At 53.6% G+C, this 68,982-nt stretch overlaps 2 protein-coding genes across 10 annotated transcripts in view; both read left to right on the top strand.

Moving 5' to 3' along the window:
• Positions 1–10,249: 10,249 nt before the first annotated feature.
• On the top strand, positions 10,250–54,714 carry LOC145510612 (mesoderm induction early response protein 2). 6 transcript variants are annotated; one of them, XM_081502275.1, is made up of 21 exons: positions 10,250–10,606; positions 11,417–11,533; positions 11,659–11,730; positions 12,148–12,209; positions 12,868–12,937; positions 14,014–14,131; positions 15,176–15,254; positions 16,275–16,434; positions 39,512–39,602; positions 40,161–40,320; positions 42,228–42,353; positions 42,721–42,844; positions 43,291–43,382; positions 43,632–43,701; positions 50,227–50,378; positions 50,595–50,676; positions 50,745–50,839; positions 51,966–52,090; positions 52,169–52,302; positions 52,994–53,414; positions 53,802–54,714. In XM_081502275.1, exons 8-21 carry the CDS (start codon positions 16,302–16,304, stop codon positions 53,821–53,823), a joined length of 1,827 nt encoding a protein of 608 aa, XP_081358401.1. In that variant the 5' UTR covers positions 10,250–10,606; positions 11,417–11,533; positions 11,659–11,730; positions 12,148–12,209; positions 12,868–12,937; positions 14,014–14,131; positions 15,176–15,254; positions 16,275–16,301; the 3' UTR covers positions 53,824–54,714. The 6 variants fall into 6 exon arrangements, with proteins under 6 accessions (XP_081358401.1, XP_081358404.1, XP_081358400.1 ...); XM_081502278.1 differs by lacking the exon at positions 15,176–15,254 and having other exon boundaries at positions 40,178–40,320; XM_081502274.1 differs by lacking the exons at positions 11,659–11,730; positions 15,176–15,254.
• A 5,263-nt stretch (positions 54,715–59,977) lies between these two features.
• Positions 59,978–68,982, top strand: part of PLPP2 (phospholipid phosphatase 2) — a 9,925-nt gene continuing 920 nt past the window's right edge. For 2 of the 4 annotated variants that reach the window (XM_081504284.1, XM_081504282.1), the window contains exons 1-5: positions 59,978–60,072; positions 62,458–62,552; positions 63,186–63,337; positions 63,496–63,770; positions 68,736–68,793. In XM_081504284.1, coding sequence (XP_081360410.1) covers positions 60,062–60,072; positions 62,458–62,552; positions 63,186–63,337; positions 63,496–63,770; positions 68,736–68,793 — 591 coding nt within the window. In that variant the 5' untranslated portion in view covers positions 59,978–60,061. Of the gene's footprint in view, positions 60,114–62,457; positions 62,553–63,185; positions 63,338–63,495; positions 63,771–68,735; positions 68,794–68,982 lie in introns of all 4 variants that reach the window. The other 2 variants (XM_081504285.1, XM_081504283.1) reach the window with 2 other exon arrangements.

Raw genomic sequence — 68,982 nt, 5'->3', positions numbered from 1 at the left:
ATAACATTTAATTCCGGTATAATTTCAAACTTATAGAAAATTTCAAGATTAGTGCCAGAAACTCCTATAGACTCTGCCCAGATTCACCAATTGGTTGCATTTTGCCCCATTTTCTTTGCCACATTCTGTGTCCATAACTACCTGTACCTGTGTCTACATCTGTGCTCTATATGCATATACACGTATTTGCATACATTTTTGGAACCGTTTATGACTGTGTTAGAAGTGTGGTGTGCCTTTAGCCATAACCACATCACTGTATATTTTCTAAAAACCAGGATTCTCCTTTATAATCTGGTGCAGTTCTCAAGATGGGGAAATCTCACATTGATACAGTACTCATATCCAGCCCATGTCCATATTCAAAATGTCACCAGCTGCTCCAATGATGCCCCACAGGGAGGGGGGGCTTGGTACCCGAGCAGGTTGCCATGGCAGTGGATGCTGGCAGCCAGGTCACCAGGCAGCAGCTCTGAGGAGCCAGCCTTGGTGGGAGGAAGGGAAAGCACCCCTCCCCAAGCCTGGAGATGGTGCTGGTCCTGGGCGAGAGTTTATAGAGCTTTGGGGGGCCACATAGAGCGAGGCTCCTCTTGGTCTTCTCAGATCATAGGGTGGTGCTAGGACCTGAGAATGTATTTCTGGGGAGATAGCACAAGTGGGGCCTAAGTTCCTGGGGCATGGGCTTTAGAGGTTAGGCATGGCTGGGCAAGGGTATGGGTGGGCATCCACACTGGGCATCTCCAAGCTGTCCCTGGCCCCACAGCCCCCACTATTGCCCCCTGCACACCATGTTGCCCCTCTGGTACCAGTCCTTGTGCTCTTGGAGCAGACTTGCCTGCTGGCCTTTCTTCCTGTGGAGGAGCCTGGCAACTGTCTGGTACCCACTCCCCACCCTGCCTGGGTGCTGGCATGAATCCCTGTGGGCGTCCTACCCCTTTGAGGGGGACTGTTTTGTGTGTGGATGTGTGGCCCCTTCTGGCTAGCGAGATGTGAGGGCAGTGGGGGGCAGCTCCTGGGTTCTTGACCCCCACAACCCCGAGACATGGACTGATCCTTCCAGCTGCAGTTTCTGGGTCTCTCTCCTCTGCTTCCTGTGTCCACTTACAAGAGTCCTTGTGATCATACTGAACCACGCAGATGATCCAGGATAATCTCCCCACCTCAAAGTAGCTGATTAGAAGTCTCCTTCCATCTGCCCCCCCCCCACACCGGTGGTGGAGCAACATGACATATTCACAGGCTCTGGGGATTCCAACGTAGACATTTTGGAGGCTGTAATTCTGCTGGCCACAGAACGTTTCCTTGCTCCTAAGGGGGAGGGCCAGGAAAGTGGTCCCTTTCTGCCTGTGGCCACTGCAGCTTTATGATGAGATGTCTGGAGCAGCTGCAGCCCTAATGACCATCTGAGGATGAATGAACGTGAAAGGAGGCAGAGTCTAGGAAGAAGCAGAGCCAGGAGGCTCTGAGGAGGGAGTCCTGCTGGGAGGAGTCCAGGGGCCTCTTTTTGGAGGAGAGAGCTTCCAAACCTCATTGCTTCAGCCCACCTTGGTGTGCCAGGTGTGGCCACGGGACTAAGTTCCAATACTGAGATGTGAGTGGAGGGCAGGGAGGGGAGTAAGAAAGAGGGAGGAGATGGAGAGGGCTTGAGGGGGTCCTGTGAGCTGGGTGTGGTCTGCTGTGGGAAGTTCTTTGTGCTCCACACTTAGGAGAGATGATCTTCAATCCTTCCAAAAAGTAGAAAAGTACCAAGGGGGCGGGGCACAGCCATGTCTCGAGCTGGGCATGGGCTGCTCATTCCCAGACATCTGTGGGAAGAAGCAGGCTGCTATTTTAATAAGCCAGCACCTTCTGGGTCTTGGCTGCTCCCTGGAACCAGACTCTGCATGCTGTCTGCTGAGGCCTGACTTTCTCTCTGCTCACACCAGTGCCCTTTCCAGTCAGGCAGGAAGCATGCGTGTCACCCATCACCAGTGGGTGTGAAGGGGGCCTGCTGTGATCTCTCAGCCACATCCCCCACCAGGGTTTTCCACCATGGGAAGAAGTCAGATGCTCCTCCTCAGGGCCGAGAAGTCAAGCCAAGAGCAGCGTCCTTTTCAGGAAGGAATAAGTTCCTTAAGCACGAGTGGAGGACGTTTGCTATTTGAGGCACGAGCAGATGGCAGCATCCTGCCACGTGGACACCCCTCACTGGGCCTCACTGTCATCAGTCATTTCCTCTCAGGGATGGTCCTGCCCCGGGCAATGCATGGTCATGTCTGGGGACATCTGTGGTTGTCACATCTGGGGGCTCCTGGCATGGATGACGTGGGACCAGGGATGTGTTCAAGACCCACAGAGCCAGAACGACCCCACAGAGGGTGGCCCAATGTCCACAGTGCCCAGGAGACCCTGCTGTGTACAAATGAAACACACAGCAGATGCAAGGCCCCACGCCACCTCCTCAGGCTTTTCTCAGATACTGGTCACCATCTGCGCCCCCTCTCGCAGACGATGACTGCAGCCATGAAATTAAAAAACTCTTGCTCCTTGGAAGAAAACTATGACAAACCTAGACAGCATATTAAAAAGTAGAGACATTACTTTGTTGACAAAGGTCCATATAGTCAAAGCTATGGTTTTTCCAGTAGTCATGTAGGGTTGTGAGATTTGGACCATAAAGAAGGCTAAATGCCGAAGAATTGATGCTTTTGAACTATGGTGCTAGAGAAAACTCTTGAGAGTCCCCTGGGCAGCAAGGAGATCAAACCAGTCCATCCTAAAGGAAATCAACCCTGAATATTCATTGGAAGGACTGATGCTGAAGCTGAAGCTCCGATACTTTGGCCACCTGACATGAAGAGCTAACTCATTGGAAAAGATCCAGATTCTGGGAAAGATTGAAGGCAGAAGGAGAAGGGGATGACAGAGAATGAGATGGCTGGATGGCATCACCCACTCAATGGACAAGAGATTGAGCAAACTCTGGGAGATAGTGAAGGACAGGGTAGCTGGCTGTGCTGCAGTCCATGGGGTCGCAAAGAGTTAGACGTGACTGAGCAACTGAACGATAACAACAGACCCCTAGCCTTACCGGGTCCCCACCCCCCATCATCTTCCCCACCCAAGTGCAGGTGGGTGGACTGCACTGCCTTTCCCAGGACCCCCAGGGTGGACTCTCACCAGACTTGTTGACCCTCTAACTCAGGAGAAACTAATTTAGTCTCGGTGGTAGGGGGTGGACTTTAGGGAGCCTTGCTGGTCATAGCTTTCCTTTCCTGCGTCTCTGTAGGAACTGGACTGCACTTTGAAATCCTGACGTGGAGGACCTGGGACCCTGAAACCTCGGTTCTGCCTCCTCTGGGACACCCCTTTCCCAAGGAGATGGACATTGCGCAGTCCAGCCCCCCAGAGTCAGGAAGGGCAGTGGATCTCTTGGCTTCTGTCCCTAAACTGCATGAGGCAAGCCATCTGCCTCCCTGGGGTGCTGCTGCCTTCAGAACAGGCACTCGCAACTCAGTGACCACCGACTGGCCTGGCCTGACCTGGGCTGGCCCACGTGCCTGTGCCTGGCTGGCTGCCTGCCTGCCCGTGGTCCATGTCTCATCCTCCAGACATGTTTCCATGGCGATGGGGAAGGAAACTCACCACCCCTTCCACCTGACCCTGTCAGAGCTCGTCCAGAGGGAAGAACTGTATTCTGCTTTAGGGAGAGAACCCCAGGGTCCCACGACAGAGGGTGTGGGTGCAGGGGAGGGTGAGCACTGGGCTTTTGTGCAGGCCACGTTCCGTAGGCATAAAGGTTTGTAAAAGATGCCGCGGGGCAGGACAAATTTAATTATTACAGCAAAACGCAATCGTGCCACAGGCAAAAGCGTTGAGGATTTTTACTGTAGCTCAGATTTTCCCTCAAGGTCTCCGTCTCCCTTTCTCCTTGCCTTAGACAGCATCACCCCTGTGGTTCCAGGTCCCGGGAGTGGCCAGCTGAGGTCCTAGCTCCCACCGGGTGGCCTCTGCCCCTACCCTTCCAACACCACTCCTGGTGATCATGTCTCCTGGATGCGGCTAATCTCTGAGTTGTCTCCTCACCCCATTTTGCTTCTCAGATCTGTGGGAACAGGTCCCCCTGCAGTCTCCTGGGGGAAACTGTGCCACCATACCTTGTCTTTAGCTCAGTGAGACCCAGTTGGACTTTTGACCCCAGACCTGTAAAAAAAATGAAACTGTCTGCTTTGAAGCCACTGCATTTGGGGCGGTTTCTTACAGCAGCTGCAGGAGATGCATGCAGTGTCACCAGGCGTCGGGTTCCATGGTGACCCGTCACCCTTTCTTGCAGTACGGGAACTGCCCCAGGGATGCCCACAGTCTGGAAGTGATGTGGCCACTGAGCAGGAGGAGCCTTGGGAGGGGAGCACACAGTCTTTGAATTCTGAGTCCCTGTTTTGGCTGCGTTCACCTGTATTCTCACGGCCTGATGCGTTGCCTTTGAATTCTGACTTCCTGTCATGATTTTGGCCACGTTCACTTGTATACCTATGGCCTGTTATATGTCCTCAAATATTTTACCTAAATAAATGTGTGCAAAAAGGAGTGTATTGTCTATATAAATGGAAAACCAGTACTACTTGCCATAAAGACATAGAAGATATTTTTAAAAAGGAGAAGAAAAGAAGTTGTCAAAACTAGTGGATGAAACTTGAGGGGAAACAGAGTGCCTGCTATTAAAGTGGGTCTGTCAGGATGGCATTAATTTCAAGGGGAAGCACTTACTTGACTGTGGAGAATCCCGGGACGATCACCTAATTTAGAGGATAAAGTCATCCCTCTAGCGAGGGGACCCGGTGTTTTGGACACCACCCTCCCGGGAGGGCGCAGTACACACAACACCTCTCACTGATCACGAGACGACAGGAAAGAAGCCCAGGTGGAAGGATCTCCTCTAAAATAACTGACCAGGGAGCCTTCCCTGGTGGTCCAGTGGCTAAGACTCCACGCTCCAAATGCAGGGGGCCCAGATTCAATCCCTGGTCAGAGAACGTAGCTACAACTAAAGATGCTGCATGCTGCACCTATGTTGTTACAACTAAGACCCAGGGCAGTAAAATAACTGACCAGAACTCCTCAAAATGGTTCATATCATGAAAGACAGAGTGAAGCGCTGTTCAATTTGGGGAGACCAAGGAGACAGAAACATCCTGTCACACCAGGCCTGGCTCCCGGGCCAGGACAAAAAAAGAAATAGCTGTAAAGGACGTTACTGGGACAACCTGTGAAATCCGAACAAGAACGTATCAGTGCTACTTTCTTCTGATTTTGGTCATCATGCTGAGGTGACAGCAGTCACCAGCTGCAGTGATTCTGGAGTCCAAGAAAATAAAGTCTGTCACTATTTCCATTGTTTCCCCATCTATTTATCATGAAGTGATGGGACCTGATGCCATTATCTTAGTTTTTTGAAAGCTGAGTTTTAAGCCAGCTTTTTCACTCTCCTCTTTCACCTTGATCAAGAGGCTCTTTAGTTCCTCTTTGCTTTCTGCCATAAGGGTGGTTTGATCACCATAAAGGTGGGTTCATGAGGTTATTGATATTTCTCCTGGCATCTTGATTCTAGCTTTTGCTTCCTCCATCCCGGCATTTCCCATGATGTACTCTGCATATAAGTTGAATAAGCAGGGTGACAATATACAGCCTTGATGTACTCCTTTCCCAATTTTGAACCAGTCCATTGTTGCATGTCCGGTTCTAACTGTTGCGTCTTGACCTACATACAGGTTTCGCAGGAGGCAGATAAGGTGGTCTGGTATTCCCATCTCTTGAAGAAGGAGGGACTGTATCACACTAAGTGGCACCTTGAAGCCACTAAGCCCCCGTCCTTGCTTCGGGAAACATTCTTGTAGAAGGTGGGAGCCAGGGCAGGTTGCTGAGTGAGGGAAGAGTGTTGCTGGTCTCCGGGGAGATTAATTTAGTCTCAGGAAGGCCCATGCATCTTTGATCTTTGGTCAAGGGCATTCCGCATCACCGCTGAAGTTTGCAAATGCTACCCCAGCTGGAGGCACCACCGGAAGTAGCTTAGCTCTGAATGCTGGAGGTTTAGGTCCCCGTGCAGTCTTAGGTAATGACTTTGCCTCTCTGATCCTGTTTCGCTTTCGGGTGAAAGCGAAATGGCGATGATGATGATAAAGCATACTTTGCAAGGACTGTGTGAGTGTGTGTGTATGGGAGGCGGTGGGGGGCTGGCTGGTGGGCCTTCAAGGAGATGCCACTGTGAAGCCCGTGAGGTCCAAGGTTAACGCCCAGGCTGAGGGACCAACGTGCGCTTGAGAGCAGCGACATCTTGTGTCCGTCACATCATACTGCAGCCTCTTCCCTGCGCTTGCGGAGCTCTGTTTCTGCTGAGGGGAGCCCAGGCACTGTCTGGCTCCAGTGGAACCTCCATCCTAATGGGCTAACAAGACGACAGTTGTGTTAAAAATGCAATATGTGAGGTCATGATAAATGCTGTTCAACAAAAGCAACAAAATTCCTGTAGGTTTAGGTAGGAAAACAAGGAAGCTGTACTTCAGATGGGAGATCAGGGAAGGCTTCTTGGAGTAGGTGATATCTAAGGTGCCTATTGGGGAACTCATTCACATGAAAACCAAGGGAAGGGTGAGTGCACAGGTTGGTGGAATAGGGGAGAAACTTCATATTCTGTTACAAGCTAATCACTACAGGATGTTGCCTCTAAACTTAAGTTACACACAATGGTCCATCTCTGGGAGCCCAGCATCCCAGGTAATGAGAATTAAACCCAAATACCTTCGTTTAGCTCACAGAACACTGCCTGACCAGGCCCAGCTGTGAACAGCTGCAAGAGGAAGGAGTCTGGAGGCTGCCAGGAACCAGGAAATGCTTGATGTTACTCCCTCCCCTTTAGTAGAAAAGAAGCTTGAATCCTAACTCAGGTAAGATGGTTCTTGGGGTACAGTCTTGTCTGTCTGCTGGCTTTCCAAATACAGTCACTACTCCTTGCCCCAACTCTTCGGATTTTCCTGTTGTGCTGCGAGTAGTAGGAGCTTGGCCTTGGGCCGCAAAAAGTTGGATGAGGGGCAGAGAGGGGGCCCCTGTGGGTGATGGGGGCAGGGTGGCGGGTGGCAGGGACCCCGCAGATCTTCCTGAGCCACTTCGGCAAACTCCCTCAGGACCCAGGACTGGATGGGGAGGGTGGGCTTCAGTGATGCCTTGTCGGGTGCAGACAGCCTCAAGTTGCCACCTGAAATCATAGTCTGTTACTTCCTGTGCATCTGGCCCCTGGGCCAGTCTCAGCAGGGACCGCTGTCTGTCTGGACACACCGTATCTGCTGGGGCTGGAGTGTTGGATGTGGCTTCTCGCCTCACTGTCAGGCTCCAAGCTGGGAGGAGGGAATCTCGCTGGGCACTGACTCACACCTTCCAGATCCAGACCTCAGTGTGCTGCTTGGGCTTCTGCCCAGCATGGTGGATGCAGGGTAGTCAGCCTTCCTCCCTGGTGACCCTTGCAGTGGGCAGAGGCAGGAGTCAGGCCCAAGGCCTAACTTTGGCTCCATCCTGCTGGTCAAAGCACCCCCACCCAGATTGGGAGTGGGGGTGGGGAGCTGCTAGATGGCCACGTGTCCGGCAGCATCCCTCGGTTCTTGTCCATATTCTGCCTCCTGATGCCTGGCTTCCTTATTTTGAAATGAGTGATATATTCAGTGCTCCCCAAATCAGGGGTACCTTTCTCTGCGTGTGCCGTGCTAAGTCACTTCAGTTGTGTTGGACTCTTTGTGACCCTATGGACCATAGCCTGCCAGGCTCCTCTGTCCGTGGGATTCTCTGGGGCAAGAGTACTGAAGCGGGTTGCCATGCCCGTCTCCAGGGGCCCTTTTTCTGTGGTACCTGCTTAATGTGGAGTGGTTTTAAAATAAACTGGGTGGAGGGAATCTGAGAGACAGAAGAGTAGCCACTCAACTGCTTGCCTCTCTCCTCTTCTCTCCTTCTCCCTCCCCTTATGTGACCCTCAGTTATTTTTTTTTTTAATTGAAAGGGGTTTCAAGCAATTGCTGGTTTTTACAATTTTATTTTATTAAAGTATAGTTGATTTATAATGTTGTGTTAATTTCTGCTGTACAGCAAAGTGACGCAGCTATACATGTCTATTCTCTTTCATATTCTTTTCCATTACACTTTTTCACAGAATATTGAATGTAGTTCTCTGTGTTATATAGTAAGGCCTTGTTGTTTATCCATCATGTGTATAATAGTTTGCATCTTCTAATCCCAAACTCCCAGTCCATCCCTCCCCTACCCTCCCTTGGCAACCACATGTCTGTGAGTCCGTTTCTGTTTCATAGACAAGTTCATTTGTGTATACGTGACCCTCTCTTATCTATTCACCCATCCATCCCACCATCCACTCATTCATACTGTAAAGAACGCCCATGAATGAGAACATCACCAGTAATGTCCCCGTCTACAATCCCCACCCTGAATCCTTCACACCATCGCTGTCCTCTCCCTCTTTTTTTTTCTTATAATGAAAAGAATTTTTATGTTTTTTAAGAAACGTACTTCCAAGGAGAAATACAAGCTCTTTAAAAAAATTTTTTATTTATTATTTTTGACTGTGCTGGGTCTTCATTGCTGCATTGGCTTTACTCTAGTTGTGGTGAGCGGAGGTTCCTCTTGGTTTCAGTGCTTGGGCTTCTCATAGCAGTGACTTCTCTTGTTGCGGACTGTGGGCTCTAGGGTGTGCTGGCTTTGGTAGATGAGGCACGTGGGCACAGAGTTGCAGCTCCTGGGCTCTAGAAGATAGGCTCAGTAATTGTGGCACACGGGCTTAGTTGCTCTGTGGCACGTGGGATCCTCCCAGACCAGGGATCGACTCCCCTGTCCCCTGAGAAGGCAGGCAGACTTCCAACCACTGGACCGCCAAGAAAGTCCCCCCAAGTTCCCAAGAGAATTAATTGTGTCAAGTAACGGGAAGCCCAGACAGAGGGCTCCAGGGTTGCCAGGTTCGAAGGCTCAACAACAACCTTTCAGGCTCAAATCCTGCTGGTCTCAGGGTCACAGTGTGACAGGGAACAACAAATCTAACTCCACATTACATCTGCTCCTTTGTTTAACCCCATGCTCTGCGGCCTATGCTTACCCCTGCTGGCTCTGCGCCTCTCCTAAAAGGGATGCTGCCTGCAGCCTGTTCTCAGGGCTCTGACCTCCAACAGCTCACTCATATGAAGATGAAAAGTTGCGGAGCAGAGAATAACATGTGTCTTGTTAGAGGCTTACAAGAGCATCATGACCTGACCTACTTGGAGGACGGCTGCAGGAACAAAGAATTCCTGCACCAGCAACTCTGCAACAACAACCACACCCCTCCCTCACCTGGCCTTAAAAAGGTTTTACTGAACCCCTCTGGGGAGTTCAGGGTGTTGGGATGGAAGCCACCCCTTTCCTTGTATGGCCCATGATAAACATTTCTCTGCTTCAGACTCTAATGTTACAGTTTGTTTGGCCTCACTGTGCATTGGGCAGATGGACTTGTGACCGGGAACAAGATGGCTGCCTGAGCTCCAGACATCACACATAGTCCCAGAAACAACCAAGAAGAGAGAGAGTCTCTTCCTCCTGTCCCCTTTCAAGGCAGAGGATGTCATCCCTCAAAGCCCCTGCAGACACCCTCTCTGGTCCCATTTCTGAGCCTGTCCCAGGGAGGGTGTGGGACCCCTGGTGAACTGTCACCACAAGCAGCAACTCCCCCATCTGAGCACAAATGGGCCTGACTAAGAGGAAGTGTAGGGTGAGCTGGGTGTGCTCCAGCAGGAGCCCTTCCCCGAGAGGCACCCCCAGGCCTCAGTGAATGGGGTGCTCTCAGCCCCTGGCCTGGGAAGGCAGCTTTCTACAAGGCAGACATAGACACCGAAGAAGAAAGGAATAAGTGAGCGACGTCATTTCAGGCCGTGCCAAACACCACGGAAAAGTCATGCCAGGTGCCGAGATGCAGAGAGCCCCAGGGATCGATCTGCCTTCCCGAGGAGGTGCCCCCCAGGACGAGTGTGGGCAGAGGACTGGCAGGTGCAAAGGTCTGGGGGTGGGCACACGTTTAGGGGGCAGGACGGCAAAGCAGCAGAAAAGGACCAGCAGGTGAGGCTGGAGGGGTGGATGGCCCCGGGAGCCTCAGTGCTGTTGGGGTCGGGGGGCACCTTCAAACAGACGTTCTGGGGGTAGAATGTGGGCCGAGAATGTGGGCAGGCCATTCTCCGGTTGCTGGGTGACCACAGACACATTTGGGTGTTGTGGGAGCAAGGCTGGGCAGGGCCTGGCACATGGGGGACCACCAGCAAAACTCGTTCTATAACCACCACGTGTCAGAGGCCGAGGACCAGCCAGAGAGGGGGCAGGATGATGTCTCGCTGGGCCTCCAGGGCACGGTATATGAGAATGTAGGGTCCAGAGACCCCAAGTTCCAGGGTCTGGATGATGGGGACCTGAAACTGGAAGACCAAGAAGAGGAGATTCCACCCGAGGAGGTGGCTGGGGAAGAACCCGTGGAAGCCCAGAACCCAGAAGAGGCCCTCTTGGAGCTCGAGAGGGTTCTGGAGAAAGACATGGAGGAGGGCGTGCCTGAGATGAGGTGGGCTGGGGAGCGGGCACCCTGGCTGGGGTGTGGCAGGGGTGGCCCTGGGAGTGGCTTCACTGGCCTGGGGGCTCTGGACCCGTGCCCTCACTCTTAAGGGTGAAGGGGTCAGCTCCTTGCTGCCCCAAGGAGGATGTCGGCAAACTGCCCCTGTCTGCGTGGCAGGAGACTTGGAGTGGGCAGAGGTCAGATGGCAGAGTTAAGAGGTTGTGAGCAGCCATCCACAGACAGAAAAAGAAGCTCTAAAGCTGAAACCCTTCCAAGTAACACAAATCACCGGAAATGTTTTTGGGTGAGAGGAGGACACTGGGAAATGAGCGGATGCTCTCTCCTACCTGTGGGACCCTGTGGCCTGGGATATGCCTGGGTTCCCTGGCTGGAAGCCCTCAGCCCCTACTCCTGGGTCAGCGCGTGTCCCATCGGACACAGACAGGGGCCTTTGCCCTCCGGGCACGTTGATTTCTGGCTCCCACGGAGCTGGCGTGATGAGTACGCAGATAGCGTGTGATGTGGCTGGCCAGGCAGGGAAACGGGGGCGTGGGTGCAGCTTGAGGAAGACATCTGAGCCAGGAGGGGAGACGGGTTGTCTGGGGCTCTCGGGGGCTTTCTAGGGGCACTCGCCCTGGCTAAGCATCCCCTTTTGGGCCTGGTAGGGGGGAACTGAGGGACTGGCTGGTGGCAGAGATACGATTTCAGACCAGGTCTTGGTGGTGCTGGGTTCTCCTCTAGAGGACCAGGCGGGAGCAGAAAGGTGGGGCCGCCTGCTGGGGGAGCAAGGGCTCGACCTCACCATCCACCTCCCCCCAGGCGGCTCTCCATCTCCCAGAGGACCCCTCGCACCTCTGTGAGCCCAGAGAGGAAGAAGAGGAGGCGGCTGTTTGAGCTGGCGAAGCCCAAGACCAACTGGCAAGTCTTGAAAGACAGGTGAGGCAACAGGCGGGCGGGTGTGATGGTGGTGGTGGGCGGTCTGAGAGGGGATACACAGCAGCCCCAGACCAACCTGGTCCAGCGGAGCCCAGTGCGGAGGCTGGCAGGCCTGTCTCCTGCAGGATGGGGTGCTGCTGCAGGGGCCACGCCTGGGTGTCCCCGCGAATGCGGAGCCTGCAGTTCTGTATCTACTGGTGAGTCTGGGGACCCCCTCCTCTCCTGGGTCGGGGAGGGGAGAGGGCTCTGCACTGGGCCCCACCCCAGGATTCTCAGTTCTACCCAGAGCTCTGGACCCCAGCCCCTGCCTGAGGTGGGTCTGTGCCAGTACTGCCTGGGCTCCCTTCTCAGTTACACCTCTTTTTCTTTCCAGCTCCCTCCTTCTCTGAACACCATCCTTGTTCAATAATCCACACTCTCCCATGCCCCTGAGGCCTTCCTGTCTTGTTTCTCTGACCTGCCTCTGCTACTATCCACTTGCTCTCTCCCTTTGTCCCCCTCCAGCTGCACTCCTTCCACTGTGTGTGTTCATGGGGTGCCCTGAGCTCTGCTTCTGAGTAGGGTATACCCGCTGGGGCTGGCTCCCCTCATGAGCCCTGCTGGCTATGTTCCAGGCCATCTGTGTACTGGACAGAGAGATTTCTCAAGGACACCACCCTCACCATCACAGTGCCTGGTAGGTCCACCTGCCCATTGCCTGCGCTTCTTTGTGGGGGTGCTGGTGTGGGGACTGGGGCTGGCCTGGTGCCTGTGGCCTGGTCGCCCCTATCTCACCCTGACCTGTGCCTGGCTCTGATAGGGGAGACTTTGGGGCCTCCCAGACCCAAGCCTCTCAGGGCCCTTGTGGGACTGCCCCTCCCCTGTCTTCCAGGAGTGTCCCCCCAGTCTTCCAGGGAGGGTGTCTCCTCTCCTAGCTGGAGGTTGGTCCTGGGGGAGGAGTGGGAGCAAACTCTCCAGGGGAAATCGCAGTTTGCATCTCAGCCAAAGTGGGGTCAGAATGAACTTCACAAAAGACCCCTTTCCTTTCCAGAGCTTGTCTCTGGAGAGACACTCAGGGCCTCAGGGCAAGTTCTCATTCAGGTTTAGAATTCCCCCCACCCCCAGTTAGCACGGAGGCCCCCTCGAGTCCAGGCCCATCCTGACTTCAGGCCCAAATCCACAGCAGGGCCAGGGAGCAGAGGGGCCTGAGCAACTGGCCTCACGTGCCCCTGTGGTCCCCAGTGGGGGTGTCTGGTATGAGCTGTCACCTGGTGTGAAGCCAGGTTAGGAGGAAGAGAGCCCTGGGTGGGAGAGGAGGGCAGCTTTCCAGGGCAGCTGCTTCTCCTTTTGTGCAGAGGTGTCCCGCCGGGTGGAGGAGCTGGCCCGACCCAAGAGGTTCTACTTGGAGTATTACAACAACAACAGGTAGGGGGTTCCGGGCAGAGACCTCTCTCTGTCAGGGTGTTGTAGCAGCGGAGGGCCCAGGTCTGGGGGCCAGGTGACCATCCACGCGGCCCGGGCCTCGGGCACCAAGCCTTTGAGGCCCAGCTGCCCAGATGGGATGGGATGCTGGTGGGTCTCAAGGCAGGTGCTCAAGTCCCCTAGGCAGCAGGTGGCTGTGAGATTTACAGTTTTAGGTGCCTGCCTCCTGGTGCAACTGTGTCTTAGCACATGGGGCTTCCAAGATGGCCAACGTGGGGTCTGAAGTTATTGCACACAGACTCTGCTTTCATCTCTCACTCACACATGGAAAGATAAGTGACTGAGGGGAGTCCCACTTACCAGTGTTAACTGGTTCCAGCCACTAGCTCTGTGCTGGTCTTGTGACAATAGCTTTTCCCCTTAATGCTGGTCAGAGCATAATCTGGAGGTACCTCTGAGGGACCAGTCATCTAGGGTGACCTCTGTGGGACCTATGATCTGGAGTGACCTCCGTACAAAGAGTTCTATCGTGCTTGCCCTGGAGAGGAGGGCCCCAGGCCTTCTGGTTGGGCTGGCAGCATTTATCTGCTTCATTCCAGCCTCCCCCCAGATTACAGGTCACACAGAGTTCACCCCAGATTACAGATCTGCAAGCCAGGCTCACAGAGGTGAAAATAAGAGAGGAATTGGCCTCAGATCAATGAAATAAGGCTATTTCTGGGGCAGAGGCAGAGCTGAGACATGAGTTTAGGGGGTGAGCAGGGCTCACTTCATTCCTTTGGTCCACCTCCTGACCCCATCCTGATGGCGGGGGCTGTAGGGGCGGCAGGGAGGGTATGACCCAGGAGAGCATTGCTCTATCCTTGAGAGGAAGGTGGGGCTCTGTTAAGGGTTCTTTCAAGGACCCATCTCGGAGGGATTAGAAAACCCTCTTCTGTACCAGGCTCCCCTGAACCCCAGAATCAGACAGGAGTCGCACATGCGTGCACAGACACATCTTCCTGCAGGGTCAGGGTCTCAGACACACACAAACATGGCCCCCGGGTGGGCTGGGGTCTCAGACTTAGGCTCTCCCTTAGGACCACTTCTATCTGGCCCATTCCGCGGTCCACCTTGGAGTATCGAGCGTCCAACCGCCTACGGGAACTGGCCACCCCAAAGGTCCGAAAAAACATCTGGAACATAAACATGTCTGAGGTGGGTGCCCTTCCGTCCCTGGAGCTTCCCGGCTCCCTCCGGGGGGCCCGCCTGCCCCCCAACCCCAGGGGGCCCGCCTGCCCCCCAACCCCACCCAGGGGCTCAGAGGACACACAAGGACAAGAGGGAACAGGCGTGTGGCTGCTTCTCTTAGCCATCGGGAGTCCCAGGGTGGGTTCAAGAAGCCCCGCCCCCTTCACTTCCCCTGCCCCTCCACTTCCCCCACCCCCTTTACTTTCCTCCGTCCCCTTGAAGGCGGGCAGGGACCACGCTCCCCTGACGGCCAGGTCAGCGCGGAGGGGAGCCCCGAGCCATCTGTTCGAACGAGTGGGTGACAGCCAGTTCAGAGGTGACACCAGAGTTCAGTCATACTGGATCCAGCCCTTATCTTTCCCCCAAGGCATGTGGGACCTTAGTTCCCCGACCAGGGATCAAACCTGGGCCTCCCACATTGGAAAAGTGAAAGTGAAAGTCTTAGTTGCTCAGTTGTGTCTGACTATTTGTGATCCCCAAGAATTGTAGCCTACTCGGCTCCTTTGTCCTTAGAATTCTCCAGGCAAGAATACTGGAGTTGGTTGCCATTTCCTTTTCTAGGGGATCTTCCCGACTCAAGGATCGAAGCCGGGTCTCCTGCATTGTAGGCAGATTCTTTTACCATCTGAGCCACCTGCATTAGAAGGGGGAGTCCTAACCCCTGGACCACCTGGGAAGTCCCGGGCCATGTGGTTTAACATGCATTTAAGAGCTTGTCCCTGTGTGTTTTTGTGTGGTTGTTTGACAGACCAATCCTCCTCACCCACTCCTGACTTGAAGACTTTTACAACTGAATTCAGACATCACATACCAACAACGGGGAGCAGTTTTTCAGAGCTATCCCTCGGGCTGAAGTCCTCATTTTGACCCAAATAAAACTTTAACTCACAACTTTCAAAAAGATAAAAAAATAAAAATAAAGTAATAAACATACCAACAATGATCCAACTAGAATAATTTAATAATAATACCTTAGTGTTCAAATCCCCAATCCATGTTCCATTTCCCCAGTTGTCTCAAAGAAGGCTTCACAGTCAGTTGGATTGGACAAGGATCCAGAGGAGAGCCTGGCCTCAGCTTTTCCAGGGAGGTGTACCTGCTGTTTTCCCGGCCCCTGCCCTGCCTCTGCCGGTTCAGCCTTTAAGCCCTTTCGTGCTCCAGCACCCTCTGTGGCTCCCCAGTGCCCGAGAAAGCTGGCAGGATGGGGCCTTCTCCACCCTTACTCTCCCTTGTGCCTCCCTGGGGACTAAATGCAGGTCCCTCAACAAGTCTCCGGCCCTGGCATGCACAGGGCACGGAGAGGTCATCAATATTATTTGAATGTGTGGATGAATGAATTTTCCCTGCCTGTCACCCCGCCAGGCTGGCGGTCCCCTGAGGGTAGGACTGCAGGCTGATTCATCCACCTCAGCTGGTGACTGGAGCTGTGTGGACCGTTGATGGGGGAGAGAAGGAGGGGAAGAAAGGAGGGGGGATGGAATGGGTGATTGAGGGGGACGTGAAATTGTAAACACCAGGATGTCTTTGGTATGAGTAGTATATGTGATTTCTAAGCAGCACAATTTCAGGAGGAGAGAGACACAAATTTTAATGATGGCCCTAAAGATCATTTCAGCCAATCCTCTGCCTCTGGGCAGTATCCTACCCAGCAGAGTGCACCCAGTGGAGAGCTTCTGTAAAACATTAAATGTTACACACACACCAAGTGCTTGTACAATTTACCCTCCTACCAGCCATGCATCGGGGTCTCTGTCCTCCCACCTTCCTGCCAGGGCTTGATAATGCCAGACTTTGTCACTTTTGCCAAATTTGTTGGCATGGAGTGATATTTTGCTGTTTTAATTTACATTTCCCTGGTGCACAGAAAGGATTATTGATCCTTTGGGTTTACTTTCCGTCATGATTAGCTATTTCCTACTGATTTTTCATGTTATTGACTTAGAGAACCTCTTTATATATGATGGCTACTAATCCTTTGCTGAACACACTGCAGACTAACTTCTTCCTAGCCAGTCTTTTGTCTTTCAGTGTTGCTTACGGGATCTTTTGACCCAGGGGTGTGTGAAACAGCACAGGCTGCTTTACTCTTTCCCTCTAACTCTGTTTCTAGGTGTCCCAAGTGTCCAGGGCAGCCCAGATGGCCATTCCCAGTCCGAGGATCATCCAACTGGCAAAGCCCAAGGCTCCAGCCACCCTGCTGGAAGAGTGGGACCCCATGCCAAAACCCAAGCCACACATGTCAGACTATAACCGCCTTCTTCACCTGGCCAGTAAGTGGGTGTCCGGGGGTGCTTGACGTCTCATGAAGCACCCTTCCACACTGGATGCAGTTGGGAGCCGCCGGTCCACTTGGAGCTGGTTCTGCAAGATTCGTGTACCCCAGGCTCCCACTAACCTGCAGACCCACTGTCTGAATCCCTGTGGGCAGTTCATACTGCATCTGCTTGCATTCCCTGGGGGCTGGCAGAGGGCATCACTCCCCCTGGGATGGGGGTTGTGGGCCTGAGCCGAGAGCGTCATCTGAGTGCGTCTTCCAGCATGGCATGTAGGTGCAGAAGGGAAACCTAGGATGCAGGCCAGTGCCTGGAGAGCCAAGCTGGGACCTAAGGGTGCTGGCCAGTGTCTCTTCCTGTCCTTGAAAACAAAGGAAGACCTGGCTCCCCCACAACAGAAGTAATATGCAGTGATTGTAAAGAATCTGAAAAACGTAGCAAGGCATGAAGAAAGGGGTCTCTCCACCCAAAGGCAGTCAGAAGCTTTGGGAAACTCCAGTGTGCCCCGGCTCCTGGCGCAGGATCACCAGGGAGCTTGACTGGCCATTTCGGTTTACTCTGCTGTGTCTTTTTCTCAGTTTCCTATTTTCTGTTTTTATCGGGGGGTTGGGGGAGGGAATTAATTTGCAACAGCTCTTTATGTAAGATGATCACTAACCCTTTGTCGAGCACTTTGCAAAGTAACTTCTTCCCAGTCATTTTTCTTTCAAGCTTGCTTATAGTTTCTTTTGTTTGTTGATTCATTCATCTGTTCCCTTGGTGGTGGTTTAGTTGCTCAGTTGCGTCCGTGACCGTTTGTGACCCCATGGACTGTAGCCAGGCTCCTCTGTCCATGGGATTCTCCAGGCAAGGGTACTGGAGTGGGTTGCTATTTCCTCTTCCAGGGGATCTTCCCGACCCAAGGATTGAACTCGAGTCTCCCGCATTGCAGGCAGATTCTTTACCACTGAGCCACCAGGGAAGCCCCTTAATATTTGTTAAAGTATTCGTTGAATTTGTTAAAGATTGGTTAAATGAACAGAGACACAAGCACACACGCACTTCTGCCTCTCTCTCACACACACACAAGCATGGACACACACACATCTGGAACATAAGCACAGGTACATTTGTACATACACATGTGTCTGTATTCATCCAGGCTTCACAGGAGCATGTTATCAACGCACATCCCTCTGTGTGTGTGTGTATGGATAAAACTGGAGTAGCGCCGTGTATTTCCAACTGCAGACTCCCACCCACTGATGGTTCTGACCAGCACTTAAAAAGTGAAGAGAGGAAACACACAGTGCAGGGTCCCTGGGCAACACTGGTGCATGCAGTACGGGTGCTGTGTGGCTGTGGACAGGTCGCACTGTCAGCTTGTGACCGATAGATTTTCAGAGCCCAGATGTTACAACAGGGGGAGCCCCCGAGTCTCCCTGAGGACTCCAGGAAGGTGGGCTCTGGCAGGTCCTCCCAAGGCCCCCCAGTACCCCCTTTGGGGGCCCAAGCACAGGTCCCCCTTCTTTCCACTAAGGGCCTCTCCCCAGAGCTGCAGCTCCTCTGCTAAGTGGAGACGGCCTTTTTGCATTTGCAGAGTCTTGGGGCAAAGAGGGGTTTGGAAAGAAAATCCTCAAAACTGAAGGGCCTAGAGATAGAAGTGGTCACTGGTGGTCACTCTCTCCTGGTCCCCATGTGGGCCCTGCCCCGAGGCTCCCACTGTGGGGGAAGGGGTGGTAAAGAGGTACCCTACCTCTTTAGGGTAAGCAGGAGCAGGGCCAGGGCTCCCGGCCAGTGAGCAGTGGGCCTGGCTGAGCCACAGGTCTGCTCTGAGCCCCATCTGTCCACGACTGAAATGGACTGAATGTCAATCAACCTGTTGATTTAATTCAATTAATGGATTTTATTAAAATTAAATAGGATAAAATCCCGGTCCGTATGGGGTGCTGGTCACATGTGGCTGGTGGGCCTTATGGGGAAGACCCAGCTGGGGCCTCAGGTGCATGGGCAGTGGGGCTGATGGAGCCCCACCCCCAGCCACCAGGGCATCTATGTCTGCCTCTCCAATCCCTGTCTGGGCCCATGACCATTTGAGACATTGTTCTTTATGACTCACCTTTCAAAATGCACAGTTCAGTACTTCCCAGTACACTCACAGAGGCTGTGGGCATGTTACTACAACCCATTTTATTTATTAAAAAAAATTATATATTATTTTATTTATTTTAAAAAAATGTTATTGAAGTGTAGTTGAATTACAATATTGTGTTAATTTCTGCTGAACAGCAAAGTGACTCAGTTATACACATTCTTTTTCATATTTTTTTCCATTATGTTTTATCACAGGAATTTTCAACTCTTAATTTTGTATTGAGATATAACCGATTAACAATGCTGTGATAGTTTCAGGTGAACCGTGAAGGGACTCAGGCATACACATACATGTATCTGTTCTCACCCAAACTCCCTCCCATCCTGGCTGCCACATAACATTGAGTTATATAACGTAACAGCAGAGTTCCAAGTACCACCGGATATTGAATATAGTTCCCTGTGCTCCACAGTAGGACCTTGTTGTTTGTTCATCCTATGTATAATGTAGTTTGCATCTGCTAACCCCAAACTCCCAATCCTTCCCTTCCCTCCCACCTCCCCCATTGGCATCCACCAGTCTGTTCTCTATGTCCTACACAATTCCAGAACATTCCACCACTGCAAAGTGAAGCCCCATCTCCATCAGTTGTCCCCCAGCCCCTCCCCAGCCCCTGACCACCAGGAACCCCCTCACTTTGTGGGTCAGCCTGTTCTGGACGTTTTCCATCAGTGGAATCACACCCTGTGTGTCCTTCTGTGTCTGCTTCTCTCACTGAGCATTGTGTTCTCAGGGTCCGTCCATGTGGTCGAGAGTATCAGGTCTTCTCTTCATGGCTGAGTGATGCTTGTGTGTGTGGAGGGACATGTGTGTTTATCCATCATCTGCTGAGGGACAGGACATTGAACTTGGGAGCTCTGACTCAGAAGACTGCTCTCCGTGGGGAGGGGGTGCTCCGGCTGCTGACCGTGCACCCCCTCCCGCCCCCTCCAGTGCCCAAGGCCCAGTCGGACAAGTGTGTTCCTGACCGCAACCCACGTTGGGAGGTGCTGGAGGTCACCAAGAAGGCGGTGGCCAGTCCCCGCATCCTGTCTCTGGCAAAACCCCGAGTGCGGAAGGACCTGAATGAGGGCTACGACCCCTCCCACGTGTCCCCTGCCGCCCTGGTGGCGCAGGCGTCCCCTCGCCTGTACGAGCTTGCTACCCCCAAGATTATCACCAAGAAAGCATGAACCTCAGGCCTGGCCCCTGAGCCCATTCCCAGTAAACACCCAAGTGCAACCTGACCCTGTGTGTGGCTCTGAGTGCCTTGGCCTGGAGATGGGAGGACAGTGGCTGAAAGAGGAGACAATAATAATAATGATGTTTATGTTTGCATCCAGCCTGCAGTCCTGCAGCTTTTTTTCCCACTCATGTTCCCCTGCCGTCGCCAGCCCCTCGGACAGCACACCTCCCCCTCCCCATGTCAGAAACTTCCCTCTGAGTCTGTCCCGACTTGCTGATCTATAGTGTCCACAGCACCTCAAGCTCTGTGATGAACCAGCTAATGCCTGCTGCACAATTTACTGATCTTTGCAGGGGGGGACCTGTTGGGGACATCAGTGTCTGCGGTCCCCATGTGGGACCACTATGCTGAGGTGGAGACTGAGGGTCACAGAATTTGTGAAAGACCCACAGTCTCCATCCCCACATGAGTTTCCTACAGCAGCTGGAACAAGTCATCTCAAACAGGGGGCTGGAAACCACACAGACTCATTCTCTGACAATCCTGAAGTCAGGAGTCCAGCTCGGGCCTCATGGGGCTGAATCCAGGCTTGGGCAGGGCTGGTCCTTCTGGAGGTTCTCAGGGAGCATGGGTTCCCCACTTTTTCAGCTTCTAGAGGCACCGCATCCCTGGCTTGTGGCCCCTCCCTCCATCCTCACAGCCAACAGCACAGCATCTCCTGTCTCTCTGCCTCTGACACCCCCTCCCTCTCATAAGGATCCTGTGATGATACTAGGATCCCCAGGGAATCCAGGGTCATCCCCATCTCAGGTTCAGTTCAGTTCAGTCGCTCAGTCAGTGACTCTTTGTGACCCCATGAACCACAGCACTCCAGGCCTCCCTATCCATCACCAACTCCCTGAGTCCACCCAAACCCATGTCCATCGAGTCGGTGATGCCATCCAGCCATCTCATTCTCTGTCATCCCCTTCTCCTCCTGCCCTCAATCTTTCCCAACATCAGGGTCTTTTCCAATGAGTCAGCTCTTTGCATCAGGTGGCCAAAGTATTGGAGTTTCAGCTTCAACATCAGTCCTCCCAATGAACACCTAGGACTGATCTCCTTTAGGATGGACTGGTTGGATCTTCTTGCAGTCCAAGGGACTCTCAAGAGTCTTCTCCAGCACCACAGTCCAAAAGCATCAATTCTTCGGTGCTCAGCTTTCTTTATAGTCCAACTCTCACATCCATACATGACCACTGAAAAAACCATAGCCTTGACTAGATGGACCTTTGTTGGCAAAGTAATGTCTTTGCTTTTTAATATGCTGTATAGGTTGGTCACAACTTTCCTTCCAAGAAGTGAGTGTCTTTTAATTTCATGGCTGCAGTCACCATCTGCAGTGATTTTGGAGCCCAGAAAAATAAAGTCAGCCACTGTTTCCACTGTTTCCCCATCTATCTGCCATGAAGTGATGGGACCAGATGCCATGATCTTAGTTTTCTGAATGTTGAGCTTTAAGCCAGCTTTTTCACTCTCTTCTTTCACTTTCATCAAGAGGCTCTTTAGTTCTTCTTCACTTTCTGACATAAGGGTGGTGTCATCTGCATATCTGAAGTTATTGATATTTCTCCTGGCAATCTTGATTCCAGCTTGTGCTTCATCCAGCCCAGCGTTTCTCATGATGTACTCTGCATATAAGTTAAATAAGCAGGGTGACAATATACAGCCTTGACGTACTCCTTTTCCTATTTGGAACCAGTCTGTTGTTTCATGTCCAGTTCTAACTGTTGCTTCCTGACCTGCATACACGTTTCTCAAGAGGCAGGTCAGGTGGTCTGGCATTCCGATCTCTTGAAGAATTTTCCACAGTTTATTGTGATTCACACAGTCAAAGGCTTTGGCATAGTCAATAAAGGAGAAATAGATGTTTTTCTGGTACTCTCTTGCTTTTTCGAAGATCCATCGGATGTTGGCAACTTGATCTCTGGTTCCTCTGCCTTTTCTAAAACCAGCTCGAACATCTGGAAGTTCACGTATTGCTGAAGCCTGGCTTGGAGAATTTTAAGCATTACTTTACTAGCGTGTGAGATGAGTGCAATTGTGTGGTAGTTTGAGCATTCTTTGGCATTCATCACCAGACCCCATCTCAGGGGTCTTAGCTTAATCCCACCTGCAAAGTCCCTTCTGCCTCATGACATGTTTACAGGTCCAGGGACCAGGAGGGTGATGTCTCTGGGGCTGTTGTTCTGCTGAGCACAGTGGGAGAATCTCTTTCTGCATCTGCAGTCCTAGACAGTCTCGTGTGCCTCTGGCTCCTGCTCATTCACTTGGGGACCAATTGCTGGGTCCTGAAGGGGTGGCATGCTGACTACTCTCACATCTTCTCTCAAGCCCACCATGTGTCAGGTCCCGAGCCACGATTCCCGGATGCTTTGAGGACGCTGCTTCACTCAGTAATGTAAAGGACATTTGTTGAGTGTTAATAGGTGCAGACCTGGATGGAGGTTCAGAAGAAAAAGGTTAAAAAGAAAGCCACCCTTATCTTCTCTGAATGACCTGGCAGCACAGATGGATAGATGGATGGATGCCTTGCTGAGCCTGTGGGCACTGCTGAGCACAGGTTTTTCGCGGGCGCGCAGGGCAATGGCCACGCACACTCGTCTGGTGGTGATGTGACCCCTGCTTTCTCCCTGTTGCTCTGGCGGGTACCACTGTCGTGATGAAGACCAGAAGCATATCCACGCAGACTCACACCCCCATTGGGTCAGGAGTCCCGCATGGAACCAGGGAGGCCTGCATCCAGCAGGGTGGATTATGGGGTCAGCTGATTACCACCCCAAAGACGTCCGGGTCCCAAGCCCTGAGCCTGGGAACGTGGCATACTGGACGGCAGAGGGGTTGTGCAGACGGGGACCAGGGAAGTTATTGGGGGTTCCAAAGCCATGCATTGTGCCCTGGCCTGAGGCAGGAGGGACGCAGCCCTGAAAGGACCCAAGGTCTCCCCTCGGGCCTCCGGAGGGAGGGAGGAGGCCCTGCGGACACTCCCGACCCCCCGGGGATTAAGGTCTGTTGTTTCAGCTACTGATGTGTGGTGAGTAGGAAACCAGTGCAGGTTAGAAATCTTAGACCCTTGGTACCTGCTGTGCTGGCAGAGTGCAGCTCCACCAATAGGGGTGGTCAACCTTAGGGACCTTGTGACACAACACAAAACAAGGCTTTAAACCAGCCAAGTGTCCAAAACGGCGTACTCATTCTCTTGTCAAAGACCCCTCGTGTTTTAGCGTTCCTCTTCAAGCTGAGAAAAAAGCAAACTTCACACTGACATGTCCTGAAGGAATAAAATGTGACCTTAACTGTCCACACATCAACCATTATATCGTGACTTAGTGAGTGGATAAAGAGGCGTGTATACTTCATGAGTCCAGGGTGATCTGTGGTCTGCTTTGTTGAGAACAGAAAGGAAAATCTATCTGTCTGGGTCTTACCATCACTGACGCAGGTGAGCGTAGCCACCCCTGCAGTTAACTTCCACAAGTTTAAGCCCCGCCCGAAGCTGCTCTGAGTCCAGGCTGTTCTCCTGGAATGGCAGCTGCTCGCTGACCCTGCAGACTGAAGTGTCCAGGACGCAGTAAACGGGGAAGTGTTTGGGCGGAGGAGACTCTGTGTGACCCTCACTCTCAGGGTTGATGCTGGCTCACTGCAAAAGAGCCATCAGTTCTTGCCTTCTACTCTTCCCCAGAAGCATGTTGGACACCTTCCGTGCTAGGGGCTTGTCTTCCGGTGTCATATCTTTTTGCCTTTTCATACTGTCTATGGGATTTTCCAGGCGGGAATACTGGAGGAGGCTGCCATTTCCTTCTCCAGTGGGTCACGTTTTGTCAGAAGTCTTCACTCTGCGCTGTCCGTCTCAGGTGGCCTTGCACGGCACAGTTCAGAGCTTCACTGAGTTACAATACTTTGGCCACCTGATGCGAAGAGCTCACTCACTGGAAAAGACCCTGATGCTGGGAAAGATTTGAGGGCCAAAGGAGAAGGGGGTGGCAGAGGATGAGATGGTTAGAGAGCGTCACTGACTCAATGGACATGAATTTGAGCAAACTCTGGGAGATAGTGAAAGACAGAGGGGCCTGGCGCGCTGCAGTCCATGGGGTTATAAACAGCTGAACATGACTGAGTGACTGAACAACAACAACATGTCTGCTCAGGGTCGAGACCTGCCCTGTGATTCGTCTAGATAGTGCAGAAATGGGCTTGTTCACGTTTCCTGACAGGACCAGCGTCAGGTTCAGTTCTTCCCCTTTACCTTACCACCTTCAACTTCTGTTACTTCTTTTATGTTTTTTTAAATGTTTCAAAATATGACTCAAGCTCTGTGTCGGGGCTGTAGATCCTCAGGAATCAGACCATGAGACAGAGGCTGAGACGGGAAAGCGTTGGGGGTCGGCTCTTGTGGTCATCACTGGCAGGTCTCTGAGCAGAGGTGACAGAGTCCCCACAGGTCCGGCAGGAGCTCTGGAGCCTCATGCTGTCCCTGTTGGCCTCTGTGCATTCCAAGCAGTGGGGAAACTTCTTGTGTGTGTGATGCAGGGGGGTGGGGTGGGGTATGGGGGTGTGTGCGGTGGGGACAGACCTACCCACAGCACCCACCTCCCCGGAGCTGCTCAGGTTGGGGTGATGTCTGCTGGAAATGGTTCCTCCAGGGCCTCTTTTTCTGGGGTGGGGGAAACTTGCAACAGAAAGATTAGGGGGGCTTCCCTGGTGGCTCAGTGGTCAAGAATCTGCCTGTCAATGCAGGAGACACAAGTTCGATCCCTGGTCCGGGAACATCCCACATGCTGCAGATCAGCTAAGCCCGTGCACCACAACTACTGAGCCTGTGCTCTAGAGCCCGGGAGCTGCAACTGTTGAAGGCCTAGCCCCCTAGAGCCTGTGCTCTGCAACAAGAGAAGTCACCCCAGTGAGAAGCCCACACACCACAATTAGAGAGTAGCCCCCGCTCACTGCAACTAGAGAAAAGCCCACACAGCAATGAAGACCCGGCACAGCCAAAAGTGAATAAATAACACTAAAAAATAAGAAAGGTTAGTGGATGAACGGCTGCCCCCGAGCTGCGAGCACCTAGCATCCCTCCCCTCTGCCAGCTCTCCCTCTGCTGGGCTTAGCTGTGGGGGTAGCCCAGACCTTAGCCCACTGCTCAACTGTCAGGCTGGGCACAGCAGTGCCAGGCTAAGGGACTCGGGGAGGCCCTGCCCATCGCCCGGCTGGACAAATGCTGGGAACACGCTCTGCAGCTCTCTTTTTCCTCCCTGACTTCTCTGCCGAAGACATTGTTTCTTATTTTCCTAGTTTCCTTTCCTGTCCTCTTTATTTGAAAATCATTCAGGTTTACAGAATAATTGCAAGAAAAAGTATAGTAAGAAAACCCCTGCAAACCTTGCCCCCAGACTCAGCCATGCAGTTTGCCTACCTGCTCTGTCATTTGCTTTCCCTTCCATGTGTGAGTTTTGTAGACAGAAAACACGTCTTTCTGAAGACCTTGAGAGTGAGCGGCATATGTCGTGGCCCTTGACCCCTGTCATCATCCACTGGGGCAGCTCTAACAAAAAGGCCATGGACCAAGGGCTTATGAATAACAGCGATTGTGTTTCTTATGGGTCTGCAGACTGGAGTCCAGGATCGGGGTGCTGGCAGATGTGGGGTCTGGTGAGGATTTGCTTTCTGGCTCAAAGGCCATCTTCTGGCTGTGTCCTCATAGGACAGAAGGGCTGAGGGAGCGTTCTGGGGTCTCTCTCATCAGGGCAGTAATCCCTTCATGGGGGCTCTGCCCTTCTGATATAATCACATGCCAAGGGCCCACCTCCTAACACCAGCGCACTGGGGATTGTGTTTTAATATACCAATTTTTAGGGCACACAGATATTTTGCCTACAACTGCCCTTAAAGGCTTCAATGTAAATTTTCTAAGAAGCACATTTGCTTATAGAACCACAGAGCAGTTACTGATTCCAGGAAGCTTAACACAGATACAGTGCATTATTCCATCTACATCTGAGTTTCAGCTTTGTCAGTTGACCTAGTGATTTCCCTCCAACTTACTGGATCCAGCCCAGCATCAGGCAATGTGTTTAGTTCTCACATGTGGAACATTTCCACAGATCAGTCTTTTATGGTGTTGATATATTTGACAAATACTGTCCTTTTCCCCCTTGTTTATATTGTTGTTCAATCGCTAACTTGTGTCCGACTCTTTGTGGCCCATGGATTGCAGCACATCAGGCTCCTTTGTCCTTCACTATCTCCCGAGTTTGCTCAAATTTATGTCGATTGAGTCAGTGATGCCCTTTAACCATCTCATTCTCTGCTGCCTTCTTCTCCTTTTGCCTTCAACCTTTCCCAGCATCAGGGTCTTTTCCAATGAGTGAGCTCTTCACATCAGGTGGCCAAAGTATTGGATTGATTTCCTTTAGGATTGACTGGTTTGATCTTGCAGTCCAAGAGACTCTCAAGAGTCTTCTCCAGCACCACAATTCAGAAGCATCAGTTCTTCGGCATTTAGCCTTCTCTATGGTCCAACTCCACATCTGTACATGACTACTAGAAAAACCATAGCTTTGACTATACAGACCTTTGTTGGCAAAGTGATGTCTGCTTTTTAATATGCTATCTAGGTTTGTCATAGGTTTTCTTTCCAGGAGCAAGTGTCTTAATTTCATGGCTGCAGTCACTGTCTGCAGTGACTTTGGAGCCCAAGAAAATAAAATCTGCCACTGCTTTCATTTTTCACCCTTTTATTTGCTGTGAAGTGATGGGCTTGGATGCCATGATCTTAGTTTTTTTGAATGTTGAGCTTTAAGCCAGCTTTTCCTCTCTCCTCTTTCACACTCATCGAAAGGCTCTTTAGTTCCTCTTCACTTTCTGCCATTGGAATGGTGTGTATGTGTGTGCTTAGTCACTCAGTTCTGTCCAATTCTTTGTGACCCTTTGGACTGTAGCCTGCCATGCTCCTCTGTCCATGGGATTTCCCAGGCTAGAATACTGGAGTGGGTTGCCATTTCCTCCTCCGGGGGATTTCTGGACCCAGGGATTGAATCTGTGTCTCCTGCATTGCAGGCACATTCTTTACCTGTTGAGCCATTGGGGAAGCCCATGTTGGAGTGGTATCATCTGCATATCTGAGGTTGTTGATATTTCTCCTGGCAATCTTGATTCCAGCTTGTGATTCATCCAGTCTGGCATTTCGCATGATGTACTCTGCATATAAGTGAAATAAGCAGGGTAATAATATACAGCCTTGTCTTACCCTTTTCCCAATGTTGAACCAGCCAGTTGTTCCATGTCTGGTTCTAACTGTTGTTAATAGAATGTTCCTTATTTGGGGTTTGTGTGAAGCCCCTCAAATATAGACACAGGTTATGTATTCCTGGGCACAAGTGATGGTCTTTCTCAGGGCACACTTCCTTCCCTCACTTGTGGGGTTAATGTTTTTAACCTGGGGGGATGGTTGCCTCATTTCTCCACTCTAACTAATAATAATCTGTGGGAAGAGACTTTCACTTTTTTATTTTTCAACTTTATTTTTTTGAGGTATTGTTGATTTACAATGTTGTGTTTAATTTCTGCTATATAGCAAAGTGATTCAGTTATGCATATACATACATTCTTTTCATACTTTTCCATTATGGTTTACCACAGGATGCTGAATATAGTTCTCTGTGCTCTACAGAAGGACCTTGTTGTTTACCCATCCTATATAGAATAGTTTGAGTCTGCTAACCCTAGACTCCCAGTACAGCCCTCCTTCACCCCCTCCCCATTGGCAATCACTAGTCTGTTCTCTTAGTCTGTGAGTCTGTTTCCGTTTTGTAGATGCTCATTTGTGTCATATTTTAGAGTCCACATATAAGTGATATCATATGGTTTTTGTCTTTGTCTGGCTTACTTCTTTCTCTGACTTTCATATTTAGTTAAGAAAATCTTTAGGTCCCGGAAAAGGCAATGGCACCTCACTCCAGTACTCTTGCCTGGAAAATCCCATGGACGGAGGAGCCTGGTAGGCTGCAGTCCATGGGGTCGCGAAGAGTCGGACACAACTGAGCGACTTCACTTTCACTTTTCACTTTCATGCATTGGAAAAGGAAATGGCAACCCACTCTAGTGTTCTTGCCTGGAGAATCCCAGGGATGGGGGAGCCTGGTGGGCTGCCGTCTATGGGGTCGCACAGAGTCAGACACAATTGAAGCGACTTAGCAGCAGCAGCAGCAGAGGTACCCTCTAGGTATTCCCTGCTTCTCTGCTGTGGGAATTTGGTCCTAAAAGTGTGGCTGTGCTGTCACAGGGTCCTTCTGGATCATGCTGGTCCCATCAACTCAAGACTGGTTGCTTCTCCTCAAAACCAGGATGAAAAAGTTCTGAGATCCATGGATGAGAAGAAACGTGATTGTGTGATCTGAAATAAACCCCTTTATTTCAGGTTTTGAATAAAATCTTTCAAAGGCAAAAAGGAAAACATATGTCAATTCACTTAACCAGTATCTAATTTTTCTCCTGATCAAATTATATAATTTTAGTATCTGATGAAGTTTATCTTTCGTTGCCATTTTGCTCTTTGTATTAGGAAGCTAAGTCATGAAAAATGTGTTTCAAAACTGTAAATAAATGGAAGCTGCTTTGACTAAAAAAAAAAAAAGAAAATCTTTAGGTCCATCCTTGTTGCTGCAAATGGCATCATTTCATTTTTTTATGGCTGAATAATATTCCATTGTATATATGTACCAAGTCTTCTATATCCATTCATCTGTTGATGGACATTTAGGTTTTTTCCATGTCTTGGCTATTGTGTATAGCGCTTCTATGAACATTGGGGTGCATGTGTCTTTTTGAATTATAGTTTTGTTTGGACATATGCCCAGGATTAGGATTGCTGGATCATGTGGAAACTCTATTTTACATTTTCTGAGGAAACTCCATACTGTTTTCTATAGTGGCTGCACCAATTTACAGTCCCACCAACAGTGTAGGAGGGTTCCATTTTCTCCACACCCTCTCCAGCATTTGTAATTTGTAAATGTTTTAATGATGGTCTTAATGATTAGCGTGAGGTGGTACCTCATTGTACTTTTGATTTGCATTTCTCCATTAATTAGTGATGCTGAGCATCTTTTCATGTGCTTATTGACCATCTGTCTGTCTTCTTTGGAGAAATGTCTAAGTTAGGTCTTCTGCCTATTTTTCGATTGGATTGTTTGTTTTTTTGTTATTGGTTGTTGTTGTGTTGTATGAGCTGTTCATATATTTTGGAAATCAAGCCCTTGCTTAATTTGCTTAATCATTTGCAAATATTTTTCTCCCAGTCTGTAGGTTGATGGTTTCCTTTGCTCTAGAAAAGCTTGTGAGTTTGGTTAGTTTCCATTTGTTGGTTGTTGTTCAGTCCCTATGTGGTGTCCCACTCTTTGTGACCCCATGGACTGCAGCACGCCAGGCTTCCCTGTCCTTCACTATCTCTCAGAGTTTGCTCAAACTCATGTTGAGTCCCTGATGCCATCCAGCCATCTCATTTTCTGTCACCCCCTTCTCCTCCTGCCTTCAATCTTTTCCAGCATCAGGGTCTTTTCCAATGAGTCGGCTCTTTGAATCAGGAGGCCAAAGTATTGGAGCTTCAGCTTCAGCATCAGTCCTTCCAACGAATATTTAAGGCTGGTTTCCTTTACCATTGACTGCTTTGCTCTCTGCAGTCCAAGGGACTCTCAATAGTCTTCTCCAGCACCACAATTCGAAAGCATCAATTCTTTGGCGCTCAGCCTTCTTTAGGGTCCAACTCTCACATCCATATATGACTGCTGGAAAAATTGTAGCTTTGACTATACAAACCTTTGTCAGCAAAATGATGTCTCTGCTTTTTAATACACTGTCTAGGTTTGTCATAGCTTTTCTTCCAAGGAGCAAGTGTCTTTTAATTTCATGGCTGCAATCACCATCCACAGCGATTTTGGAGCCCAAGAAAATAAAATATGCCACTGTTTCCATTTTTTTTTGCTTATCTATTTGCCATGAAGTGATGGAACCGAATGCCATGATCTTAGTTTTTTGAATGTTGAGCTTTAAGCCAGCCTTTTCACTCTGTTCTTTCACCTTCATCAAGAGACTCTGGTTCCTCTTCACTTCATTTTTGCTTTTATTTCTGTTGCTTTGGGAGACTGACCTAAGAAAATATTGGTAAGATTTATGTCAGAGAATGTTTTGCCTATGTTCTCTTTTACGAGCATTTTGGTGTCATGTCTTATATTTAAGACAACCTGAGTTTATTTTTGTGCATGTGTATGGGAGTGTGCTAACTTCATTGATTACACATGGCTGTTCAGTTTTCCCAATGCCACTTGCTGAACAGACTTTCTTCCATTGTATATTCTTGCTTCCTCTAAGATTAACTGACCACAGGCGGGGGTGTAATTCTGGGCTCTCTATTCTGTTGCATTGATTCATGCCTGTTTTTGTTCCCATACCACGCTGCTTTGATGACTGCAGCTTATACTACAGGGGAAGAAACTTTCAGACCTGGAACACATCCCTCTCTCCATCCAGCCCTCTGCTGTTGTTGTTCAGTTGCCAAATCGTGTCAGACTCTTTACGACCCCAAGAACTGCAGCACACTAGGGTTCCCTGTCCCTCATTTTTGATGATTCTTGTTTAAATCTCCCTCCAAGGTGTCTCCTCTGGTCCCCTATGCTTACTCAAGCCCTTTCCCTCTGTTGCTGGCATGTGTGATTATACCGAGCCCCACTGTCACTGTGTCTTGTTGGTTCACCTTCCTACTTCACTGGACCTGTGGTTGTCTAGTACCCAGTTGAGGTCTGCAGGGGACACTGAGGGACTGATTGACCAAGCTGATCCCTTATCAGTGAGGACCCTCCCTCCTAGGGCCTGAACCCTCAATCTGGATGATGTACACCAGTTTGAGTGGGGAGCTCATGACTCATGCAACCTGTGACTCATGCAGAGAAGAGAGCAGGGCAAGCCTTCTAAGACCGGTTCTCTCCTGGCTCCCCCAGGGCTGGGCTAGCGCTTTTACATCAAGCATCCAGCACCCGGTTGACACCGATATCAAAGGCAGCTTGAAAAGGACCAGGTCCAAGTCCTAGGTCTCCCCCGCATCCATTTTTCCTGGTTTGTGTGAGCCTGAAACCTGTGTGCCTCCTCTCTGCTCTGCCCATATTCCCCAGCCCTCCACCTCTGCTCTGGCCCCCTCTGTCTACGCCTTCCACCCTGATGCCCTCAGCACATCTCTGAGACGCAAGGTATGGGGGATCCTTGTCCCGACCCTCTGGTTCACGCACTTCGCTGCCAGTGCAGGCCCATCACGTTTCACCGATTAGATACAACTCATGCCGTCTATGGGGTTCCACAGAGTCGGACACGACTAAAGCGACTTAGCAGCAGCAGCAGCAGCAGCATGACAACAACAGGTCCAGGGCCAGCGGACGGGCTGGGCTCCACCTCCCCTGCTGACCCTGGGCACTCGGGTTCCAAGCCCCCAGTGAGATCCGTCGTCACTGGTGCAAACCGTGCGGAAAGTTCTAGAACCTCGCTGCCCAGACTTCAGTCCTTTTAAGGGGGAGCGTCTCTCCGGGGCTCGGGGTTCTCAACTGTAACACTTGGAGGGGGCACCATGGCTTGGAAGGAGGGCTGGGGACCCGCGCTTAAGCTCCGTTTATCAGGAATCGGTACTTCCATCCAGGGTGCCGCCACCTTCCAGGCCGAGGCCAAGGTCCGCCAAAACCCGCGCATCTCGGACCGCGCACCTACTACGCGCCGGCTCGCGCCCCGCCCCGGCCTCGCCCCCGGCCCCGCCCCCGGCCCCGCCCCGGCGCCCCCCGCCCGCCCCGGCGCTTCAGCCAATGAGCGCGCGGCTCCGCATCCGGGGATCCCGGCGCGGCCACCGCCTCCCGCGCACACACGGCCATGGCGGAGGTGAGTGAGCGGGCCGGGGGAGCCGGCCCCCGCCCCGGCCCGCGTCCCCGCCGCCTGGCCGGGCCGCGTGGGGGCCCCGGGCGCCGAGGCCCCGGGCCGGGGCTCGGAGCTGGGCCGCAGTACGGCTCCCGTCGGAGCCCGAGGGGCGCGGGGCTCCGTCGGCGGTCGCCCCCGGCCCCGGCCCCCCCCCCCGGGTGCCACATCGCGGGCGGCAGTGCGCATGTGCGGCGCGGGGGTCGGGGGCGCGGGGTGGAGCGGGGGCGGCTGGGGCGGGGAGGGGGCTCGCGCCCGCAGTTTCCCGCCCCCCGCCCCCGGCGCTCGCCCCGCGTCTGCCAACTTCGCGGAGCGCGCTTTCCCACCGGACCCTGGCTCACCGGACCCCCGCCCGCTGACCCCACCAGCGGCGCTGACGCCCCTCCCCGCGGCGCTGTCCCTGCAGAGTCGTGCCCCATCCGCCTCAGCCCCCTGACCCTACCCACCCCCGATCCCGCGGCTCTCGCCCTGCAGAGTCGTGTGCCACCCGTCCCACCCCCAGCCCCCTGACCCTACCCAGCCCCCAGCCCCCGGCGCTGGCCTCGCGGAATCTTGCTCCCTCCGACCCCTAGCCCTCTGACCCTACCCACTCCCCACCCTCCGGCGCTGGTCCCGCGGAGTCGCGCTCCCACAGCCCGGCGCGGAGGGCTGCTTTTTCCCGCGGCTTGAAGTTGCTTCGCGGAGCCTCCTCTCTGTCCGCAAAGCGGGCCCAAGACCCCGAATCCTTGGGGCCGGACCGATGTTGGAGTTCAGAGTGTTTCGGATTTGAGGATCTGTCGGGTTCCGGGCTGTGATGCTTGAGCAAACTCAGCTGGGATCGTCGAGATCCAGACACCGGGTAGCTTCGTGGCGGGTCGAACCAGGGATGAAAAACTTTCACTTTGAGGGCTTTTTGGAATGTTGGATGAAGCAGTGCGAACCTGCCTTCACCTTTTAGGGCTCTAGAGCGGATGAAATGAATAACGCATCCGCTAGGGACTCAGCAGACGTGACTCTTAGCGCAGATGGTCAGTGTGGGGACTCCAGGCAGGTCCCTGGACTCAGCAAGTGATTCTCACGCAGTGGGTGAGGCTGCCCAGGCCGAGAGAGGAGCAGACACCCGCCCAGGTCCTGGGATGCTTGGCCTGGTCGGGAAGCCACGTTGGGCTGTATGTCTTGGCGCTGCGTGGGTGGATGTTGTGGAGGGTGGAACTGGCCATTCTCTTCCACCAGTGACTTTCGCGGGGACAGCAACAGGTCCTGCGTTTGTGCCAAAGAGGGTGTGGGCATACCAGTGCAAGGCCAGACTTCCCTAGCCCATTCCTGTCTTATATGCAGGTGGCTGTACCCAAAGGGCCCTTCCAGAGTAGTTCTCTTTCCTTAGAGGGCATTTGGGGAAACAAGCCTCCTGGGCAGTGGCTGTACTTGTGGGATGGAGGTAGAAGCCAGGTCTCCTGACAGCCCAGCAGGGGCTTGGCTGTCCGTGTGTGTGTCTGCCTCAGGGGCCAGCAGTCTTGGCCGGGCAGGTAGCCCCGTGTGACAGGTGGGTAGGACAGACTCCCCAGCCAACCTGCCCTGAGTGCTGTGTGGTTTGGCTGTTGACTCTGCCCTGTCAGGGCTGCCAGGTGTCCAGTTTGGGGTGAATTGGAGCTGGTTTCTTAAAAAGAAAGCCAACTCAGTGGGAGGCCCTGGGGGCCTGGCAGTGAGGGACAACAGGTATGCAAATGCCAGTGGTGATGGGCATGGGTGGCATTTGCCCGGGAGGCTGCCCCTGTCTCTGGAGATTTTCACGCTGCGCCACCTTGGGCCAGTCTCTGAGCTGAGGTCCCACAAGATCTTGGCTCCGTGCTTGCACAAGAGCCTGAGCCTTGTCCAGTTCCTGTCTTGAACCAATACAAATGGTGATTCCTGACCAAGCAGTGAGTGCTGACTTTTGTCATCACCAAGGTAGCCATCAGCACCCTGAGAAAAGGTGGGGTGCTTCTTACTGTTTTGCTCGTGGATCCCAACTTAATCTTTAAAAAGCTGAGTCCACTGTCTGTATCTTGTGCTTAAGACACGGCTTTTTGTTGTCCTTAGGGTAACGTGCGTCTTCTCCCTGTGATCCTCAGCCCAATGGCCTTGTTCTCCGAGGATCCCCTGCACCTTCTCCACCCTTGGGCTCCTGTCTCCCTGTGACATCTGCACCCATGGGGGCCTCGCTATGTGGTGGTGTCTGCTGCCCTACTGGCCTCTGTGTGGAGACAGCCACACAGGCCCTCCTGCATCCCTGGTGCAGGGGCCCCGCCCTGTTTTCTCCCCTCAGTACCCTGCACATCTGCTGTTGGTCAGTGTCCCCAGCTAGGTGGGTGACTTGCCGAGACTGGCAGGCAGAACCTGTTTGCTGATTGCTGTGCCCCTGGGGCCTCCTGCGTCCCAGCCCAGAGCAGGTGCTGCATGGGCTGTCAGTCAGCAGTGAGGTGCTGGGCGGCCCAGTGGGACCACTCACCTGCTGGGGGGGTGGGGGTTCTGGTTAACTGCTGCTGTGTGATGAGCCACCTCTGCAGTCAGTTTCTCAAAGCAGCCAGTGCTTCTTAACTACCTGTCCCAGCGTGGAGGTCTGGCTGGTCCCGCCTGTGGTTGCGGCTGGTTGGTGGCTGGGCTGAGCCGCCCACGTGTGGCTGCAACGCTAGCGTGGCCTGCCCTTGTGGCTTGTGCTTCCTCACAGCGTGGCAGCTGGTGGAAATTACACTGCCTTTCACAGCCTAGACTTGGGGGTCACGTGGATCCCTCCCACCAGAGTCCCAGGCCTGGCCATTGCACAGGGAGGGGGTGTAGGACCCCCCTCTGGAAGGAAGGCACGTGGGTGTCCCATGCTTGGAGGAAGAGCTTGTGGATGGGGTGCCTGGTTCTCCAAGTGGAGGTTGGACCTCGATTTCTCTGTGGGTGAGCTGGACCCAGACGCTGCTCTGACCCTTCCAGTAGTGCCCCCGTCCTGTCTGAGCCCCTGCCCTGTCTGAGCCCCCACCTAAGGCAGGGCAGGGCCCCTCCTCCCTCCCGTCTTGAGCCCCCTCCCTCCCATCTGGGCCCCAGGGCAAGGCAGCTCCCTGCCCTGGGCTTGTTCTTCCTCCCCACAGTGGCCTTGGGGACTAAGTCCCCACAATGCTAATTCTCCCCCCTTTTTTCTTCTTTATAAAAATTTTTTTACTCGGAATGCCCTTAGCCAGCTCCTCATCTGTTTGCTACTCCCACCTTTGCAAAACGGGGGCCTTGGGCTCCAGAGTGCTCTGAACGGGGCGAGGGGAGGGTAAGATGGACAGGACACTGGGAACCCACTGCTACGCATGGGCCTGACCTGAAAGTCGGTGTTGGGGCAACCATAATCCTCTCAGAGCTGCCTGAGGCGAGCTTGGGGATCTCAGGCCTGTGGGGAGGCTGAGCAGACCCGGCCTTCCCACTGTCCTCTGGCCACCGTTTCCCCTGCTGCTGTCTGGGCTCCCCTGCCAGCGTCCCAGGGCAGATCCCAAGGTGGGGGGGATGCTGGGCCAAGCCCTTCTCCGACTGTCTGCTGCTGTCCTCATGCTCGAGCCTTGCCCAGAAGGAACATCTCTGGACTGGCACCTGCAGGTGGCCTGTGGCCTGCAGGCTGCTGACCCCTTCCTGGTGGGGGGGTGAGGGTGCCACTCCGGTGCTGTGTCCAGGCTGCTCCCTTGCTCCCTGTGTTGTTACCTCCTGCCTCAGGTTGAGGGGCTAACCTTCTTAAAGCGGCCTGGGTGGGGGGACTCCCTCTTAGAACTCAAGGTGCTCCCGGCAGAGCACTTGGGGTGCCCCTGGACACCTCCTCCCTCTTAGAACTTGGGGTACTCCTGCCGAGCACTTGGGGTGCCCCCTACACTTCCTCATAGAACTTGGGGTGCTCCCAGCCAAGCACTTGGGGTCTCCTCTACACTTCCTCCCAAAGAACTGGGCCGGTCTCCCAGCAAGCTTCAGACTTCTCCTCACTTTGGTGTTTCCAGGGCCCTGGCTTGCTCTGCTTCCTGGCTCTCTGTGGCTTTACTGACCGTTTGTGTCCTTTTGTTCATGCTCCCAAGAAGCGTGACAGTTCTGTTAAGCGTTTCTGAGTTCCAGAGCTGGAGTTTGCACTTATAGTTGTACCACTTACATGCTGTGTGAGCTTGAGTGAGTGACTTGACCTTTCGGAGTTTTAAGTCCCCTATTTCTCTAATGAAGAAAATGATTACACAACCTCTTGACTCAGTGAGGAAATCAGTATGTAAATTCTTATTAAACGTTTTTCTGAAATTTTAAAGTTTAGTTTATTAACTATTCTAATCTTTTTTTCTTTTTGTAAACAGCTTTACCGAGGTATATGTAGTTCATTTACTTTACAATTCACTTATTTTAATGTGTCCGATTCAGTGGTTCTTCGTATATTCAGAGTTGTACAGGCATCACCAGTCAATTTTAGAACATTTCACCAGCCCAGAAGAAACCGTGTACTCCTTAGTCATCTTTCTCCTCCCCCCTAGCCCCTGACAACCAGGAACCCACTCCCTGTGTCTGTGGATCGGCCTGCTCTGGACGTTTCCCATCAGTGGAATCACACCCTGTGTGTCCTTCTGTGTCTGCTTCTCTCACTGAGCATCGTGTTCTCAGGGTCCATCCATGTAGTAACGAGTGTCAGGGCTTCTCTCCTTTTTGGGGCTGGGTGATATTCCACCTGATGTCTCTTTGGGTTCTTTCCTCCTTTGGCTATTGTGAGTCAGCCTGCTGAGAACACTTGTGAACAGGTCTCAGTGTGGATGAAGATTTCCGCTTCTCTTGGGTGTTGTCAGGGAGGAGAGGCTTGACTTTTCCCCCTGCCCGCCTGTGTCCTGGCTGGGGCCCAGTGGTTCGGGCTGACAAGGGCAGGTTCACAAGAGAGAAACAAGCAGCTTGTTAGGCAGGTGGTGTGTGTCATGTGGGAGAACCCTGTGAGGAGTCCCCTGGAGGGTGTGAACAGCAGGGTGGTCAGTGCAGAGGGAAGGCCTTGACCTTTGGAGGTGATGCCTCATGGGCAGAGGGGTGAAGGGCTGTGTGTGCGCCGCCCCTGCACACAGATGGTTGGTCTGCTTTCTCACCTGCTTCCACGCTTGACACTCTGTGCCAGGGCGGTGTGTCGCGGGTTCCCCTGACCCCCAGGTGTGCTCCTTGCGCGGTCTACTGCAGGTCCCCTCCCAAGGGTCCACGTGCCCACACTTGGTGTCATATATCCTCCTGATCTCAGTGTGCTCACTTGCCCTCCTGACATCGAGCCTTGTTTCTATGTACCGATTGGCTGTGTGTGTAGCTCTTTGGAGGCTTTGCCTGTTTAAAAACCCTGTTTCCTTTTTCTTGATGATCTGTAAGAATTCTTTACGTATTCTAGATATAAGTCCAGTTTTAGAGCTGCGTGATTTGCCCATATCTTTTACTGGTCTCTGGGTCGCCTTTGCACTTTCATGATGCTGCCCTTTGAAGCACAGAGAGTTTTAATTTTGATGAAATACAGTTTATCTGTTTTTTCTTTTGTTGTTTATGTTTTTTTGTGTCTTACCTACGAAACCATTGCCTGGTGAGAAAGACTCATTCATTGCTTTGGTTTCTTCTAAGAGTTTGATAGTGTTAGCTGTTATATTTGAGATCTTTGATCCATTTTGAGTGAATTTTTGTGTGGTGTGGGAGAGGAGTTGAACTTTATTATTCTGTGTGTGGATAGCCAGGCATCCCAGCACAATTTGTTGAAAAGACTGTTTATTACATGTTGAATTTTTCTGTCACCCTTTAAAAAATTTGCTTGCCTGTAAATACGCGGTTTACTTCTAAATCCTCAGTTTTGTTAATTTGATCTAAATATCTCACCTTATGTCAGCACCACACTGTTTTGATTACTGTAGCTTTGCAGTACTTTTGAGGTCAGGAAACATTTTTTCCCCTCAAGATTGTTCTGGCTGTTCAGGATCCCTGAGTTTTCTTGTGATTTTTGGGACAGTTTCTGTGTGGAAGCCAGTTGGGATTCTGATAGGCCTGTCATTGAACCTCTAGATGAGTTGAGGAACATGGACATCTTGGCAGTTGTAAGTCTTGAGCTAGGAATATAGTGTTTTTCCATTTTATGTAGATACTTAGTTTCTTTCAACATTCTTTGCACTTTTCAGAGTGTTAGTTTTGAACTTCTTTTGCTTCTTTTATCGCTAAGTATTTTATTCTTTCTGGTGCTGTCATAAATGGAATTGTCTTCCTTGTTTTCTTTTTAGATTGTTAGTTGCTACTGCATAGAAGTAGAGTTTCTGTGGCTTGTCTTTTGTCCTGCAGCCTTGCTGAACTCATTTACTGGTTCCAGTTTCTTTAGTGGATTCTTTAGTATCTTCTGTGTCCCAGGTCATGATGTGTTTTTCCAACTTGGATTCCTTTCATTTCACTTTCCTGCCTACTGGAACCTCCAGGACGGCATTATGTAGACAGTGCCCTGGTCTTGGGGAGGCGGCAGTAGCTGGGGTTGGGTGGAAGTTCCCTTGCAAGGCCTTGTGTATTCAGTGTTTCCGTCATGAGAGGGTGTCTTTGCGTCTGCTCAGATGATGCCGTGAGTGTGTATCTGGTCTGTGCTGTGGTCATTTGTCGTGTTGGGTGTCGCCTGTGTGTTGCCTCCCTGTGCTGATCCACTCCTTGTCACTGTGTGGTGTTCTCTGCATGTTGCTGAGTTCAGTTTGCTCATGTTTTGTTGGGGAATACTGTGGTTCTGAGTTATTGGTCTAGTTTTCATGTTCTTAATAAGCTTCTGAACATCGTGATAATGGTAGCTGTTGTACTGTTTTTTTTTATGTAGTTCTAAAAATTTGAGGTGTAATTTATGTCCTTCATAATATCCCCATCTAAAGTGTTGAATTCAGTGGTTTTTAGTATGTTCACAAAGTTTTGAAACCTTCAGCCTTACCTGGAACATTCCATCACCCCAGTAGAAGCCCACCCCCATCAACAGTTACCCCCTCGCCAGCCCTTGACCACCAGGAACCCACTCTGCGTCTGTGGATTGGACTGTTCTGGATGTTTGCTGTTAGTGGAATCACATCCTGTGTGTCCTTCTGTGTCTCCTTCTCTCCCTGAGCATCTTGTTCTCAGGATCTGTCCATGTGGTAGCAAGTGTCAGGGTTTCCCTCCTTTTCATGGCCAAGTAATACGTCATCATGAGGATGGACTGTGTCTTCTTTATTCATTCCCCTGTTGATGGGCATTAGGGTGTTTACAGCTTTGGGCTATTGTGAGTCATGCTTCTGTGAGCACATGTGTACACCTTTTAGTATGGACATATGTTTTTGGTTCTTTAGGGTGTGTACCTAGGAGTAGAGTTAATTGCTGGGTCATTTGGTAACTGTTTATGTTTGGAGGAATTTCCAGATTTCTCCGTAGTGGCTCTTTGCGTTTTGAACATGACGTTTCGGAGGCTGGGCCCTTTTGCGTGGCTGTGGTGTCAGCACCTGGCTGCAGGTGTTGGCTGGGCTGTGTGTGGGCCTGGCTCACCTGACACTGTCCTGGCCATGATCAGCTGCTGGTGGCTGGCTGATTCCGGCTCCTCATGGTGCCCACAGGTGCTATCCCACCTGGAGGAGGGTCCGAACTTGGTGGTGGCACCCTGTGCCCTCTGAGCATCTCTGCCTGGGCACTTGGACTCCAACCGTGACTGAAAGTCTGGCCCACTGTGCCCCCACCCCCAGCCAGTGGAGATTGCTCCTGTGGCCCTGATGTACCCTGGGGGCCAGCTCTGATCATGGCCGGGCCATCTGGCCGCTCGCGGGCCCTAACCCTGCTCCTCTCCTCTGCAGGCCTCCTCACTGGAGAGGCAGAGCCCTGGTGCGGCCTCCTGCTTGCCTCACAGTCTGTGCCCCGGGGAGCCCAACTTGCAGACCACAGCAGGTACCTTACCCCCCACCCCTTCCTGGGTCGCCAGGGCCTCAGTGGGGGCGAGGGCAAGCCAGCTGGTGGTCAGGACCTCCCTGTTGGCCAGGTCCACCCGCAAGCTGGGGGCGGGGGCTGCAGGAGGGAGGGTGCTGGGTGGGCACTATCTGGGGGCTCTGGCCTCCCCAAACTGGCCACCGGCCCCTCCTGTCCAGCTTCCGGAGGCTCCACCCCCTCCTGTTGCTCTTGGGACCCACATGCAGACCTTCACTATTCCCTGCTGGGGTTGAGTGAGACCTGGCTGTGTCCTTTCTTGTTTCTTTACAAGTCACTGTACTGAGGAGCAGCATGGAGATACAGCAGTGAGCACATCCTGGGTCTTTGGGGAAGGCTCCAGATCTGGTCAAGTCCCCCAGCTACTGGGCTGGGACCAGAGGAGGGTGGGGCATTTGTTGGGTGGCTGTGTGGACATTCACATATGTGCATACACCCACACAGCCCCAGGGCCCCCAGGCTTCCTCTGCCCCGTGGTCTCAGCCATAGCGCGAGGTTTGGGACGGGTGCAGAGCTCACCAGGCTGCTGTCCCCCACAGTGGTGTCCATGGGCTCTGAGGACCATCAGTTCCACCTGGCGGAGATCCTGTCGCAGAACTACGGTGTCCGGGAGGAGCACGAGGGTGCAGCGCGGGGCCCAGAGAAGCCGGAGGAGGAGCTGGAGAAGGACTTCGTCTCCCAGGTACCCAGCAATGCGGGCAGGGCATCAGCGGCCTTGCAGCTGCTCCGTGTGTCCACTCGGTCTCCGAGCCCACCTGGCTCTGTCAGCAGAGGCCTGGCCACACCAGCCCGTCTTGCCTTCGTGGGGCGCTGGGCTCCAGACCAGCCGGCCTGGAGAGTGAGCCCACTGTTCTCCAGCTTTTTGACTCCAGACCCCCCTTTTGTGTTCTTAAAAATTATTGATGATCTCAAGGAGCTTTGTTTATGTAGGTGATGCAGCGAACCCATTGTAAGTAAAAATAACACATTTTTGTGAAAATGTAACTGTTTTCCAAACGAAAAAAAAAGGAAAAAGAGTGAAATAGTTTTATATTTCTGTAAATCTCTGTGAAGTGCTGTCTTTAGGCAGATGTCAGTCTGTTGTGGTCTGTCTCTTAGAGAGTGAGTCTTGCCTCTTAGAGATCTGTTCATGGAAAAGGCAGGAGTATTTACCAGTTTGTTGACATAGTTGTGGATGCTTTCTGATGCTGCAGCAGAGTGTGGCAGGTGGCAGCCTCATGGGCTGGACCCCGTAGCCACATCCGAGGAACTCTGTCCTTGTGTTAGGGTCCGCTGGTCTTGACCTTGGAGTGGTCCTGACCCATGTGTGATCTCGTCACCTTTTGTGTGGATGAGATGCTGGCCGGGTGCTGGTTCCATGATGTGTAAGTCCTGTGCGTGTGCACAGAGTCCGCTGTGTAAAATCTAGAGAGCACACGTGTGTCAGTCCCACAGAATGGGATGCTTTAAACAGCAGGTTTATTTTTGTGCTGTTTGGGGCCTGGAAGCCCCAGACCAAGGCTAGCCTGGCATGTCTGCAGGGCGCTGCTCAGCTGCCGATGCTGCTTCTTGTGCGGCCTCTCCAGGGTGAGAGCAAGCTCTCTGGTCTCTTCTTGTGAGAACACTGGCTTCCTGGGTCAGGGCCCTGTCCTGTAGCCTTAATTAATTAATTTATTTTTGGCTGTGTTGGGTCTTTGTTGCTGTGCACCGGCTTTCTCTAGTTGCAGCAAGCAGGGGCTACTCTCTAGTTGAGGTGCGTGGACTTCTGTCACAATGGGGCTTCATCATGTCAGCTAGGAGGTGCGGCACACAGACCTCAGTTCGTTAAATGTCGACACTGACCTCACCAGATATCTTTCAAGTCCTGGGACCAAAGAGTAGTCACTGGTCATTTATTTAGCTTGGTGCTGTGTATCACTTAGTACCAATTTAGTCTTAAAACCAAAACATGTCTTCTGTTCAAAAAGGAGAAAACAGTTTTAAAGAGTTCAACTTGAATTCAAAACTTCTCAAAAGTAACCAAAAAAAAAAAAGTTCAGCTATTCTTTAGCGAAATACCTTATCTAATTTTCTTTAGGGGAGCTCCCTGGTGGCCGGGTGGTCAGGACTCCATGTTCTCACTGGAACACAGGGTTCAGTCCCTGATTGGGGAAGTGAGATTTGCAAGGCACATGGTGCAGCCAAAAACATCTTTTTTTCCAGATACAATTTTTATTCACTGATTAAGGAAAAGAAACGTATAATAATATCCAAAGCAAAAGTGGAAATGCCTGCCTTTTATATTCCCTTTCCAGCCTTACAGTGGGCATTGCGGTTTATTATTTTCATGCTGTCAGATCCAAGTTTTCCAAAATTGGAATATTCTGCTCGAAAGTGTTTACTCCAAGATTTACTCTGGCGACAAGCAGTCAGTGGTTTCTCTCGAAGGAGCTGCTCCCTTGGTTCAAGACTGGGATGCCCTCTGGGGGGCTGAAAGGAGTCGGTAGACGAGGGCTGGACTTGGGGTCTGGCTGGAGTGAACCACTAGGACTGGTCGTGGGGCTGATGGGCTCAAGGGCAGGGGGGCAGAGCCCCCAGGACAGTGCCCCTGACATAGCCCTGCCCCCACAGAGCAGCGACATGCCCCTTGATGAGCTGCTGGCCTTGTACGGCTACGAGACCTCGGACCCCATCTCGGAGCAGGAGAGCGAGGGCAGCGATGCCGTACCCCACCTGCCTGACATGACCCTAGACAAGGTGAGGGGAGGCTTCGGGGGTGGGCGGGAGGGCCCTGGACAGGTAGGGGTGTGGTCAGGAAGTGCGGGCTGCCCACCCAGGGTCTGTATGGCCAAGGCGAGGGCCCTGGCAGGGAGAGATGCCGGGTCCTGAGCAGGTCTTGGCAGGGTCAGAGAGGAGAGGTTCTGACTGTGCTAGGTCTCAGGCAGAGGCACATCCCCTCCCCAGCTGGCAGCCCCCCGGGGATTGGGGAGAGCAGCCGCTCGGGGGTCCTGGGTGCTCCTAGAGGGAGGCTCATCCACATTGGCACCATCACGCTATTATCAGTAGTGTTATTTGAGATCATAAAAACAAAGTACAAAAATGTTCTTTACTTTCTTGTTAAAAGGACCAAATAGCGAAGGATTTGCTTTCAGGGGAAGAAGAGGAAGAAACACAGTCCTCGGCCGATGACCTCACCCCATCTGTGACCTCCCATGAGGCCTCCGACCTTTTCCCTAGTCAGAGTGGATGTAGGTGACCTCCGCTTCTGCCCCTGAGCTGCTGGGGTCTCAGACCTCGGGGCCCCTGGGGTGCCTGCTCTTGCTGGAGCCCCTCTGGGCACCATCCCTGTGCGGAGGCTGGTGACCTGGGTTTATGCACGGGGGGAGCGTGTTTGTGTTTGTGGCTGAATGTCTGTTAAGTCCAGGGGATCTCGGGCCGTGACCCGGCTGGCAGTGCACTGCAGCAGGAAGTGTTGAGTTTCCAGCCCCCAGTAGGTTTATGACCGCAGCAGAGCCCCTTGCGGACCCTGCTTCTCTGCCCTCTCACCTCATCCCCTGGCTTGGGCCTGGGTCCACCGCCTCTCAGGAGGGGCATACTTGGGGATCAGGTGGCTGGAGAGTGGGATGGGGGCCCGGGGTCTGCCAGGGTCTGTTGGCAGAGGGCACATGCCTCACTGCTCCTCTTTTTTCCTAAGCCTGCTTCCTGGCTGACGCCGACAAGGAGCCTGGCTCCTCCAGCTCATCGGACGCTGAGGAGGACCCTCTTCCCGCCAACAAGTGTAAGAAGGTGAGCAGCTCTGACGCTGGACTGGACTTGAGCTTGAGTGCTGTGGCCCTGGTCCTGTCTGGGGGCTCCCCCACTACCCCCACCCTCCCACAGGACTGGCTATACCGGACACACTGTTGCTCGCACTCCTGCATACTCCTAGGCTTGGCCTCAGAGCAGACAGGCAGACTCAGCCAGTCCTGGCTCTGGGCCGCAGCCCCCGTCAGCACCGCTGTCCACCCTGACCCTCCTGGGCCTTTGCCTTTGCAGGAGATCATGGTTGGGCCTCAGTTCCAAGCTGACCTCAGCAACCTGCACTTGAACCGGCATGGCGAGAAGAGTAAGTGGGCCTGGGAGCTGGGGGGCAGGGAGCAGGAGAAATGCCACCCAGTCCAGAAAAGACTTTGGTGGTCAGCCAGAGCCGGTTCCCAGGTTCTCTGAGTGAGCCTGAGAGTCCCGGCCCTGCTCAGGTGCCCACCTAGGGCAGCCGACCTTCAGGGCGCTCTGGGAGGTAGCTGCCCCTCCCTGCTGGCTGGACATGGGCCCTGAAGTTACCCCGAGCCCCCACCCAGGGTTGCTGCATTTGTTCTCTTGGGTGTGTGGGCTCTCCCCATATCGCCCACAGGTCAGTCCCTCATCTCATCTGGGGCTCTTCCTGCACGCCCGCCAGATACCTGTATTTTTCTGCTCTGCCCTGTTCCTGAGGGCACTCGCCATCTGACTTGATGTCTGTCTGTCTGTCGATCCCACTGGAATGTAGAGCTGGGCCTCCGTTCTTTGAGGTAGAAATCATCGCTTCTGTGTGCAGGTGTTGAGGTCGGGCCGTGAAAGCAGGTGCCTGTTGACTAGGATCTGTTTTTCTTTGCCCCAGGGCTCCTGCACTCCTGGGCCAGCACTCTGAGCTCAGAGGCTTTTCTGAGACGATTTGGCAGCTGGGATTGGGGGGATAGGATAGATGAGGGAGCCGAGGACCCTTGGTGAAGAGGGGAATGCCTCCCAGGGCCCGAATTTGGACGTGGGCTGGTGGGATGTGCTTGCTCCTCATAGGCAGTTTAGATGAAGGATGGGAGACAGGAGGCCGCGGCTGAGCCGGGTCCCAGGATATGCTGGGACACGGGATCTCCCCAGAGGAGGCTGTGAGCTGAGCCTGTGCTCTCCCGCAGGTCTGCCTTTGATCCCTGGGCCGGGAGCTGGCCTCTCCCTGCAGGGACTCCTCCACACAGTGTGCACCGTGGGCGCTGCGGCATCAGGGCCCCTGTGTGCGTGCCTATGTTGACTCCTCCTCTAGCTGGTCGGTGTTCTGGTGGTTTGTGGTGTGGCCGTCTTGGTGGACACTCACACTCGTTCTTGGGACGTCATTCGTGGGCACCGTGGGCCCTGCCAGCTGTGCGGGAGTTCCAGTTACTCCGTGTCCTCCTCAGCCCTGGGTGGTCTGTCTTGTTAGTTGGTGTGGAGTGGGCCCTGCTGTGGCTTTAAGTGACTTTTCCTCCCACTTGGTGTCTCCCGCAGGTGCCTGCCCAGGCCTTTCCCCTTTGAATGGAGTGCCTTCCTCTCCTGCCTTGCAATGTCCTGGGTGTGTCCGTGGCTGGCTGTGTGCACTGTGGGCGTGTTCTCCCATCAGTGGGGTCTGATTTCAGTGAAGTCTAGCTTGTCTTTATTTTAGCCACAATTGGCTTGTGTGCTAAGAAGTCTGCAGACCCCCTTCTACTTTGGCGTCTGTGATCTAATTTAATTTTAACATGTGGGTTGGAGGTATGGGTTAGGGTTGATGGCCCCCTCCCCGCAAGTCTTGCACATGGACACGTCCATAGTTCCCCCACTGAATTACAGGTGTGCCTCTATCAGAGATCAGTGTCTGCAAGGTCCCTCTGCTTTGGGGGTTTCTCTTGTTTTCTTTTGTCTGACTCAGGATCCTGACCACTCTGCCTTAATTGTTGCAGCTCTGAAGTAAGTCTGCGATACTGTGAAACCTCCAACATTGTAACTTTTGTCTGACCACTCTGTCTTAATTGTTGTAGCTCTGAAGTAAGTCTGAGATGCTGTGAAATCTCCAACTTTGTAACTTGTTTGTGCATGCACAGAAGTTTTCAGATTAGTTTGTCCTTTGGCCCAGAATTGATTAGGGATTGATTAGGGTTGCATTGGCTCTTAAGGTTAATTTGGGGAGGAGCAACATGTCAATCAAAGGTTAATTTGGGGAGGAGCAACACTTTAACATACTGACACTTCTAGTTTGAGTGTGGCTTCTTTTATTTAGGTCTTTTATTTAGGTCTTCTTTTATTTCATCAGTTTCAGAGTTTTAAAGGTAGCAGTCTTGTGATTCTTGCTAGCAAGCAGTTTGGATTCTTTTAGTTAAAATTTGTACACAGTGACTTGGCTAAATTCGCTTACTAATTTTAATGCCTTATAGGTTCTTTTGCATTTTTAAATGTAACCAATCATATCATTTGTGTATGATAACCTTCTTTCTTTGTGATCTTTGTATGTTTTATTTCTTTTTCTTGCCTCATTTCACTGACTCCAGAACAGAAGTAAAAAGAAGTGGTGACTGAGGACATATGTGTCTTGTTCTCAGACTTGGGGGGGTGTTCAGTCATTTCCCACTTGGTGTAACCATAGAATTATATTTATCAGATGAGAAGGTTTCTTTCTGATTTTAGTAGCAGACAATTTTTGCTGTGAATTTTGTCAGATACTTTTTCTGCCTCTACATCTGTGGTCATTTTTTCTTTTGTTCTGTCGATGTAGTGAATTGGTAGATTTTCAGACATTAAACCAGCCTTGGATTCTGGAGTAAGCTGTTCAGTTCAGTTCAGTCGCTCAGTCGTGTCCGACTCTCCGCGACCCCATGAATCGCAGCACACCAGGCCTCCCTGTCCATCACCAACTCCCGGAGTCTACCCAAACCCATGTTCATCGAGTCGGTGATGCCATCCAACCATCTCATCCTCTGTCGTCCCCTTCTCCTCCCGCCCCCAATCCTACCCAGCATCAGGGTCTTTTCCAGTGAGTCAACCCTTCGCATGAGGTGGCCAAAGTATTGGAGTTTCAGCTTCAACATCAGACCTTCCAATGAACACCCAGGATTGATCTCTTTTAGGATGGATTGATTGGATCTCTTTGCAGTCCAAGGGACTCTCAAGAGTCTTCTCCAGCACCACAGTTCAAAAGCATCAATTTTGCGGCACTCAGCTTTCTTCACCGTCCAACTCTCACATCCATACATGACCACTGGAAAAACCATAGCCTTGACTAGACGGACTTTTGTTGGCAAAGTAATGTCTCTGCTTTTAAATATGCTATCTAGGTTGGCCATAACCTTCCTTCCAAGGAGTAAGCTGTGCCAAGTCACAAAATACTGCCTTTTATGATAACGATACATGTGCGTACAGTTGATCCTTTTTATTTGTGGATTCTGTATTTGTGCATTTACCCCATGGCTAAAGTTAATGTGTGAACCCAGAATGAACACCTGTAGTGCTTTCAGGGTCATTTTTGGGTGCGCACATGTGCAGAGGGTAGAAACATCGAGTTGTCTGGAGCACATGTTCCTGGGAAGGTTGACCCAGGGAAGCTTCCTTCTCTGTTCAGCTCTTAGCTGTCAACACAAGCCTCACTCGTGTCCACTGAACCCTGTGGTTTTCGTGTTTTGCTGTTTAAAGCGGCCCCAGGTGTGGTGCTGGGTGCCCTCTGGGATCTTGAGCACATGAGGGCTGAGGCGTGCCTGTCAGAGAAAACGTGTGTGAGGTGAGCTTTGTCCACGCATGAGCTCTTGCTGTGAACTTGGTGTTAGTGAGCCCACAACATGTATGAAATGAGGTGTCTTTAAACAGAATCTCATGTGAACAGCTTGAGCTGTGTGCATGAGCTGAGCCCGTGCTTTGACCAGAGGCATGCGAGACCCTGACAACTATGGGACCCTGATCTGTCCTCCCCAGAGCCTTGGTCTGTGCTCCCCACACTGCGCTGGCCACTGCTGAACACTGCTGCCCCCGAGATGGGCTGGTGCGTGTTGTCAGCCCCTTCCTTATACAGAGTGTTGCACGTGTGTCCGTGGAGACACTGGCTTGTCATTTGTGTTTATTTTGTCCTCATAGGGCTCTGGTTTCAGGGTCATGCTTCCTCGGGAAATGGTTGGGAAGTGGCTTTTTCTAGTGCCTGGAGGAATCTGTGTAAGACAGTTATTGCTGCTGCTTTAGATGTTGGAAGGGTTCTGCGGTGATGCTCTGGGCTTGGGGTTCAGTTTAGATTTTTTTGTGTATGGAAGAGTTTGAATGATTAATTCAGTTTATTTGCTAAACATCAGTCTATATTTTTTGTTCCTGTTGTGAAAAGTTGTATTTCTGAGAAGTTTACCACTTTCACCTAAATTGTTCACTTTTTGGCAGAAAGTTCATAATATTCTCTTATTCTTTTCTTAATGTGTATAGGACCTGTAGTAATGTCTCTTTTTTGGGTTCTGATACTGGTAATTTGCATTTTTTGTTTTGTATTCTCTCTTGATGAGACTTTTTGGAGTTTATATTAATTTTATTGCCCTTCACAAGGGATGACTAACTTTTGGTTTGTTGATGTCTCTCTGTCATCTGATTTCTGTGTAGCTGACTTTTATTTCCATCTTTACCTCCTTCCTTCTCTTTAGCTTCATTCTGTTGTTCTCTAGTTTCCCTTGTGGTACCTTCTCTGACTGGTTGTTTAGAAGCGTGAATGCTGTGGATTCTCTGGTTCCCCTTCTGTTGCTCATGTTGAGTTGGAGTTCTCTGAGGCCCAAGGCTGTGCTCTGTTTTCCGTCCTTTGGGGTCAAGGGGCTGGGCTCTGTGGCCGGTGTTGTGAATGTTCCTGTGACGTCTGTCTGTCTGGTATTCACACAGTACATTCCTTTCTGCCTTCTTATGCACAAAGTGTAGTTTTGTAAATGGAGTATATTAGGATCTGATTTTTGTCTGTTCGCATGTTGAGTCCTGTCCTTACGTCCTGCAACCCCTGCAAGTAGGGGGTCATGTCTGCCGTCGTGCTGTGTGTTTTCTGCCTCTTCCATCTATTCTTGGTTCCTTTATTTTATCCTGTCTTTGATTCATCAGGTAATTTATTCTGTTGTTTTGTCCTGTTTGGACTCTGGTCTTAATGTCTGCGTCACTTTCCCAGTGGTTACCCTGGTTCGCTCTGCATGCATGTGCCCCCGTTCCCCTTCACTTCAGGGGCCTCAGACAGCGTGACTCGTCCCACCTCTTCCCCAGCCTCGCTCACACCAGCAGGTCGCAGATGCGAGCATCTCTGCCCACGGCGCCCACATGCTGCGATCCATCCCTCCAGCCTCTGTGGCTGGGAGATGAGAACTTTCTCTTCACTGCTCCTTGTGCTGGTCTGCTGTGGATGAATTCTGAAAAGTATTAATTTCACTTTCATTTTTGAAGACTGTTTTCGTAGGTGCAGAAGTCTAGGTTTTCAGGCTTTATCCTTTCAACACTTGAACTACTTTACTCCATTGTCTTTTTGTGTCTGTTTCCATTGAGATTGTTTACTTCCCTTCTGCCTTCTCCTCTCTTTCTTGGGGTTCAGACAGTGGCATGGCCTGAGCTCCTGGCTCTGTGGGTCAGAGTTGCCAGTGGACTTCCTGCCCTCCTCTCGCCAGAGCTGGCCCAGGGCCTTGTCCTTGTTCTCTGTGACTCAGTTACACACGTCTCAGGTGCTTGTCCATCTCACTCGCTTCTCAAACTGTTCTCTTAAAGCTTCAGTTTGATATATTTGAACAAAATTCTTTGTGATGTCACTGATCATGTCATCTGCTGCTGTTGAAGCTACTTGGTGGTTCATAACTCACACACTGTGTTTTCTAGCCCTCGGATGCTTGTGTGATTCTTTTGAATGGATTTCAGTTCTCTGCTGAAATTTCCCAGCTTTCTATTTGTTTTGTTCTTTTCTGCTGTCATCTTACCTCATGGATCATGGTTATTTTGAAATCCTGTGTGTCAGCTCTGATGTCTCACTCTCTGTGGACTTACGTGTGGTCACATGGTTCCTCTCACCCTGCTGTGATAGGTCAGCACACAGCCATGGTGGCAGGTGTTCACTTTTTCTCTGGAGTGGCCTGCTCTCCCCTCTGGCTGACCCCCCTGGTCCAGCCTGGGACTCGTGTTGACTTTGGAGGTGGAGAGAAGTGGCTGCAGGTCCCTGGGCATCAGCCCTGGAGTTGCTGGTTCCCCATAGGAGAGAGTCCAGCCGGGAGTGGGTTCTGTCTTCAGCCCCTGCGCTGGGTGTTGGGCTTGTGTGTATTGTTTAGTTTCCAATCCCAGTGGCTCTTCTCTGGATAACTGAGAGGTGCTGGCACTGGGGTCTCCCTCTGCCTCTTTTCCACTACGTGCTTTGCCCAGCTAGGAGCTGCCCGCTGGATGCAGACTGCAGCCTGAGGGGAAGTCTGGCTGGTGTGTGGTGCTGACTTGAGGGCTGTGGCGGCTGGGTGGCTCTGGCTTGAGTGAGGCTCTCACACAGGTCTCATCCGTACTTGAGTCTGGGCTCCACGTGTTGCTCCCTTGGTCCCGCCTTTCCCCTCCCTGAGCTCGCTCTGCAGCTGCCTTCTCAAAGGCTAGGGTCAGAGGTCCCCATTCCAGCCCTGGGTTAGTTACTACCTCCTCTGGGAAGCTGGCCCTGATTTTTGGCCACTTGGTCCCCACTGGCCTCTCCCCCTTCCCACCTTCGTGCCCAGAGCCGGCCCTGAGGGGCACAGAGCTGGAGGCCCAGCCCAGGCCGCCAGTCAGGCCCTTGTCCTCTGGAGGGGCAAAGTTGGCCTGCCCTGCTGGGCTTCCTGGGAAGTGGTCAGAGGAGGCGACCTGTGTGCCCACACGTGATCTTGCCCCTTCTGCACAGTCTACGAGAACGAAGACCAGCTGCTCTGGGACCCCAACATCCTTCCCGAGAGGGAGGTGGAGGAGTTCCTGTACCGGGCGGTGAAGCGGAGGTGGCATGAGATGGCTGGATCTCAGCTTCCGGAGGGAGAGGCCGTGAAGGACAGTGAGCAGGTGGGCTGCCCATGGGGCGGAGGGACTGCCAGGCCAGAGGGGCGGGAGCCAATGTGGTCGTGTGCTTGTGACGAGTTCATTTGGAACCCGCTAGTGATGGGAAATGGCAGAGCGGACGCCCCCACCCCATCCATCTCCCCGCCCCTGTGGCAGTGTGGACCCCCCGACAAGGTGAGCAGGCAGAGGTCTCAGTGGCTGCCACCCCTCACCCACCAGGCACTGTACGAGCTGGTAAAGTGCAATTTCAATGCGGAGGAGGCCCTGCGGAGGCTGCGGTTCAACGTGAAGGTGATCCGAGGTGAGCGCTGGTCTGCCTGGGGGCCCCCTAACCCCTGCTCTGCTGCTGACTGCCCCCCACCCCTACAGACGGGTTGTGTGCCTGGAGTGAGGAGGAGCGCCGCAACTTCGAGCATGGCTTCCGCGTGCATGGCAAGAACTTCCACCTGATCCAGGCCAACAAGGTGAGTCCTGCCTGCTACCCACGGCTCCCAGCCAGGAAGCTCCACCCGCAGCAGGAGGTCAGGACAAACCCCCCCAGGCTCCTGACAGCTCTAGCTTCCTCCCCCCTGCTCCCCCGGAAAGGTGCAGTCTGGGGACAGATTTGTGCTCACTGCCGATTCCCCAATTCCGACCCCACCTGGACTCTCCCACAACTCCCTTGCCTGGGGACTAAGGGTTTCCACATTCACTCTACCCAAGGACAAGGTTCTCCTGCCATGGCACCCATGGGGTGTGGCCAGAGTGGCTGCCAGGTCCCAGGTCCACATGGCCTTCCCCACACCTGTGTCCCCCTCCTCCCCAAGCCCACGTCCCTCTCATCCAGACCTGGGCCACTGCTGGTCTCCTCACGTCCTGCTCAGGTGCTGCCCGCTTGTGGCTCCCTGACCTATGGTACAACCCCAGCCCTCCCCACACACAGCCCCAGACATCTGCCTGGCTGGACGCCCGTGGCTTGTCTGGGAACCTGACTCTCCCTCTTATTCTCAAGTGACTCCTCCTCCATCCCGTCGTCCATGACAGTTGTCTTGCTCCTCTAGGGCTGGCAGGCCTGGTCCTCCCACCTGCCATGGGATGCTCACGGCTGGGACCTCAGTGTCTTCTCCCATAGGGTTGGAGTAGGTGTGAGGCCCATGTGGGGCTGTTGTGGGCAGGGATGGGCCCGAGACCAGGCCCAGCATGCCCGGGTCCACTGGTCTTCCCATGGGGGCTGCTTCTGCTCCTGAAGCCCCCAGTGTGGGCCCACTCCCACTCCACCCCACCTCCCCCAACCCCCCCCACCCGGCCTCCCTCCCTGAGCACTTGGCTTAGGGCTCATGGTCTTCTTCCCACACAAGTCTCTAGTCAGCCATGACGCTGGCCTCCAGGAAGCCAGTTGGTCTTGCTTCTGGGGGTGGGGGGCGTCCTATACCTCTCGTCCCAGGCCCTCCCGGGCACGGGTGTCAGGTCCCGCGTTCTGGTCGCAGCAGTGGGTTCTCCCATCAGCAGCTGGGCCACCATCTGCGGCATCTGCTCTAGGGTCTGCTCCTCCCTGCTGTCCAGGCAGTGGGGGAGGTAGGGCCGGGCTGAGTTGACTGGCGCTCCCCTCAGGTGCGCACGCGGTCAGTGGGCGAGTGCGTGGAGTACTATTACCTGTGGAAGAAGTCCGAGCGCTACGACTACTTCTCTCAGCAGACACGGCTAGGCCGCCGGAAGTATGGCCCGTCAGGAAACACGTGCGTGCCAGGTGCCCACGGGTGGTGGGAGGGCACTGGGCCTGAGGCAGCCCCAGCCCTCACCCCCTCTCCCTGCAGGGATGCTGACCAGGACCTGGAGGGCAGTGACCCCGACGGCCCTGGCCGCCCCCGCTCCTCGCCACCCCTGCCCCTGCCTGCCGCTGCCCACGGCCCGGGCCCTGAGCATGACCGCTTGGCCCAGATGCACGCGGGTGAGTAGAGGGCAGGCCCTGTCCTTGGGGCCCCTCCTCCCTGGTCTCCAACCTGGGCCAGTGGACACTGAAGAGCAGGGGTCTGGGGCCCCTGTCCTTCCACCCATGTAGTCTCTTAGGGCATCTCACACACGAGGTGCCCTTGGGGTCTGGCTCTGCATGTGGGGGGAGCCCTATGTGGTCTGTGGCCCTGGGTGGGAGCCCAGGGGGGTGTTGTGCCCCCTCTGGCATCCAGGCCCAGGGCTGTGTGGGAGCAGGACGAGGCCCAGGTGGTTAGTGCAGTTGTGAAGGGACCACAGGGGACAAGGACCCTGGTCTCTGGGTCTGCAGGGCTTCCGTTGTCCTGGCTCCAGAGTGCGGTCGGGTCCCTGGTGTGCCCGGTGAGGCGTCTGCATTCCTCTCACCTTCTCTGTGAACCTGCTGTGTCCCGGCCCACCCTGAGGGACAGGGTCACGTCCTTCCCACCAGTCAGGCCCCTCATGTCCTCGTGTGTCTTACACGTTCGTGTGAGTGTTCTGTGAGGAGGGTCCTTGGCTTTGCTGGGCCCAGCAGGCTGGAGCCCACACAGGTTACAGCCTGAGGTGATCACGATCTCTGGGCCTGCGGGCTGCCAGCTGCATTGCCCTTGACCTGACGGGGCTGGGTGTGGGCAGCGTGGGGGCCTGGCCACAGCTGCGTTCTCCCCCCGCAGAGCACCTGAGCATGGGCAGCAGCATGTCTGGGAATCTTGGCGAGCCTGCGGAGGCCCTTGACGTACCCCCATCCTCGGAGCCAGGGCCTCGTTCGTTCCCGCCATTGGACGAGCCCTCAGCCCTGCCCTTGCCTCGGCGGCCCCCAGCCCTGGCTGAGCCGGCCTTCTTCCCGCCTGCCACGGCCGCTCCAGAGCCTGGTGCCAGCCCAAGGCTGGCCATGGACTTGACCCTGCCTGAGGAGCTGCCACTTGTCTCGAGCCACGAGGACACAGATGGAGAGCCTGAGGAGACCGTGGGCCCTCCGCAAGTGGCCTTGTCGGTGGCCGAATTTGGACTCATCGGCATTGGGGATGTGAACCCCTTCCTGGCCTCCCACCCTGCATGCCCGGCCCCCGGGCTGCACTCGGAGCCCCTGTCACAGTGAGTGCGGCCCCCTAGACCCCCCATCTGCTGTGCCCCCACCTCAGGCCACGCTGAGGCTAGCGGGAGGGGCTGCCCCAGGGCCCGAGGGAGGCGTGGCCCCCGAGCAGGCTGTTGGTTTCTTTAGCTTTATTCTCTACTTTAAATTTGGCTTATTTATCTTTCTGACTAGGTAATACATTCATACGGTTCAAAATCCAAAAAGGTACACACGGGGCCAGTGCCAGGCTGCTCCTGGCCCTGCGAGCCGCCAGCCCTCCCCGGGCGCCAGGCCTTGCTGCCTTGGGAGGGGCTGTCGGCAGTGGGGGTGGGTCTCCGGGAGGTAGGGTGGGCCTGGTGCTTGGGGGCTGCACTGATGTCTCCCATCTCTCCCGCTCTCCCCTGCAGCTGTAACGTGATGACCTGTTGATCCCTGGCCACAGGCGGGTGTGTAGCTGGACTGGACTCGGGGCCACTGCGAGGCCTGCCTGTCAGTCTTCCCGACCCCTCCCTTTTTTGTGGGCCTTGGGTGGCGTCTCTTCTGCTCAGAACTCGTCGAGGACCAGGGTGAGCGGGGCCCTCCCATGCCACACACCACATGACCCAGGCTCCACACCCACCCTGGGATCCATCAGGCGGCCGGGCCTGGAGGGCCGGCCTGTCCAGCAGCAGAGGCCCCACCAGGGACAGGGGAGACAGGCCGGACGCCGCCCCACCAGCAGCCTCCGCCGGGCACCCTCAGCACTCTGCTCACTCGTCTCTTGCGCCCGGCTGGACCACGGGCCGCCCCGGCCCAGGCTCGGGGCAGCTGCTACTCGGTGCCAAACCACGTGGGGCGCAGAGCCATATACCTCGATGCTGGCCCTGCCCTGCTGTCCGCCCGCTCTCCACTTCAGGAAAAGCTGCACTTTACGCACCCCACCCCCAGCCCCTGGGTCCTTGGCTGCCTTGGGTGTGGGTCTGAGGACAAGAGACTCACACCCCTCGGCACCGAGGCCCTTTCCGAGCTGCACCGGGGGCCCGACTCCAGCCCGTTTCCCTGACTGAGGAGGTTGTGTTTTTGTTGAGGTCCCAGCGGGACCGCTGGGGTCCTGGGCCTTCTCCCCAGCCGCCTTGTTTTATTTATGTTTCTGTTTACAAATGGGAGTGGGGTCCTCTGGGGACAGGGCAGCGCTCCCACCCCGTGTCACCAGGGGGGCTTTGGCTTGAGCCATCCACAGGGCTGGACTCGACCTTACCTTGCCCCACCAAGGACCACACTGTGAAGTGACACTGCCTTGACCCCCTTGCTGTTTTATTTATTAAACTTGGTTTGAAGCCCCGTGGGTGCCTTGTGGTGGATCAGGCGGGTTGGTGGCAGGAGGTGCCGGTCATTTGGTGGACCCCATACTGGTCTGGCTCCAGGGACCTGGGGATCTGGGGGTCGTGGGGAGCAAGCTCTGTGTCTTGACGATGGTGCAAGGGAAGCCGTCAGGTAAGTGGAGGCAATTCTGAGCTGGCACCTGATGGGGATGGACCTGCCTGTGGGAGTGGGTGAGAGGTGGGGGTGCCGGGCGGCAGACGGCCTGGGAGACTGCAGATGGATGGGCTGGGCAGGGAAAGTGCACTGGTTTCTCTTGGCTTGTGATGGCTGAGAGTCCTCACCCCTCCTTTGTTTCTCTAGCACTTATTTTTTCAACTTGATATAAGTCGGAAACGACTTTGCGATGAACAACGGTAACATTTCAGGTTGGCTTTTTCTTCTCTCGGCATCCTTGATGTCCTGTTTATTCCTGACTTCTCTTGTTTGTTATGAGAAATTTGTCATTCTCACTTGTGTTCCCCAAACACGACATCTTTTTCTTTCGACTGTGATTTTCTCTTTATGTTTGGATATGATGTGCCTGATGTCTGTCCTCTGTGGAGCTCCGAGGACCTGAGTGTTAGTGCATTTCATCACTGGTGGGTAGGTGGGGGGTTGGGGATGGAGCTTCCCAGCTGGCTTGTCAGGCATTTCTGCTGCCCCTTCTGGGCTCTGTTCCTGGGTCCCCACTTACTTGGCAGAACCCACGTTGTCCTCAGACTGCGCGCTGTCCCGCCCTCTCTGTGCTTCTTGCTCCCTGGCCCTCCTTCCGCTGCTCCCAGCCACCGCCTGGCCCATCTTTGACACACACATTGTGTTTCTTATTGGTTAATTAGTTTGTGGCTGTGCTGTGTCTTTGTTGCTGCACAGGCTTTCTCTAGCACGTGGGCTTCAGTAGTGTCCCCTGCATTGGCAGGCAGATTCTTTACCACTGAGCCACCAGGGAAGCCCCTGGTTTAGGCATCTTGACAGTGAGCTGGCCCTGCCTGCCTGTCTGCAGGTCCACTGGTGTCCATCCCAGACCCGCAGGCAGAATCACCACATGCACCCAGGTTTCCTGCTCTGTCCCGGTGCTAGGAGACGCCTGCACTGGCCTCTAGGATGGACTTCTCACAGGCAGAAGTGCCACTCTGCCTTTACTACTACTGTTCTCTAGTTCATCCAGTGTTTTCTCCTCACAGCCGGAGTGGAGCTCTTTTGTGACCTACCTTCTAACCACACAAGGGGAGGTGGGTGCTCAGTCTGGGAGAGCCTTTCTCAGAGGAATACCAGGAGGTGACCCTGGTTCCAGCCACTCTGTTGAAGTAGCCGGCCATCAGCTAGGCCATACTAGAGGCTGGACCCACATGCAGCTCCCGGAGTGGGGGCGGGATGGAGGAAGTGCCTGCACACGGACAGTTCTGGGCTAGGGCCTTGTCCTCCTTGGCCCAAGAGCCTGGGCTCTGGAATGGGACTGGGCTGTCCCCACAGCTCATATTTTCCCGGTTTGTGGTTCTGAGATCACATACAGGACTCCCACTCAGATTTGAATCAGGTAAACAAATCTTTTGAGGGTAAGTATATCCCATACAGTGTTTGGGACATACTTATATTAAAAGTGACTTGTTCACCTGGGATTCAGATTCACCTGAGTCCTGTGCATGCATTTGTTAGACCCAGCAGCCCTCGTCCTGGGCTGCTCTGAGGACAGGAAGCCCAGGTTCCTGGTACTGCAGATGCCCTGGTGTTATCCTGAGGTTGTGCTGTGCTTTGCCTCAGCATCTGGCAGAGCCCACTCCTATGCCACCAGCCAGGAGGTTCTGGAGCCTGTGTCTCCCCTCCATCTTGGGGGTCCAGCGGGTGGGGCTTACTCCCCTCCCCGCCCCTGCGCAGTAAAGTTGGGGGAGGTGGGCGCTGGTGGCTGGAGTGTGGAGATGTCTGTGTGGGGGGTACTGCCTATGCACACTGCCCCCAGTCCCTCCTGTGGTGTTGGGCTTGGATCCAGGCCTGTGTGAGCTCCTGGGAAGTGAACTCAGGTCTGCTCCCATGGGCTGTCTCCAGCGGGTGAGACCCAGGATGGCGGTGGGGTCTCTGAAAGGAGGTTCTCGGCTTCCCTTGCTGCTCATGCCACTTTTCCTCACCAGTCACCACCTGCCTGGAGGGACCAGGATCGGTGACTTTTCAGTGGTTCCAGGTCTGCACTGTGTGCTTCTTGGTGGGGGGTGGGAATGGGCGTCCTGGCTTTTCGGCCATGGGAGGGGTGCCATGGGAGGGTGCTCTTGTGCTTGGAGGTGTGACCTGCCCTGCCTTCCCGCACTTCCTGAGGAGCAGGGGAGACAGGTCTCTGGGCCTGTGTTGTGTGGCCGTGATCCTGTGGAGCTCTCGCTCTGGCTGCTGGGCTGGTCGTTGCTCATGGGCTCACCTGGGTTCTGAAGCAGCAGCGGAGCGCCTGGTCCGTCCGTCCTGCCTCCTAAAGCTCCAGGCTGGGGATCAGCAGATGCAGGCTGAGTGTACAGCAGGGGAGGGAGGGGACCTGCATGAGGGGCGATGTCACAGGGACACAAGCTCCTGGATGTGGACTTGGGGCTGAACTGGAGGTCACCCTGTTCCTGACTGGACGGTCATGCTGAGTCCTGGAGCAGCAGTGCGAAGTCACTTTAGTCGTGTCCAACTCTTTGCGACCCTATGGACTATAGCCTGCCAGGCTTCTTTCTCCATGGGGTTTTCCAGGCAAGAATACTCGAGTGGGTTGCCGTTTCCTTCTCCAGGGGATCTTCCTTACCCAGGGATCGAACCTGAGTCTCTTATGTCTAAGCCCCAAGGGAAGTGCAGAGAGGGGCAGGGCTGGAGGTGCATTGGGCTGGGGCGCCTGCTGTGTGCCAGCCTCTCTGCTCACTCCCAGGCACCTCTTCCTGCATCTTCATGACATGGTTTGGAGCCAACCCCTAGTCCCTCAGGTGCAGCAAAGCAGCCCTGACTGCCAGGCAAGAGGGGAGGTGCAGTCTCCGGGAGATACCGGCCGGCACCCAACTAGGGGCTCAGTTACATCAGTGCCTCCCAGCTCCAGCTCTGTCCTCAGGGTTGGCCTCCTTGGCCCGAGGCGGATTTCCCAGCTAGCACTAATTCCAGCCCTGACCCGAATCCGTGCTGCTCTCACCACATTGTGATCCCATCCCTGCCCACGTCAGCAGGGAGGGGAGGGCAGCCCTCTGTCCAGCCACCTGTCCTCCTGCTCCTTCCCACTCTTGGGCCCAACCCCATAGCCCCACCCCCAGGCTGCCCCTTCCAGCACACAGTAGGTTCTCATTTCATCCATGCCAGTACTGTGCTGCACCTCCCTACCCTTGACTGAAAGTGTCAAGACCACAGGGAGAGGGGTGGTCAGTCACCCGATCGCAGCAGGCTGATGTGGAAAGTGCCCAATAAAGATGCCAGATAACGTCCATGTGACGTGTGAGTCAGGCACCTACACAGGTATTTTGTCAGGTAATTCCGCCGCTTGAATGAGTAAACTGACGAATGAATGAATGAATGACGGACGGATGGGGCCGCCCTCCCCCAGAGGGGCCAATGGGCAGAGGCAGAGCCTTACTGGGCAGGAGCGCGTCAGCCCGAGTCCAGGATTTCGAAAGCCCCCCCACAACCTGAACTAGGTCCTGGCGACAGCCCCTCCCCGGCCCAGACCTTGGGAAGCCCCGCTGGCGAGTAATCTGATTCCTCCGGACCCCCGGGAGGAAGTCGGGGGTGAGGGAGGGAGCTGCATTTTGAGGATGTGCCTTCCCCAGCTCCTGCGTGTGCGGTTGAAAGCGGGGGTTGCTGGGACGTGCCTCCTACTGTCTGCCACACCACAGACGGAAAATCCAGGTCTAGTTTCCATGCAGAACCTGCTTATGTCCTGGGGGTGGGCCGAGTTATTCTGAGTGTGTGTGTGTAGGGGCGGGGTGGTGGTGGTGCTGGAGTCTGCTGGACTGCTTAAGGAAAGTCGTTCCCGGGTTCGGGGGACTCGGCCCCGAGGCACCATGTCAACCTCACCGTCTGACCAGGGGTGGAGGAGCCACAGATGAACTGGGCACTGTCACATCCCCCACCCCCACCCCAACACCTTGCCTCTCTGCTGACTCCTGCTCCCTCAGGAAGGGGGCACTGAGTCCACCTCTCAGCTGCTTGACCTTGGAGGATGCTCCTCTCTGGACCTGGCTCCCTTCATCTCTAAAATAAAGAGTCCGGGAACATCTCCCGTTTTTAGATTGTTGGCGGGGGTGGGGCTAGGGCCAGGCTGCTTGGGTTCAAACCCCAGCCCTGCCTCTTCTCACTGTGTGACTTTGAGAGAGTGGCAGAACCTCGCGTGTCCTCCCGTGTCCAGGGCTCTTCCGGAGGGGGCGACACTCTCTAACCCCTCTCACATGGTTGCGGCCCAAAGAATCCAGTGCGGGTGTGTCGAACCCCGCACGTCCCAGCTCAGTCCTTGGGACCTGGAGGGGATGTAGGGCACAGACCTTAAGTTTACCCTTTGCAGTATGTGAGCAAGTCCTCCGGGCACGACTTGCTCCCTGTAAACGGGGGTGGAAAGTGTGCCACATGGGAGCAGGGCCTGGCACAAACAGGGTGGGCGTTGAGGAAATGACTTTCAAATGCCAGGTATGTATATGAGCCACCAGGATTTTAAGCACCAGGAGGAAAGAAAAAAAACCCTGCAGTTAAGCCACGACGCCCCATCGATTTGTAGACACTTCCTGGTTCAGAAGTATTCAGACTCGCACACAGGGGCTCGAGTGCCCCAAAGAGGAAACCGAGGCGCACCGAGGGGCTCGCAGGGACGGTCTTGGGGTACCCGAGCTCCGCCCTCCACGCCCCGTCCTGCCGGCCTGTCCGGCCTCCCCTCATACATTCCTTCGTTTGTTCGTTCTTTCTCCCCATTCCAGACTCAGTCGATCCAATCCGTGGGTGCCCGGGGCGTGCGGCCGGACGCGGACGCTGCGGGGTGACCCCGGACTAGCGGTCCCGCGGCCTTAGCCTCCCGTGGGGGCGGGGGCGTGCTGGGTGCCGACGACCCTGCCAGCTCCTAGATCCGCAACCCTTCCTCCAGTCGCGGGCCGGTACCGACCCGGTTACCCACGCCCCTCCCCCGCCGCGGGCCGCGGGCTGGGCGGGGGCAGAGTCCTCCCCCTCCCCCGGCGGCCCCGCCCCGTCCGCCCCTCCCGGGCCCTGCCCCGCTCATTTCCACCCCCCGCCACCTCCGGGCTGGGCCGGGCTCCGAGGCCATGTGACTCTGCGGCCCAGCCGGGACGCGACGGGACGCGGTGGGACGGGCGCCGGGGGTCGCGGGCGCGGCCCGGGCGGGGGCGGCATGGAGCGGAGGTGGGTCTTCGTACTGCTCGACGTGCTGTGCGTGCTGGTCGGTAAGAGCCTCAGGGGCCTGGGGCCGTGGGGGGACCCCTTCCCGGGCGGCCCCGTCCCTGATCCCCCCGAACTTTTGTAGGACCGGTGGGGGACGCAGGGCCCCCACCCCTCGGAGGCCTCCTGAGGTGGGCGGAGCCTCGGGTCACCTCCTCGCCCCCTCCACCGGCCCCGACGTCTGCGCGCCCTCAGGGGCCTTGGTTTCCCCCGCGGGCCTCCGGTCAGAGGGGTCGGTGCCCCCCGCCCCTCCGCGGCAGCAGGAAGTCGCCTCCGGGGCCGCTCGCCACCCCCACCCCCTTCACAGCCCGCCTCGGCTGGCCAGGCCGGGCTGGTGATTCACGCGGGCGGCGGCCGGGTGGGGCTGGCAGGGCGGGGGGCGCGGCCGCAGGGCGCCCCTGTAGGCCCTCCACCGCGCGCCGTGCTCGGGTCGGCTGGTTTTGAGAGGGCAGAGCCCTGGCCGGGGGCGCTTGGACGGTGGTGGGATTCGAACACTCGCCCTCCGGTCTCGGGCTGGGGAGAGCCGGGAGAGAGACCGGGCCCCCGGCTGTTGTCGAACTGGGAGCCTCGGGGTGGCGCGGACCAAACCTGTCGGGCGGGTTTGCGAGCCAGGTTGGGGGAAGGGGCAGCCCCGGCCCCCTCCCCCCTACCCCCCCCAGGGTCTCGGAAACAAAGGCTGAGTGTTTGCTCCGGGGCTGTGTGGACAATGGCCCCGGAATTCTACCCCCGGCGCAGGGAGGGGCCCCTCCAGCCTCTACTGCCCTCCCCCCAGTCTGGTTCCTGTGCCTCCGCTGGGACGGGAGGGGTCTGCCCTGGCTGCAGGCCGAGGCAGTGCCTCCCCACACGTCCCAGAAGAGACCCCTTTTGGGAAGGGCCAGGTGGCAGTTGCAAGTCCTGGGAGAGGGGGTTGTGTGTGTCTGCCCACCTTGGGCATCCTTTCCTGAGCACTTCTTTAATCGTTTTTGTGGCACTTATTATATACCAGACACTACGACGCCTGTGATAATTAAACCTTTTCCTCCAGTCATCCTGTGAGGGGGTGCTGCTGTGCCCCCTAGTTTCCACCCAGGGATGTTAGGCTTCCCTCTGGAGGTCACACAGCTGGGGGTGACTGAGCAGAGATTAGGTTGGGTGGGGTTGCCCGTGTGCCAGGGACTGGGGCCCAGGCCGACCCGGCTCCCAGTCTAGAAGCTTCAGTACAGCAGCAGTTCAGTTTTAGATGGTGACAAGGGCCCCGAGGGAAACACAGGGGGTCGACACCAGGTCAGGAAGGCTCTGGCGTGTCTGCCATGGGGACACCTGAGCTGGAGCCACTCAGGCAGAGGGTGGCAGCGGACTCCCGAATCCCAGGAGAGCCCAGCCCCAGTTCTGACCGTGTGTGTCCTAATCTCCAGGGGAAAGGGCTGGGCCTGGCGGACAGGAGTTGGAGGTTGACTCACTGCCCTCCTGCCACTGGAACCCCCGTGGGAGCCCCTGCTCTGCTTAGGCTCTGGGTGTGGGGCTCGACTTGGTTTCTCAGCCTCTTCTAGCCTCCCTCCTCACTCCTGCAGGCCTCTGCTCCTCAGCCTCTCTGTCTCCAACCTGCTCCCTCTGCTCACCCCACCTTGCTGCCCCAGCACTCGGCTCTCCAGACTCTCCAGCCTTTGTACTGGCCGCCCCTCTGGGGGTGCTCTTCCCCAGATGTCCTCTGAATTTCTAAGCCACCTTCCCCATGTGTCCTGCCCAACACGCCACTGACAGCCACAGCCACCTCCCAGTAGTGCCATGCCTGTTATTTTCACTCCCAGCCCCTCAGCTCCCTGAGCCAGACGAGCCTTTCCCAGCATCAGTACCATCATGGGTGGTCCCCAAGGCCCTGAACGTGACCTTTGGAAGGGGGTGTGGCTCTGCCCTCCCCCTGCTCTGGTCACACCCTTTTTCACGTGTCACCTGCCCTGCCAGGGCCAAAGGGCACCCTGCTTGGGTTTGTCTCTGTGCTCCCACCCTCGGCGGGGTGGGGGGGGGGGGAGCCCTGTGCCCCAGCCGCCCTTGGCTTCTGGGGCCCCCAGACTCCGGGGCTGCGGCTGTGCCAGGCTGGGTCTGGTCATGACTTGTGACTCCTGAATGTGCCTTTGGACTGAGCTCCCTGGCCTGGGCCGGGCCTGTCCGGTCCCTGTGTGGCTGGCTCAGGGACAGCGTGTGGATGCAGATGTCTCACCAGGTGTTCCTGGTCTCTGGCCAACCCTAGAATAACAAGCAGGGCGTCCTCCTTTTGTGTGTATGTGTGCTAAGTCACTTAAGTAGTGTCTAACTCTTTGCGACCCTATGGACGGTAGCCCGCCAGATTCCTCTGTCCATGGGATTTTCCAGGCAAGAATACTGGAGTGGGTTGCCATGCCCTCCTCCAGGGGATCTTCCCAACCCAGGGATCGAACCCAAGTCTCTTACATCTCCTGCATTGGCAAGTGAGTTCTTTACCACTAGCACCACCACTTAGCTCTGCCAAGCCCCACCTGAGAAGGCTCCAAAAACCAGTCCTTGATGATGACAGGCCCCACAGGTGCTCACTGTGGGGGAGCAATGTCTGGGGGGTCATTCAGTTATCACAAGGTGCTGCAGATTACACAAGGTGAGGACCCTGGAGAAAGGCTGTGAGAGGGGCCCCAGGAATGGGGCGATCAGCGGGGCAGACTGGAGTCAGAACAGTTCTGGGCAGCCAGTGGGCTGTGAGCAGAGGCCTGGGTGGCTGCCTGCTGGCTTTGGGTGAAGGGCAGAGTGGAGGAAGCTGGAAGGAAGCAAGGGTGAGAGAGGGTGGGCGATGTGCAGGGGGTGGACACTTGGCCTGGGCAGGACCTGAGTGTTGATCTGATGATGAAAGGGAATCACAAGGGGTTTTAACCAGGGTGGTGACCTCTCATTTACTGTGAGGAAAGTTCCTCCTGACTGTTGGGTGGGCAGGGAGGTGAGAAGACCCGGAGGGAGGCCGAGGCCGGGTCCAGGTGCTGGACGAAGGCACAGACTCGTGTGTGAGGCTCAGCTGGGGAGCAGCTGTGGGGAGCACCTCATGGCTACCGGCCTCCTCTCCCTCCACCCCCCAGCCGCTCTGCCCTGCGCCATCCTGACGTTTGTCAACACTCCATACAAGCGAGGTTTCTACTGTGGAGATGACTCCATCCGATACCCCTACCGTCCAGACACCATCACCCACGGGCTCATGGCCGGGGTCATCATCACAGCCACTGTCATCCTTGTAAGGCAGGAGGGCGTGTGGGGTGGCGGCTGGGACGTTGGCAGGTCCAGTCCTGCCCAGGGTGGTGTTTGTGTGGAAGAGGGCCCTCTTGGGGTCCCCAGCTCCCCAGTGACCTCAGAGAGGCTAGGAACCTTGAAGTCCCTGGCTGCTGCCTGCAGGTGTCGGCCGGGGAAGCCTACCTGGTGTACACAGACCGCCTCTACTCCCGCTCTGATTTCAACAACTACCTGGCTGCCCTCTACAAGGTGGTGGGGACGTTCCTGTTTGGGGCGGCAGTGAGCCAGTCCCTGACAGACCTGGCCAAGTACATGACCGGCCGCCTGCGGCCCAACTTCCTGGCCGTGTGTGACCCTGACTGGAGCCGCGTCAACTGCTCGGCGTACGTGCAGGTGGAGGTGTGCAGGGGGAGCCCTGCTAACGTCACGGAGTCCAGGTGGGCAGTGCTTGGACCACAGATGCCCCACCTGGGGAGGAGGGTGGGGGTTGCAGAAGGGCCCTCAGGAGCTGGGTATTGTGGGGTGAGCTGCCATGTTGAGAAGGTGCGGAGAACAGGCAGGAGCAAGGCCTGGAGGTGCCCATGCCTGCATCATGCCAGCAGGGAGCTTAGGTGGGGCTGGGTTATCTGGCCCTGGAGCAGAGCAGGAGGTGTCAGGAGGGGTGACCCACCTCCCCGAAATGTCAGGCCCCCACCCTCACGTTCTGCTCTGTCCTCTCACCATCTCTACTGGTGAACTTTTCATTTGATTGATGTCCTATTTTCCTTCTTTAAACATTTAATAAAATTGCCAAAACATAAAATCCACCAATTTAACCATCTTAATGTGCACAATTTGTTGGTTTCTAGTGCATTCCCAGTCCTGTACATCCATCCCCACTCTAATATTCTAGAATATTCTCATCACACACGCATACAGCCCACACCCATGAGCTGTCACCACCAACCCAGCCCCTGACAACCAGGAACCCACTCTGTGTCTGTGGATCGGCTTGTTTTGAACATTTCCTATCAGTGGAATCACACCCTCTGTCCTTTCAGGTCTGGATTCTGCAGTGTTTCCAAGTTTAGGTGCTTATATCTTTGTTGTTATATCTCTGGATGGATTGATCCTTTTCTCACAGTGAATGTCCTTTGTCTTGTTATTTGTTTTCTATATATTGTATCTTTTTAAAAAATTTCTCCATTACTGCTTTTTTTCCCCATTACTGCTTTTTCTGTTCATAGGTACTTACTGTGCAAAATGTTTGCAGCCATATATCTCCACCCCCGTATGAGGTTATTGTCACAGATTTTATCTTTATACATCATGTACTTATCAACATAGATTTATAATAACTGTTTTATATGGTTTTTAAAAAATTAAGCTATATTTGCCATGCTAAGTCACCTCAGTTTTGTCTGACTCTTTGCAACCCAATGGGCTGGTAGCCCACCAGGCTCCGCTGTCCATGGGATTCTCCAGGCAAGAATACTGGAGTGAGTTGCCATGTCTTCCAGGTGGTGGTTTAGTTGCTCAGTTCTGTCTGACTCTTTGTGACCCCATGGACTGTAGCCCGCCAGGCTCCTCCGTCCATGGGATTTCCTAGGCAAGAATACTGGAGTGGGTTCCCATGTTCTCCAGGGGATCTTCCCGACCCAGGGATCAAACCCAGTCTCCTGCATTGCAGGCAGATTCTTTTACCCACTGAGCCACCAGGGAAACCCTGTCCCCCAGGGGATCTACCCAACTCAGGGATCAAACCCGCATCTCTTATGTCTCCTGCATTGGCAAGTGGGTTCTTTACCACTAGTGCCACCTGGAAAACCCATAGTTACCACATTGTATTAATTTCAGATATACAGCATAATGATGCAATATCTACTGTGGAGTGATCAAGTTAGTCCAGTTTTTTTCTTTAGCTGATTTTTTCTTTTCTAAATCATGTAGGGAAAAATAGGATTATACACCAGAATACATTCACACTGCTGTTTATGTTTTGTAATTACTTTTACTGATGTCTTTTGTGTCTTTTTTGTAGATTTGAGATACTGACTAGTATTCTTCATTCCTGCATGGAAAACTCCCTTTAGCATTTCTCATAGAGCTTGTAGGCATATCAGCTATGGATTTTCTTGGTTCTTGTTTGTTTGGAAATGTCTGAATTTCTCTTTATTTTTACAGGATCATTTTGCTACATGTAGAATTCATGATTCACAGGGTTTTTTCTCTTTCAGTACTTGGAATCCTTCTGGCCTCCATAGTTTCTGATGGGAAGTTAGCTGTTCATCTTATTGAGGATTTCTTGTACACAACGAATGCCTTCTCTTGCAGCTCTTGAGATCTTCACCATCTTTTGGTAGATTGACTGTGCTGTGCTGTCTTAGAGTTTATCCTGTTTGGAGTTCATTGAGCTTTTGGGGTGTGTGGATGGATGTTTGTCATCAAACGTGGAAAGTTTTTAGGCATTTCCTCTTCAAATATTCTTTCTGCCCCTTTCTCTGTCCTCCTTTTGGGACTCCTGTTATACATGCGTAGGTACACTGGATGGTGTTCCACAAGACTGGAGTTCATTGAACTTTCTTCATTCTTTTCATTTTTTGTTCCTTAGACCAAAAGTCTTGATTGACCTGTCTCCATGTTCACACGCTCTCCTGCCTGCACAGGTTTGCTTTTGAGCCCCTCTGGTGATTTCATCTTCCACATACTTTAGTTTTGAGCTCCAGAATTTCTATTTGATTCCTTCTTACAACTTCTGTTTCTTTTTAGTACTGTCTGTTAGGTCAGACATCTTTCTCACTTAGCTCTCTGAACATATTTTAAATGGCAGACTAAAAGTCTTTTATATACCAAACTAAAAAAAAGTCTTTATCTAGTAAGTCTGATATCGGAATCTCTTAGCGACAGCTTCTAGTAATAGACTTTTTTACCTTGGGCATTTCCCACATTTTTTGTGCATCTATTATAAATTTTTATTGTTGTTGAAAACCTGGCATTTTTTTGGTTTTACATAAATATATTTAAACTGTTTATTCATTTACTTATTTTGCTACACCAGGTCTATCTTAGTTGTAGCATGTGGGATCTAGATCCCTGACCAAGGATGGAACTGGGCCCCCTGCATTGGGAGTGGGGAGGCTTAGCCACTGGACTACCAGGGAAGTCCACGGGCAGTTTTCTTTAAATTAATTAATTAATTTTAATTGGAGGATAATTATAATATTGTGATGGGTTTTGCCATACATCAACATGAATTGGCCGCAGGTATATATGTATTCCTCTTCCCTGAGCATTTTTAATGTTATAATGTAGAATACATACATATAATGTAGCATACATCTGGAAATCAGATTCTTCTGTTGTTTTTGCTGTTTGTTGTCATTGGTTGTTTGCTAGGTAAGTGTTCTGAACTAATTTTGTAAAGTCTTTGTTCTTTGTCATGAGTGGCCGTGAAGTTGTGCTGTTAGCTGAGTGATAAGCTAGTGAGTGGACAGATGTGTCCGTAAATACCTGGAACCATGGAAGAAAAGCTTTCATTTTACAGATGGGCTTTGTGTGCCATGTGGGGTATGTGAATGTTGAGGTATGTGTGTGTTGGGGTATGTATGCCGTGTGGGGTACGTGTGTGTTGGGGTTTGTGTGCTGTGTTGGGGTACGTGTGCCCTATGGGTATGTGTGTGTTGGGGTATGTGTGCCGTGTGGGTACGTGTATATGTTGGGGTACATGTGCCGTGTGGGCCATGTCAATTGACATGTCTGCGAGTTGGCCATAGTGGAGAGTTGAGCACCTTGGCAGGTCTTTGCTGATGGGCCCAGCCTGGCCCCTGGATTCCCAGCCTCATTCTGCAGAGCAGCTCACTCTGGCCTTTCCTCTCAGCTTCTTGGCTAGCCTTCTTATCCTGCTGCATTTACTGCCCCAGGCAGTGGTGACTATTGCATTTGCTGTCAGTGTTTATGGCCAGTGCTCCAGGGAGGCACTGGTCAGGACCATCTCAGGCGTTGGTAGGTAGGTCTGCTCCTTTCTCTGGTTCACATGCCACCACCAGTCTGGTTCTGACTATTGTCAGTCTTCCAGTCGCTTTCATGGGGTGGGGTCTCTCAATCTGCCATTTTCTTTCTTGTCCATTGATGTCCTTTGTTGCTGTTCAGTTGCTCAGTTGTGTCTGACTCCTCATGACCCCATGGACTGGGCCACACCAGGCTTCCCTGTCCTTCACCATCTCCTGGAGCTTGCTCAAACTCATGTCCTTTGAGTCGGTGATGTCATCCAGCCATCTCATTTTCTGTTGCCCCTTCTCTTCCTGCCTTCAATCTTTCCCAGAATCAGGGTCTTTTCTAGTGAGTTGGCTCTTTGCATCAAGTGGCCAAAGAATTGCAGCCTCAGCATCAGTCCTTCCAGTGAATATTCAGGGTTGATTTCCTTTAGGATTGACTGCTTTGATCTCCTTGCAGTCCATGGGACTCTGAAGAGTCTTCTCTAGCACCACAGTTCAAAAGCATCAATTTTTCGGAGCTCAGCCTTCTTTGTGGTCCAACTCACATCCATACTTGACTACTGGAAAAACCATAGCTTTTACCATGCAGACATTTGTTGGCATGGTGATGTCTCTGCTTTTTAATACATTGTCTAGGTTTGTCATAGCTTTTCTTCCAAGGAGCGAGTGTCTTTTAATTTCATGGCTGCAGTCACCATCCTCAGTGCTTTTAGAGCCCAAGAAAATAAAGTCTGTCTCTGTTTCCATTTTTCCCCCATCTATTTGTCATGAAGTGATGGGACCAGATGCCATGATCTTTGTCTTTTGAATGTTGAGTTTTAAGCCAGCCTTTTCACTCTCCTCTTTCACCTTCATCAAGAGGCTCTTTAGTTCCTCTTCACTTTCTGCCATAAGGGTGGTGTCATCTGCTTATCTGAGGTTATTGGTATTTCTCCTGGCAGTCTTGATTCCAGCTTGAGCTTCTTCCAGCCTGTCATTTCGCATGCTGTACTCTGCATATAAGTTAAATATGCAAGGAGACAATATACAGCCTTGACTTACTCCTTTGATATCCTTTGTTAAAACTTGAAATTCTGTAAAGAGAAAACAAGCCTTATATCAGTGAGCACAGGTGGAAAATAACCTTGAGAAGAAACACAGTGAAAGTGGAGCTGCTGTCTGGACCCAGTTGTCGGCTCTGGGTTCTGCCTTCAGGGCCTGAAGCAGCTTCGTGGTGATACCTTAAAGCCCATGAGACTTGACCACATGGTCAGAAAATTGGAAAGGGAAGGACTGAGGGCATCGAGCACTGGCCGTGTTTTTACATAAAGTCCTGAACCCCGGGGGGTGAGGCAGGGGCCGGGTGTCTGGAGGTTGAGGACTGAGAGGAGACCGTCGGGCTTCCCTCCCCACACCACCCCGTGACCCTCACCACCCTCTGTCTCTCAGGTTGTCCTTCTACTCCGGACACTCCTCCTTTGGCATGTACTGCATGGTATTCTTGGCGGTGAGTCTGCTGTCTGTGACTGGCGTGTTGTGGCCATGGCCAGCCCTTCCCTGGGCCTTGGGAGAGCCAGGGCGGAGGTGGAGGTTCTGCTGTGTTGATAAAAACTGGGGGCCCCGTGTCTGGGGATTCTAGGCTTGTGGCCCCAGAGTTGCCGTCCATGCGTCGGGCAGGGTGGGCCTGGCGGGTGCC

The sequence above is a fragment of the Giraffa tippelskirchi genome, chromosome 6 (genome assembly GCF_054371585.1).
Source record: "Giraffa tippelskirchi isolate mGirTip1 chromosome 6, T2T-mGirTip1v1.2.pri, whole genome shotgun sequence".
Classification (NCBI taxonomy): Eukaryota; Metazoa; Chordata; class Mammalia; order Artiodactyla; family Giraffidae; genus Giraffa; species Giraffa tippelskirchi.
The sequence above is the reverse complement of the archived record's forward strand: the minus strand, read 5'-3'. Positions and strand labels throughout refer to the sequence as shown.

What these genes read in the sequence shown, in the direction of transcription:
- LOC145510612 (XM_081502274.1), top strand. Translation starts at nt 10,299, where the DNA reads ATGGGGGACCACCAGCAAAACTCGTTCTATAACCACCACGTGTCAGAG. An exon ending in CCGCCTTCTTCACCTGGCCA is followed by an intron (nt 16,435 to 39,511) that starts GTAAGTGGGTGT and finishes TCTCCTCTGCAG; the next exon opens with GCCTCCTCACTGGAGAGGCA. An exon ending in ACCTGATCCAGGCCAACAAG is followed by an intron (nt 50,840 to 51,965) that starts GTGAGTCCTGCC and finishes CGCTCCCCTCAG; the next exon opens with GTGCGCACGCGGTCAGTGGG.